Genomic DNA, 69,675 nt, shown 5'->3' with positions numbered 1-69,675 from the left:
CCTCTGATCCAGAACATTTATATATGAGAGTGAAGCCCATAGACACATTGCATTCTGTCTCTGATAACTCTGCTTTCGAGGTCTGTGACAAGACCAAGTGTAAGAGTCCTAGCTAGTGATATTCTCCCCAGGCTACCATACTTTCTGGAATTATTTCGTCTCTCAACTTGGCTTTTAGATGCTCACCCTATTGTTTTCTTTGTCCTGTGTGCAGTGCTGCCTCTCTCAGGGCATCAGCCTTTTTTTTTTTTTTTAAATTAACATATAATGTATTATTTTCTTCAGGGGTACAGGGCAGGAGAGGGAACCTGTTAGGGTCCTAGGAGCCTCCTGGCAGCTATGCAGGTCTGAACTGGACAAGCCTTCCCCACACAAGAGGGAACACTCAACAAGAGGACCCAAATGCACATCCAGGAACTTCTCCCTGAGAACTGTTGTGCCCGGAGAATCAGGCTTTTCCAAGCTGGCACATTTCTATCAGGCAGCCCTAAGAAGCTGGTAATTTTTATTTATTGTCTGCAGTTCATGGCAGCCAGTATTTTACCACCTGCACATCTAAAAAGGAAGGGGAAGAAAAGCACACCAATATTCTCAAAATGTTTATATTCAAGGAGTGTGTATTTCAGAGAGGGAGGTCGTGATGTGTGTATTTTTATTGTGTGTGAAAGAATCCTTGGTGGCGATGCAGCTGGAAAAATAATGCAAGCACAGGGTACTGTCTTTTGTGACAAAGTTTCCTCTGGTAAGTTACAATTATAACGTAGAAAATGATACCTTAGACAGCAACTAATTTGTGAATCCTGGGAAATGCTGTTCAGTGATTCCTCATCAGGACAGCAGAACCTGATCTGTAAAAATTTGGGCCTCAGCGGGAGGCTGTTTGCAAAGAGTGATTTGCATTTCAATTGTAAGTCCAGCACAACCTTTAAATCTTGGCTGCTGCACTATCACAATGGAAGTTTTCTTTTTTTTCTTTTTCCTTTTTTTTTTTTTTTTGTTTCTGACATAGAGTACTTAAAAAAGAAAAATGAATATTACCATTCATCAGTTCCACCACCATGGACGATAAAATATAGGTGATTATAAGGAAAAAAATATGGCAGTGTTGGTTAGATTTTCTCCCAATAGGCAATTATATCAAATGTTTGCAATGGGAGAGGAAACACCAGGGCCCCTGTAGGAGCTGTCCTCACCATCATTCCTCCTGCCCCAAAACGCCACATCCCTTTCCTCTTTTTTCCTACATAATCTCAAACAGTTAACTAATGTAGCTCCTCTAAAATTTTATTTCACTTGATGAAGAAAATAAGTCAAACATACAACCAAAAGCAACAAAAAGAAAAAACACCATTTACTAGAATTAATTTTCTCTAATTCCATTGCTGGACTACTGAGGGTCCTGCCCTCTACTCACTGCCTTTCAATTTTGTAGTCTCACTATCAGGTGTTTGAATATTTCCCTTTCTCGAAACTGATTAGCCTTTTTCTAAATAGTGAGCTGATTTAGCTCCTGGGTATATATGACTCACTGTAACAGGAAGGAAGGATCCCACCCTTGGTCCTGTATCCCACTATATCCAAGGATGTGACACACTCCTATCAGAGACAGGCCACCAGGCAAAGAGGGCCCCAGGCCTGGGAGGGACATGGAGGAAGTGATCCTTCTATGGCATATTTATGGTATTAGATGTTGGCTTTAACTTTCAACTTTGTACATTTCTCTGTCATTGTCAGGAATTTAAATCATCTATAAATCAATAAATGTATCTCCTAGCACTCCCCTCTAGGCTGCCCATGACCAGCAGATCGCCATGTCTAAACAGGGATTTTCAGAGCTCACCTAATTTACCCAGCCTTCAAGCAATTAACTCACTGATCACTCACGCTTTCTGGAGTTTTGTTTTTGTTTTTTGTTTTTTGTTTTTTGTTTTTCATTTTTAGAACTCTACTTTCTGTAGCTTTTCTTAGTCTCTTGAACTCCTTAGTCCTCTCTGTAGACCTCTCACTACGCTCATTTTGAAATGCTGGCATGTGTCCTGGAGCCAGTCTTCAGAGCTGTTGTCCCCTTATATCTATATACTGCCTGATACTTCTTAGTGAGTCCCCTAGATTCACCTACCATCTATACTCTGATGGATCCCGAGCATTGATCTTCAAGCCAACCCCTCCAAATTTCCAAAAGAATCCCCCTTACTTATATGTTGTTGTTCTTCTCATTTTCCCCATCACAGTTAATAGGGTCCAGCATATACTTAGTACCCCAGCATCAGACTGATGGGAAGTTTGGGGGGGTGGGTGTGGTCCTAAAATATCTCTTTGATTTCTTTTCTCTGTCATATCCCACCTTCAATTCAACAGTAGGTTCTGCTCTACTAGAATACTATCGATGTCTTCAGGCGTTTAACTTCTCTCCCTCTCTTATTCTGCTTCTAGCTATTCTTCAAATATACCAAATTTGGTGCTGCCTCAGGGCCTTTGCACTCACTTAGCACTATTCCTGGAATACTCTTCCTCTGAATGGCTATGTTATTTTCAGAGTTCTATCTAAATGTGACCTCCTAAGGGAGAATATCCAAGAAACACCATATCAAAAATCATAGCAATCCCTCCCCTTGATCATCCTCAGACTCCCTTACCCCGATTTATTCTTTGTTGCATGTATCATAACCAGAGGTGACATTTATAGATTGATACACTTGTTTATTCTCTGTTCACATGCTAAGTTATAATTCAGGCAAAAACTGGTTTTTATTTTTTTGTTTGTTTGTATTGTTTTTTGCTAATACCCTAGCACTTAGTAGAACTCCTGACACATAATAGTGTTCAATAAATACTTACTCAGTGTTAAATGAACTTTAACATGAGTTTAGTTTCTCCCTGATATATTTCTTTGAAATATCTGGAATTATTTTCCAACTTAACGTTAGCATTTTGTATTTCATCTTAAGAAGTTAGTTTGCTTATATTTGCCTTAGATCTTCTTAACAGTTAATAGTGGTTATTTAGACTTAAGTCCAAATACTTCCTGCTTTTATTCTACATCATGAACTCTCTATTCCTAAGTTCTTTATTCTAATTATTTTATTTGTTTTCTTTCAACTGGAGTAGTTGATTCAATATTTGTTTCTACAGAATGTCACAATTCTTTTTAAAAAACAAAATGTAATTATTTTTTTATGAGCAATGTATAATGCCTAACAGCTGAAACAAGTACAAGCCGAACCCTGGGTTATGACCCTGTACAAACACTGATGTGTTCAGGGTCCATTGAGCTGGGGGTTGCCTGTTCCGTGCCCTGTCATTCCATCCCACCCCAGTCCTGGCTACTTCTTTCAGCTTTTCCATTGCATCCCTGTTTTCTAGCTCTTTGCCTTCCCTCAGACTTCTCATCTGCTCTTGCTAAATTATCGATGCTGGGAAACTATAAAACCAAGTTTAATAAACTTGTGTCCAGAGTACAAGTTAATAATCCATGATTGAGGGCCTCTGCTCTGATTTAAATGAAGGAACTCTTGGTTGTCTTCTGAATCTCAGAACATGGTGCATATGCAGAGCATTTTTATTTTTAGATTTTTTTTTTAATTTATTTATTTGACAGAGAGAGATCACAAGTAGGCAGAGAGGAGGAAGCAGGCTCCCTGCCAGGCAGAGAGCCCAATGCAGGACTCGATGCCAGGACCCTGAGATCATGACCTGTGCCGAAGGCAGAAGCTTAACCCACTGAGCCACCCAGGCGCCCCTAAGCAGAACATTTTTTTTTTTTTTAAGATTTTATTTATTTATTTGACAGAGAGAAATTACAAGTACACTGAGAGGCAGGCAGAGAGAGAGAGAAGGAAGCAGGCTCCCTGCTGAGCAGAGAGCCCGATGCGGGACTCGATCCCAGGACCCTGAGATCATGACCTGAGCCGAAGGCAGCGGCTTAACCCACTGAGTCACCCAGGCGCCCTAAGCAGAACATTTTTGAGGCTATCTTTGCTCTACTCTATAATGAATACACTTAATCATTATGAGCCTAAACTTGTCTTGCTGGGACCCTGAGGAAAAGGCTGCCATTCTGCCCCTGCTCCCAGATTGAGGGTCTCCCTGGATCATGATTAAACTTGCCTCACCAGTGAAAAGACAGCAGTTTTCTTAGAGGAAAAGTGTTTGTTGTTGTTGTTGTTGTCGTCGTTGTTGTTATATGTAGTAATCTGGGGCACATAATGTGAGAAGAAGGCTCCAATGAACATCTTCTTTCTAAAAAATGGACACAGGAATTCCTTTCCTTCCCCCACAAAAGGAAAGGGCCACCCACAACAGAACCAAACATCTTTGACCACAGCCTGGGAAGGAGGCCCTCCTGCACCTATGTGATTGCAGTTCCCTGATTCTCCCGTGTCACCCAGTCTCCACCCGAGCCTCTACTTAGGAAGCCCTTGGGGCACCACTCTTGTCCCTCCTCGGATCAATTCTATGTGTTCTACTGTGCTGTGTATGTGCTCAGAGCTAGATAAATGAAGAGTAATAATAACTGTTATTTTTATACCAAGTGTTATCAAATCAGAAATCTGACACCTAGTAATTTAATATATGTGTTTTTCCACATACCTTTATTGCTGTCTGGCTAGATAGAAAATATGAGGAGATTGGAAACCAACTGTAACTATTTCTATAGCTTTAATGGAAAATGCTTTTTCTTTTCTCTCTTACCTTGCCCCACTTGCTTGATCCTCTGTTTTTCAGGGCTGTATTCCGTCTCATTCTCTCCTTTCAGTGATCCCTTGTTCAAGAAGCCTTTCCTGATGGGTGGCCCATTTCTGTCTGCTTTCATCTCTCCATGATCCCTCGGTGGTCACTCTGCTCTGCAGATTATTCACATAACCCCTAATATTACCTGCTGTTGAACCCAACTGACCCAGGTTTGGATCAGCCCTCAAAAAATCAGGTTGACTTTAGGCAAATTGCTTAACCTTTCTCAGCCTGGTTTCTCATGTGTAAAATAGAAATAATAGTACCCACTTCATTGTAAGCATACTGGGGAGAGTAAATTGTATTGTGAAGATATTTGGATTCTTCATTAAACATATTTCCCTTTCCTTTGCCTTTGCTTTTGTAATGGTAGTATATGTTTTTGGGGGGTGCAAATATTATTCTGTCCCAGTGGAGATGTGAATTGCCCAAGGGCTGGCTGACCATATCATAGTTTTCAAACTGCAAAACAAATGTATTGTAAGGATTTCCCAGTGTAATCAGGCTGATTGGTAGTGAGGAAGTGGAGACAGGAAATGAAAGGTGAGAGAAGAAGATAAAATACCCTCCAGGTACCCTCAAGGCTCCCCATGTACTTTGGGTAATGGTCAATGTAAAAAGTCAAGTGATAACATAAAAATTTAAATAATTACCAAAATAACAAGAGATGCAACATCCAGAAGAAAGAGTTGCTGCCTACTAAGTAACTCAGAAAGTATTGTCAGAAGACAGAAGACCCCCAGAATCCCTTGCACGGGAGTGGTCTGGGCAGGTTTTAGCATGTGGCAAGGTTACTGGTATGCCTGAGTCCATGAGCAGGTTTGATAGGTGGTAGGAGGAAGAAGCAGCCATTCATGTTGGGATGATTTATGTTGGGCTTTGCACAGAATCTGGAAATATTCCACAGTAACTAGAAGCAAATAGAAGTTGAAGCAAGAGCCCATGTAGTTTCAGGAACCGTTTCTGATGTTTGTTTGGGACTATGTCATACTTTCTCTTTAATCATTGCTTTTAAAATTCTCAGATCATGTACTCCAGCCTTTCTTTCCTTCACCTGTCACCAGATTCAAAGTGGTGGACTCACACAGAGAACTTTCAGTACACAGTAGCCAGTAAGTCCTGAACCTGCATTTGTCTGAATAACCAAATCAGATCAACTCTGCGGCAATCCCGTGGATTGTCGGCAGTTGATGGGACTGAATTAAAAACTGTCAGTTATTTCTTATATATGAATAGTCTTACAAAAATGCATGTGGTGCTTCACAAATATGTAGTTTCAGGCCTCAAATTCAGGAGTTACAAACAAAGGAGCCCATCACATTGTGGACTCTTCTTGCCAGTTCTTTGATCAAGGGTGAGTTTTTGATTCTAGCAGCCGTGCAAACTGCTTTGTAGCTATCTTTTTTTTTTGAAGACATGCAGTCAGGGACTGGTGCGTTGGCTAGTTGGGATAATAAATAAAATACACTGATAGATATGTTTATTTGGACATGTAATTTTGTTTCTCTATAACTGTATTTTTCTCTTAATGACACACACGCTGATTCCTAGTCATCAGCCCCAGGCACCAGTAAAATCAGATTAAAAGCATTAGTAATGTAGTTAATTCCATTTATAATATGCCTACACCAGAGATGAGAACATTAAAAGAAGGAAAATCTATAAACTGGAATTAAAGAATTTTTTTTGGAACTCCTTGTAAGGAACCTTTGAAAGAAAGGCATAAGGTTTTACACAAACACTCTCAAGGAGCCTTTTTAGTCATGTTTTGCAAGGTAATATTTGCAATCCCAATTAAAGTTTGCCTTGGTCACTTGAGTCTTCATATTTTACACTTCAGGTTGATTCAGATGGCTTCGTATTAAGGGATGAGTGTCCTTTAGCGACGCTCCACCAGTTGTAATATTGCCTTCTGTAACCTTGCCTAATAATCGCTATCAGCTAATCAATTTTTCCTTTTTATTCAAATTCTATTATCCACTCCCTTTTGACCTCTAGTTCTTGGGACAGCCCATGCATTATTATTTTTTTTCTGAAATCCTCAGCATATTACATGCAGCATAACAGGATAAAAGCCCTAGCATTAAACCCAATCAATAGCTCCCACAGGTAGACATCTATTTCATCCGCTTCTTTAATGTGCTGTCCATTGTACATGAAGATGTCACTATCGACCCACAGTCCATTTGGTATTTGGTGTGGGTTCGGGACTCTGTGCAGTATCAGTATGTGTATTTGGGTCAAGTCATTCTTATCCCTTCCCAAGGTCCTTCTTCAGATCCGCTACCCCATTTGACAGACAGGTAAGCTGTGGCCATAGAATGACATAAAACGACCCTGCTTGGAGTCAAAACTAATTGCCATTTCACTTTCCTTTTCATAGCCACAAAGCTATTAAGGCAAATTGTACATTTTGACTTTAACTTATTTTCTTGTCTTGTACTTCGAGGTAATTAGCTAATATCAACAATAAAAGCTCTTAAAAGAAGAAAATACTACTTCATTTATTTTTCATTAGTTTAATTTTTAAAATAAAATTAGAAAAGCAAACATGAATGCATAAAACATGTTTGTTATTAAAAAATTCCAAGTATATAGAAGTGTATAAAGTGAAATCTCCTGGCTGCTCCCTTCAGGCCAATTCTCTATGCCAGAGGTTTCCAAAAGCTTATACAGATACAGACAAATGTATGTAGGTGTATATATAAATTACATATTTCCAAATATGCTTTGTTATAAAAATTAATACAATGCATAATGTTTGATGATTTTATTATTTAATACTTCCTAAAGATTTTTTTTACTTAACATTACATAGAGCTACCTTGTTAATTTAATAGTTGCATAATGTTTCATAAATGGATTAATTACAGTTTATTCAACCATACCCTTATTGAAGGAAATTTAAATTGTTTCTGATTTTTTTTACTATTACACACAAAGCTACCATAAAATAGTGTGTAATAGTTATCTACTTCTGCAGAACAAATTACACTTAAACATAGAGACCTCAATCAATGACAAACCCTTATTACCTCATAGTTTCTTTTGGTCAGAAATCTAGGAGATTCTTCGCTGGTTGGTTCTGATTTGGGGTCCCTCACTCAAATGAAGTCAAGATATTGGCAGTCACCCGACGTCTGGGTGGGGCCTGGATGATTTAAGGTGGCTTAGTCACATGGTGGGCAGGTTGGTGCTGGTTGTTATTAGGAGACCACGGTTCTCTCCAACACGGGCTACTTGAGTGTCCTCTTGGCATGACAGCCAGTTGCCCCAACATGAGCAATCCAGTAGAGCAAAAGGTAACAGAAGTTACCCCTTCTGTCACCTAATCTGGGTAGCTACCTGTCATCACCACTTCCATATTGCTTATGGCTTTATACATGCTTTAATATATATAATTTGAGACTTTGGACATATGTTACTATCACCACAATCAAGTGTTCACTTTAGCACCACTTATCCCAACACCATAGTAAAGGTAATAAAAATATCCATCACCTCTATATGTTTCCTTGTGTCCCCTCCCCTTTTGTATGGTAAGAACACTTCCTTCACACGAAACCTCCCCTCTTAACAAAAATGTAAGTTCATGGTACTGTGTTATTTGCTATGGGCACTCTGTTGTGCAGGCAATCTTGAGAACTTACTTATCCTGCATAATTGAAACTTTACTTTTTATTTTTTCACTTAAATTCAATAGCCAACATATAGTACGTATTAGTTTTTGATGTAGTATTCAGTGGTTCATTCGTTATGTATAACTCCCAGTGCTCATCACATCATGTGTCTTCCTTAGTGCCCATCACCCAGTTACCCCATCCCTCCACCCACCTCCTTTTCCCCAATCCTCAGTTTGGTTCCCAGAGTCCAGAGTCTCTCATGGTTTGTCTCCATCTCTGATTTCTTCCCATTAAGGTTTCCCTCCTTTCCTCTATGATCCTCTGTGCTATTTCTTATATTCTGCATATGAGGGAAACTGTATGATAATTGTCTCTTGCTGAATGACTTATTTCACTTAGCCTAATACTCTCCAGTTCCATCCATGTTGATGTAAATGGTGGGTATTCATCCTTTCTGATGGCTGAGTAATATTCCATTGTCTTCTTTTTTCTTAAACAAAATTCTCTTGAAAATTTTATTAACATTTAATAACAATAAATCAGTCAGCATTTTCCAGTCTTCATGAAGTTTTTGTCTTAAAAAAATGAAATTTACTTCAAATGTCTTCATGTAAACCAATCTGACATGAATGAACTTTTTTAATGAACTTCTCAAACACATCTTTTTTATATATTCATCTTTTTTCTTGGGATAACAATGGCAATACTATGATAGTATTAATATTTCTTTTTAATTCAAATGAACTGTTCTCAAGGTTACTAGCAAATCTTCATTTTTGTTACTCTGCTAAGGCAAGATAGAAACATGATACTTTAAAATCATTTTCAATTTCCTGAGAACCTACTTTATAGTAAAAACTTATTTGGTACTAAGTGTTTTTTATGCTCAAATTCTAAAAGTAATCTTTAATTTCAACTGAACATGGTACCCCAAGATTTTAAAAAAATGTAATGATATTTACATGATAAATACAATTTTAATCACCCAGTTCTTCCTCATCACTGAAATACATGCTTTTCTTTATCTTTGGGCATCTTGAATCATCTGATGTTGAGGGACCCCCGAACTGGGTTTCCATTTTTTTTTGTTCTTCTTTAGTTTCGGCTTGCTGGAAAGGTATGGCCTGCCTAAGACTCTCAAGAGCAGGATCTTCCCCTTCATCTTTAATTTCTTCTACTTCTTCAATTTCTTCTTCTGGTGCAGGAATTTTCTTTCTTTCTTTCTTTCTTTCTTTCTTTTTTTTTTTTTTTCTTCTTCTCTTTCTTCTTTGGAGGTTCCCGTTTTCCAATATTTTTAGGGCAGGCAGAACTTAAGTGTCCACTTGCCCCACATTCATAACACTTAGATTTCTCAAAGTAGTTTTGTCTTCGAATGAACTCAGCTGTTCTTCCATTGTTGATAGCAATGCCTGCTTTTATCACTCTACCAAATAACTGTTTTTTATTGCTCTGGTACACTTTTGTGCAGAGTATCCAAAAATAAAATCAATGCAACCCCTTTACTCTTCCTGGTATCTTTATCTTCCATTATAGTACCCTTTACAATTTGCCATACTTGGAAAATATCTGGTATGAGTCATTGTTGGTCAGGGAAGAGGGCAAGTTGGATACATACACTGTGCTTTTACTTGGGGCCAATACACCACTCAATTTCTTTAGGTAGGGTGGACCTGGGAGACTAGAGTGTGAGCTCACAACTCAGCTGGGGCTCAACCTGGACTCTTCATCATCCCCCACTTGGGCCTTGGGTCCTGGGAGGGATCAGGCACCTGAGACTAGAAGGCAGTGACAGCTCAAACTTCTTTATCCATTCATCTGTTGAAGGACTATTTGGCTCCTTCTACAGTTTGGCTATTGTGGACATTGCTGCTGTGAACATTGGGGTATAGATGCCCCTTCTCTTTACTACATATGTATCTTTGAGGTAAATGCTAGTAGTGCAATTGCTGGATTGTGGGGTAGCTCTATTTTTAATTTGTTGAGGAAATTTCTTACTGTTTTTCAGAGTGGCTGTACCAGCTTGCATTCCCACCAATAGTGTAAGAAGTTCCCCTTTCTCTACATCCTTGCAAACATTGTTGTTTCCTGTCTTGTTAATTTTAACCATTCTAACTGGAGTAAGGTGGTATCTCATTGTGGTTTATACCCATTGAATACCTCCCCATTTTCTGTCCCTGGACCATGACAGCCATCATTCTGTTCTCTGCTTCCATGAATCTGAGTATTTTGGCTACATCATATAAGTGGAATCTTACAATATTTGTAAGTGTTTTTTTTTTCCACTTAGCATAATGTCTTCCAGGTTCATCCATTTGTTGGAAAGAGTAGGATTTTCTTCTTTTTAAAAGCTGAATAATATTCTATTGTAGGTTTATTCCAAGGTACCTTATAGTTTTGGTGCAATTATAAATGGGATCAATTCCTTGATTTCTCTGTCTGCTGCTTCATTATTGGAAGTATAGAAATGTGACAGACTTGTTCATTGATTTTGTATCCTGCAAGCTTACTGAATTCATGTATCAGTTCTGGCAATTTTTTTAAAGGTATTATTTATTTATTTCAGAGAGAGAGATGACAAGTAGGCAGAGAGGCAGGAAGAGAGAGAGGGGGAAGCAGGCTCCCTGCTGAGCAGAGAGCCCAATGCGGGGCTCTATCCCAGGACCCTGAGACCATGGCCTGAGCCGAAGGCAGAGGCTTAACCCACTGAGCCATCCAGGTGCCCCAGTTCTAGCAGTTTTTTTCTGGAGTCTTTCAGGTATTTTATATAGAATATCATCCCCCTGCACATAGTGGAAATTTGACTTCTTCCTCACCAATTTCATGCCTTTTATTTATTTTTTGTTATGTTTTCTGATTGCTGAGCCTAGGACTTCCAGTATTACATTAAATAACAGTGGTGAGAGTAGACATCCCCATCTTGTTCCTGAACATAGAGGAAGAACTCAGTTTTTCCCCATTGAGGAGGATGTTAGCTGTGGGTTTTAGTGATGGCCTTTATGATGAGGTATGTTCCCTCTATCTTTACTTTGTTAATGGTTTTAATCAAGAATGGATGCCATGCTTTGTCAAATGCTTTTTCTGCATCTACTGAGAAGATCATATAGTTCCTACCCTTTCTTTTATTAATGTAGTATATCATGTTGATTGATTTGCATCTATTGAACCATCTTTGCAACCCAGGAATAAACCCCACTTGATCATGGTGAATGATTCTTTTAATGTGCTATTGGATTCAATTTGCTAATATTATTGAGAATTTTTACATCCATATTCATCAGGAATATTGTCTTATAGTTCCCTTTTTTAGTGGGATCTTTGTCTGATTTTGGGGTCAGGATAATGCTGACCTCATAGAATGAGAATGAGTTGTCTTTCCATTCCTATTTCTCGGAATAGTTTGAGAAAAATAGATACTAATTCTTCTTTAAATGTTTTTTAGAATTCCCCTGTGAAGCCATTTTTGTTTATTGGGAGGTTTTTGATTATTGATTAAATTTCTTTTCTGTTTATCAGTCTGTTCAAGTTTTCTATTTTTTCCTGTTTCAGTTTTGGTAGTTTGTATGTTTCTAGGAATTTATCCATTTCTTCCAGAATGCCCTATTTGTTGGCATATAATTTTTTGTAGTAATCTGTTATAGTTGTTTGTTTATCTGTGGTGTTACTTGTGACTTCTCCTCTTCTCATTAGTGATTATATTTGGGTCCTTTCTTTTTTTGATAAGTCTATCTAGGGGGTTATCAATTTTATTATTTTTTTTTGAAGAAGCAGCTCCTGGTTTCATTAATACGTTGTTTTTCTTTCTTTTTTTTTTTAAAGGATTTTGTATATTTGAGAGAGAGAATACAAGGGGAGGGAGGAGAGGCAGAGGGAGCAGGATGCAGGACTTGATCCCAGGCCCTTGAGATCATGACCTGAGCCAAAGGCAGATTCTTAACCAACTGAGTCACCCAGGCACAGCCTCATTGATCCTGTTCTACTGGGGTTTTGTTTGTTTGTTTCTGTATCATTTATTTTTCCTCCAAGCTTTACTATTTCCCTTCTGCTGGATTTAGGCTTCATCTGTTCTTTTTCTAGCTCCTTTGGGTATAAGATTATGTTGTGTGTCTGAGATTTTTCTTGCTTCTTGAGGTAGAGCTATATTGCTATGTACTTCTCTCTTAACTGCTTTTCTGCATCCCAAAGGTTTTGGGCCATCTTGTTTTTTATTTGTTTCTGTGTATTTTAAAATTTCTTCTTTAGTTTTCTAGTTGATCCAATCATTCTATAGTAGGGTGTTCTTTAGCCTCCATGTATTTGTGGTCTTTCCAAATTTTTTCTTGTGATTGACTTTAGGTTTCATAGTGCTATGATTGGAAAATATGCATGACATGATCTCAATCCTTTTGTATCTGTTGAGATCTGATTTGTGATATGATAAATGATCTATTCTAGAAAATGTCCCATGTGCACTTGAATAAAATGTGTATTCTGCTACTTTAGAATGCAATGTTCTGCATATATCTGTTAAGTTCATCTTGTCCAGTGTGTCATTACAAAGAGGTAAAAATTCTATACTCAAAAAACTATAAAACTCTTGTGAAAGAATTGAAGATGACACAAAGAAATGGAAAAACATTCCTTGTTTGTAGATTGAAAGAACAAATATTAAAATGTCTGTACTACTGAAAGCAATCTACTCATCTAAAGCAAGCCCTATCAAAATACAGTACTAAAACAAACAATCCTAAAATTTGTATGGAACCACAGAACATCCCAAACAGCCAAAGCAATCTTGAAAAAGAAAACCAAAGCTGGAGGCATCACAAATCCAGACTTCAAGTTATATTGCAAAGCTGTAGAGATCAAGACAGTATGGTACTGGCACAAAAACAAACACATAGATCAATGGAATAGAATAGAAAACCCAGAAATGGACCCAAAACTACATGGTCAACTAATCTCCAACAAAGCAAGAAAGAATATTCAGTGGGATAAAAATAGTCTCTCCAACAAATAATGTTGAGAAAACTGGACAACTACATACAAAAGAATGAAACTGGTCCACTTTCTTACACCATAAACAAAAACAAATTCCAAATGGATGAAAGGCCTAAGTGTGAGACAGGAAGCTATCAAATTCCTAGAGGAAAACGCAGGCAGTAACCTCTTTGACATTGGCCATGGCAACTTCTTACTAGATACATCTTCAGGGTGAGGGAAACAAAAACAAAACGAACTACTGGGACTTCATCAGGATAAAAATCTTCTGCACAGAGAAAGAAACAATCAGCAAAACTAAAAGGCAACCTTCAGAATGAGAGAAGGTATTGGAAAGTGACATATCTGATAAAGGGTTGGTATCTAAAATATGTAAATAACTTATCAAACACCCAAACCAGTACACCCAAAAGCCAAATTACCCAGTTAAAGAATGGGTAGAAGACATGAAAAGAAATTTTTCCAAAGAAGACATACAGATGGCTAACAGACCTGAAAAGATGCTCAACGTCATTCATCATCAGGAAAATACAAATCAAAACTATAATGAGGTATCACCTCTCTCACCTGTCAGAATGGCTAATATTAACAATAAAGGAAATAGCAGTATTGGCAAGGATATGGAGAAAAGGGAACACTCTCACACTTACATTTATCACAGAATTATCAAGAATAGTCAAATTATGGAAAAAGCCCAAATGTCCATATACTGATAAATGGATAAAGAAAAGGAAGTATATATACATATACCTGTATATATAGGTATATGTATAGGTATTATATATATATGTATAGGTATATACCATATGTGTGTATATTATATGGGATATTATTATATGAGATATACATATATATGTAAATATTTATTATGGGATATTACTCAGGCATACAAAAGAATTAAATCTTGCCATTTGCAACTATGTGGATGGAGTTAGGGAGTATTCTGCTAAGCAAAATAAGTCAGAGAAAGAAAAATACCATACGATTTTTCTCATATGTGGAATTTAAGAAGCAAAACAGATGAACATAGAGGGAAAAAAAGAGAGGTAAACTATAAAACAGACTCTTAACTATTGGAAACAAGCTGAGGGTTGCTGGAAGGGATGGGGGCGTGTTAAATGGGTGATGGATATTAAGGAGAGTACTGGTTATGATGAGCACCGGGTGTTGTATGTAAAGTGATGAATCACTAAATTCTACTCCTGAAACTAATATTACACTGTACATTAGCTAACTGGAATTTAAATAAAAACTTTAAGCTAAAAAAGACTCTATTGTATGTATAGTCCACATTTTTTAAGTTCATTCACCTGTTGATAGCACTTGAGCAATTTTCATTCTTGGCTATTGCGAATAATGCTGCAACGAATGCAAATGAGAATGCAGATATCTCTGCAAGATCCCAATTTATATTCTTTTGAATATATACACAAAGGTAGAATTGCTGGATCATATGGTAGTTCTATCTGTAATTTTTTAAAGAACCTCCATACTGTTTTTCATGCCAGTTTCACCATTTTATATTTCCACCAAAAGTGTGCAAGGGTTCCCTTTCCTTTGCATCTTTATGAACACTTAGCTAACTTTCGGTTTTTTGATAATAGCCATCCTAGCAGGTGTGAGGTGATTATCTCATGTGGTTTTGATTTGCATTTCTCTGATGATTAGTGACGTTGAGCACCTTTTCATATATCTGTTGGCCATTTGTGTGTCTTCTATGGAAAAATTTTTATTCTAGTTCTTCATTCATTTTTAATTGGGTTATTTGTTTTTGTTTTTTTCTTTTTGCTATTGAGGTGTAGGACTTTCTTATATATTTTAGACATTAATTCCTTTTGAGGTATGTGGTTTGTAAATAAATACTGTTTCCCATTCTGTGGGTTGTCTTTTCATTCGTTTGATTGTTTGCTCTGCAGAAGCTTTTTAGTTTGATATAGTTCCACCTGTCTGTTTTAGCTTTTATTGCCGGTGCTTGGTTGTCATATCCAAGAAATCATTGCCAAGACCAACATCAGGGAACTTTTCTTTTGTGTTTACTTCTAGGAGTTTTATAAATTCAGATCTTATGTTTAAGTCTTTAATCTATTATGAATTGATTTTTTTTTTTTTGGTTTGGTGTAAAATAGGGGTACAGTGTCAATTTTTTTGTATATGGATATCAAGTTTTCCCAACACCATTTGTTGAAAAGACTGTTCTTCCCCATTGTGTGTGTGTGTGTTTTTTTTTTTTTTTTGTCCTATTGTGTATTTTTGGCATCCCTAGCATATAACTGTTGACCATATACTCATGGGTTTATTTCTGGCCTCTTTATTCCATTCCACTGGTCTTTATGCCAATGCCATATATACTTTTCTCAGTTATTGCAGATTTGTAGTATATTTTGAAATCAGAAAGTATGATGCCTCCAGCTTTGTTCTTACTCAAGGTCAGTTTGGCTACTCTGGACCTTGTGGTTCTATATGAACTATAGGATTGGTTGTTTTGTTTTTTTCTATGTTTATAAAAATATGGTTGGGATTTTGATGGGGATTGCATTGAATCTGTAGATTGCTTTGGGTTTTTTGAAAAATTTAACAATATTAAGTCTTCCAGTTTATGAATAGGAAATGTCTTTCCAGTGATTTGTGTCTTCTTTAATTTCTTTCATTGGTGTTTTTGTAGTTTTCAGTGTACAAGTTTTTCACCTCCTTGGTTAAGTTTATTTCTAAGCATTTTGCTTTTTGATGCTACTGAAAAAGAGATTGCTTTCTTACTTTCCTTTCTAGATAGTTTGTTGTCATGGTATAGAAATGCAATTGATTGTTTTAAGTTAACTTTATATCCTGCGACTTTACTGAATTCATGTACTAGATCTGTTTTTTAGTGGAGTCTCTATGTTTTTCTCTAATAAGATCATGTCATCTGCAAACAGAAATAATTTTACTTCTTCCTCTTTATTTTCTATTTATTTTTCTTGCCTAATCACCCTAGCTGACACTTTAGTACTATGTTGAATAAAAGTGGTGAGACTGGGCATCCTTGTCCCATTCTTGATCTTAAAGGAAAAGCTTTCAGCTTTCCACCATTGAGTATGAAGTTAACTGTGGGCTTATCATGGCTTAACGAAAGGGATGATGCTGGTAAAGAAAAAATGCTCCTGTTAACTATCTTAATGCAGCTGTTCTCAGTTTTGTGCTTTTCTGGGCTATTTCAACTTTCTAGCTAGATCTAGAAATCTCATGAAGGTATTGTGTCCATATATGGTTGGGGACAAGGGCTGAAAATCACTATTCTGCAATACTCCTGACATCACTCCTCCTACTACCACATATTTTTGGTTAGAAGCAAGTTACAAAGTCTGGCCAACATTCAAGGGAAGGAGAATTAGAGTTCACTTTTTAAAGGAAGAACTGTCAAAGAACTTGCAGATATGTTTTAAAACCACCACAAAAATAATGAACAAGTAAGGAAACAAATAAATAAATGAATGACACAGAGATGTATTTCAAGGATATATAACTAGAAGTGAATTGATGCATAAATGCATATGCATATTTCAAAAGTAAAAAAGATATTGCTCTTTTGTCCTCCAAAAGCACTGTTAGTACTCATGTAACCTCAAAGTCCTTAAATATTGGTTATTTTCCCCAAAGCTTAAGAACACTTGACACTAGAAAATCTGTTATATATATATATATATATATATATATATATATATATATATTCTATCCGATAGAGTAGAAACAATATATATTTTTAAAATTTTTATTTTACCTAGTTATTAGTGAGTTTAGTGTTTTGTGTTTATTGACCATATACATTCTGTGGTGAATTTCTTTTTAACATCTTTTGCTGTTTTAAATCTATTTACTTGCACTTGAATACATGTTTAAGAGGTCTTTATTTATGATGGATAGTAATCTGTTATTTATCACGAATGTTAAAATATTTCTTCTGGGTGAGTGTTTTTCCTTTAACTTCCCATTAAATTGTTATTTTGGAGTGCTTGGGTGTTGGTTAGATGTCCAACTCTTGACCTCACCTCAGGTCTTCATTTCAGGGTTATGAGTTCAAGGCCCATGCTGGGTTCCATGCTGGGCATGGAGCCTGCTTTTAAAAAAAGAAAAAAGTGTTGTTCTGTGCTATGTAGAAGTTTATTATATTTTAAATCTGCCAATGTTTTTCTTATATCGGCTTTATTTTAATAAGAAAAATATTTTTTAAATTGTCCAAAGATTTGGGACGCCTGGGTGGCTCAGTTGGTTAAGCAGCTGCCTTCGGCTCGGGTCATGATCCCAACGTCCTGGGATCGAGTCCCACATCGGGCTCCTTGCTCAGCAGGGAGCCTACTTCTCCCTCTGCCTCTGCCTGCCATTCTGTCTGCCTGTGCTTGCTCTCTCCCTCGCTCTCCCTCTGAAAACTAAATAAAATCTTTAAAAAAAAAAATTGTCCAAAGATTTCTTTTCTGTAGTTCTATATAGCATGGGTTATGTCAAATTTTTTGTGTGTATGGCATAAGAGGACACTTTAGTTTTGTTTCAGATTCCTTTTAATGGTAGTTTTAAGACGATTTAGAGCCATAGAACACTTTTTTGTTTGTTTATTATGTTCAATTAACCAATACTTTGTTTGGAAAAAAACAAGACATAAATGAAACTTTGCCCCTAGGAAAGCTACAGTGGTTTGGGTCAGAGCTCTCTCTCCCCATTTTCCTTATATCCCACCCTTGCTGGCTTCTAGGAGGAAGGGAGGAGGGTGAACAGGGAGTCATACTGAACACATTTGGAAGCAAATATAACTGGTTAAAGCAGTTGTTCATCCAGAGACTGGGAAACATTTAAAGTTGAATAAATACTATTTTGTTAGTTTATGCATTTACACCAATACATTAGTATGACTTTACATACATGAAGAGATTTATGCACATTCATGTTTTGATTTAACATTTACAAGTTTTAAATATGGCCAGTATAAAGCAACTACTTATATTTTGAAAATAAGGGAACCTAGTTTATGAATCAATGAAATTCAAATTTTTTTCTAATAATAAACCATATGGCTCCAGGAGCCAGGCAATGCATTCTATGTCTTAAGAGACAATTCTTACATTCTAGATATTCACCCACTCAGTGTATAAATGAGTCATGAGCTGAGACAACAAGCATGTAGTTTCAGATGCCATGGTACGAACACTGTGCATGTATCATTCATATCCCAAATATATACACTGCAGGCACATATGGACACACACTGAGTAAATCACAAAGCTTTCCATCCTGTAAGTCTTTCTCTTTAGCCTGTGATGGATCTCATTATTAATTAAAGAATCATTTAGCTTGCATAATTGTCTTCTGCCATACATAATTCCAACCTTTCAATGTCTTTTCAAGTTGGCTTTTTAGACTAAATGCACTCCTTTGTCTTGGTGACATCATCATCACAGTCTGTAGATGGACAGACTCAGCAGTGGGGTGAGTAATATGTAAAAAGGCCATCTCTTTGTTCCCAATCATGGAACTTAACAAGGAGGTAACTTCATTTGTAAATTTTTTTGACTTTTTAGAATTAAGGTGCACCTAAGTTCCTACACTTTGCAGTAGAGAAACCCGGGCTTTCGACTGAAAAGAATGAACCAATTTGATGTTAGGTGTCCATTGTAATATATGGGCATTTCTGGATTTTGGAGCAAATTGATAATAAGACTTCAGAATGTCCAAAGTAGGAGCATCTGGATTTTTACAGCCAAGTATGCTTTGCTCACATCAAGCTTTTATCTTTATTTTTAATAAACTTAAAAATAAAATCTGGGCTAGCAAATAGTGGTTCTCAACATACAGTAAGTCAGATATTAAAATTCATGGGGGCAGTCAAGGCATTATAATAAACATGTGGGAATATACACGTTTTTCTTCTGGAAAAGTAACAGGAGCATAATTTGAAATGGCCATTTTTGAGGGAGCATTGACACCATCTCTAAACTGGTTTGAGAGCATCAGGGGATGTCATGGTAGAACAGATCAGTGGGTCCGTCAAACTTGCTAGCTAAAGGGATGGTGATAGTTGAGAAGCATAATATTGGGAGTAAATTGTTTCCCTCTCTGTAATTAGCCTCAAATAAATGTTAGAAAGTACTCTCTCACACTTCCATATCTTTCTTTCACTGAAGCCATAATTTTACCTAATGTCTTCTCAATGAAGAATGTGCTTTATGACTCCTTGGCCTGTAGGAGTGTGCTACCTGCCGTGTAAAATTATACATCTCTCAAAATGCAAGGCAAGGTTTTTGTTTGTTTATTTGAATGTCTTGAGATTTGTGAATAAGTGTGTGCTAATGCACCAAATTCTCTTTAAGAACAGTATATGTTCCCTTTGGGTATTTTTTGAACATTGCTCAGTACTGAGTGGTCTCTGGCTGAAATGTTGGAATATTCCGGCAATTTGAATTGAAAACTTTTTCGGCATCATTTGTATAGTCATACTTTTTTTAAAAGATTTTATTTATTTATTTGACAGAAAGAGACCATAAGTAGGCACAGAGGCAGGCAGGGTTGGGAGGATGGGGAAGCCGGCTCCCAGTTGAGCAGAGAGCCTAACGCGAGGCTTGATCTCAGGACCCTAGGATCATGACTGATCTGAATGCAGAGGCTTTAACCCACTGGGCCATTCAGGAAGCCCTACTCATACCATTTGATAGGAAATATTTTAGAGTTCTATGATCAGTATCTCAGAGGAAACCTGGAAAGATGTTCTCCATTAAAATTAAGTTAATTAATAAGGCAATTTTATTAACTTTTATTAAGTTTTAAATATCTAAGACATATGCATTGTTCAAAAGTCACAAGATACAAAATAACACTGAGCTAATAGTTGTCATCTCTCTCTTTACTCCTTGGCCACCTATTACTCTATCTGGGCATGCATTTTGTCAGTTTCTTGACTATCATTCTGGATAGATCCCTACATAAATATTCTATACATTTCATGCATGTATTATATATTTTTTCACACAAATGTTTGCATGATATAAACACTTTTCTACAACTTACTTTTATCATGATGTATTCTGGAAGCTTTCCATATGTATGCATGTAGAAACATCTCCTTTTTTCTTCTTAACTTACTAAGAGTATTCTATTGCACATATATATTGTAAGCTATTTTCAAAAATTACATTATTAGATAACCCTTCCTTTAATGGAAAGCCTGGGGAATTAAAAAAAAAAAAGGATAAAATGAAACCTGCTTCTTGAAGACCAGATCATATCTATTCTTCAATGATAGTGACAGAATAATGATTTTATTCTATTTTGCTTTGTGAATAGAATTGTTATCTTTTTCACCTATCCAAATATTTTTCTGAATACATTCACATGGTTCAAATAAAAAAGTAAATAGAAAGAAAAGTTTATCTCTAGGACAAATGGATAGCTACATGCCAAAGAATAAATTTGGACTCCCTACATCATGCCATATAGAAAAATTAACTCATTATGGATCATAGACCTAATACAAGAGCTAAAACTATAAAACCCTTAGAAGAAAATATAGAAGTGACTTTTATGATGTTGGATTAAGCAATGATATGCTATTTTATTATTAGCTATGATACCTTACCTATGATACCAAATCCACAAATTATAAAAGAGAAGACTGACAAGTGGAACTTCCTCAGAATTAAAATTTTTTTGCTTCAGAGAACACCATCAAGAAAGTGAGAAGGTAACCTACATACTGCGAGAAAATAGTTGTAAATAATGTACCTGATAAGAGACTTGTATACAGAATATATAATTGATGCTTACAAGCCAATAATAGAAAGGCAACCCAATGATAAAATAGGCAAAGGATTTGAATAGTCATTTATCCAAAGAAAATATATGAATGGCCAATAAACACATGAAAATATGCTCAACATCATTAGTCATTAGGGAAATGGAAATCAAAACCACTACGAGATACTACTTCATATTCACCTGAATGGTTGTTAATAAAAATGACATACAGTAACAAGTATTGAGGATGGGGGGAATTTGGAACCCTCATATACTCCTGAATATACTGACTATGAAATGATGCAGCTGCTTTGGAGAACAGGAGTTCCTCAAAACATTAAACAGAGAGTTACAGTATAACCCAAGTAATTCATCTGATGTCTTCTTATATATCCTCAAAATATTTCTTTTTTTTTTTTTTAGATTTTATTTATTTATTTGACAGACAGAGATCACAAGTAGGCAGAGAGGCAGGCAGAGAGAGAGGGGGAAGTAGGCTCCCTGCTGAACAGAGAGCCTGATGCGGGGGCTGGATCCCAGGACCCTGAGATCATGACCAGAGCCAAAGGCAGAGGCTTAACCCACTGAGCCACCCAGGTGCTCCAAAATATTTCTTGTTATTAAATAGCTCGTAATTCTTTAGTCCTTCCCTAAGGAATCTCAAGTTCCAAAATTCCCATTAAATCTCCAAGCCCTAAAAATTCTCTATACACCTGCCTTGGCATATACCTAAGAAAAATGAAACTATGTCCACAACATATTTTATACAAATGTCTTTAGTAGCATTACTTGTAATGGTTCAAAAGTGGAAACAACTCAAATGTTCATCAACTGGTGAACATATAAATGAAATCTGGTACATCCAGTGGGATTCATTGGAGTACCAGATTTAAATTTGGCAATATAAAGAAATGAAGCACTAATATATACTACAACATGCATGAACTTCAAAAGCATCATATGCTGAAATGAATTATTCACAAAACACCATATATTGAAAAAAAAATTTTTAAATATTTTATTTATTTATTTGACAGACAGAGATCATAAGTAGGCAGAGAAGAAGGCAGAGAGAGAGTTCAGGCTCCCTGCTGAGCAGAGAGCCCAATGCAGGGCTTGATCCCAGGATTCTGGGATCATGACCTGAGCTGAAAGCAGAGGCTTTAACCCACTGAGCCACTCATGTGCCCTGAAAAAAGTCTTTTTAATGATGTCCAGAATTGGCAAATCTACAGAAACAAAAAGGAAACAACCTAAGTGTGCATCAGTGGATGTGTGAATAAAGAAAATGTAGCATATTTGCATAATGGCATACTATTCATCCATTAAAAAGAAGAAATGTGAAGTGTGTAAACCTGGTGATTCACAGACCTGTACCCCTGGGGATAAAAATATATGTTTATAAAAAATAAAAAATTAATTTAAAAATAAATAAATAAATAAAAATCTAAAAAAAAAGAATTTAAATGATTCCTGAAATATCAATGTTACACAGATTTTATATTGTGAATAAAAAATAAAAATAAAAAGCTACTTGTAAAAAAAAGAATTTAAATGATTCCTGAAATATCAATGTTACACAGATTTTATATTGTGAATAAAAAATAAAAATAAAAAGCTACTTGTAAAAAAAAAGAAGAAGAAATGTTAGTCTTTGTGACAACATGGCTGGACATTGAGGGCATTATGGTAAGTGAAATAAGTCACAGAGAAAGACATATACTGTATGATATCACCTACATATGGAATCTAAAACACCCAAACTCACAGAAAGAGAGTAGATTGGTTTTTGCCAGAGACAGGCATGGGGTGTGTTGGAGGAATGGGTGAGGGTGATCAAAGTTATAAGTAATAAGATGACTAAGGCCTGGAGATGTAACATTCAGCATAATGGCTGTAGTAAATTATACTCTACTGCATTTTTGAAAGTTGCTAACAGAGTCCATCTTAAAAATTCTCAACATAAAAACTGTAACTATGTAAGGTGATGGATGTGTTAAAAAACCTTATTGTGGCAATCATTTCACAATATATACATATATCAAATCATCACATTGTACACCTTAAACTTACACAACCTTATACATCAATTATATCTCAATAAAGCTAAGAAAAAAGAGAAGTAGTTGATTAACATGCAATTTTGGTTGGCAGTTGTTTTCTCTGAGCACGCTGAAGATGTTATCACACTGTGTTCTGGCTTTCCTTGTCACCGTTGAGAAGCTAGCTGTCAGTGCATCGGAAATTGAAGGTTCTAATGTTTTTTCTTGGTACTTTAGTACGTTTATGTGTTTCATGGTCTGCACTTTCATGTGTCTAGGTACTTATTTTTATGGTTAGGATTCATTTAGCTTCATGAATCTGAGAATTGGTATTTTTTAAAAAATAACTTCTGAAAAATTCTTAAGCACTATTCTTTTGAATATTACCTCAGTCCCCTTCTCTCTTCCTCCTTTTGGATACTTAATTAAACGTATATTAGAACTTTGTATTCCCCTATATTGATTCAACTTTTTAAATACTTTACATCTCTGCTTCTCTTCAGAGATATCTTCCAGCCCCCAAGTTTCTCTTTATATCTAATCAAATTTAAACCTACCTGTTGAGTTATATGTCTTTTTCTAGAAGTTGTTTGCTTCTTGTTCAAATACACTTTCACATTTTATAATCTTTACATTTTTAAAAATAATTTCAGTCTTTCTTTGCTTTCTTAGAATTTGATGACACATTTTTGTTTTATATTTGATTTCCAATTATTTACTGAATTCTTTATCTGATTATGTTGCCCACAATTTTAATGATTCTCACTCACAGTATCTTGTCTTGTGCATTTCGTACATATTTCTTGAAGCTTTATTTGTAGGGATTTATGAAGGCCTATATTAAATATGGGTTCCACTAGAAAAAAAAAAAAACTGTCCCATTTCTGCCACCAGCCTGGGATTTTTACCAAATTCTTCATGAACGTATGCATGAGTGCATGTGTGCATACATGTGTGTACATGTGTTTGACACCCCATGTAGTTTGAGTTTTTATTGACATAACCATGTCATAACTGGATCATGGTTATTAATTTTAAGAGAAGATACCCTCCAGCATCCCATGCAGAGTCTACAGATATGCAGTTTTATTTGTCTTCCTTTGGCAAGGATTGTGGGCTGGTGATGGCCTGGTCATTGGGATGTGTTTACTTGGGCTTTATATTACACTGGGTACGTATACTTTGGAGTTGTATGCAGAAGTGCCTTATATTATATTTCGCACTTATGGTGACCCCTGGGACTTTGTCTTCCCCATATCCTTAAACATCAAAAAAACCAACCGCCAGATATAGTCAGAACAGCACATGTTCTCAAGATAAAGACAGAATTGGGGCTACTTTCTTTGTTCCTCTTTTGTTCTGAGGATTACTAAGTTTTTACTAATGTTTTTACAAAATGAATGTAGACATCAATAATTTAGTTGTTTTAGCAAAAGTCACTCACAGTAACTGGTGCTCAAGAAATACTTATTGAAGAGATGAATGAATGATTTCTCAGGCCCTCCTATGTTAGATAGATGGTTCCTCCAAGCTGTCACAGGGAATGGTAGAGAACCAGATCCCTTTCCTAGAGAATATTTCTCTGTATCAATATCTTTTCTACAGGGCAGCACAGAACAAGAATTATGAAGGAAAAAGAAACCCTCTTTCCCATCTTGCCTTTGCTAAGAGAGAAACAAAGAAAGAAGGGACTAAGGAAGAGAAAAAGGAGGAGAGGAGGGAATGCATGGAATGCTTGGTGGTGGAACTGTGAATCGTAGGCTTCCCTAGTTAGGGTTTACTCATTCATGAGGATCTTTTACATTTCTCTTTCATATCTGGAACTATTGCCAATTCTTGTACAGATGTTCCTGCACATCTATGGCCATAAATGAATGTATTCTGACTCTCAAGGGTTTCCCAACCTCACGTTCTGATCTCATCCCGCATGCCAGTACTCCAATGGGCTGAAAGAGGAATCCAGAAGTTTACTGAAGAGAAGGTTAAACTGAAGATCGACCAGTAGAGGAAAATACTTCCTCTGAGTTCTCTAGAATCCATTTCATGGCCCTGCTACTTGTCTTTGAACTCTTTTTTCTCTAACTGCTCTTTTGCATTAGATCTTTCAAGAGAAATAGGTTTATCCCTTCACCCTCTGGCCTGGCTGGTCTGAATCAGTGAAATCATTCCATGTCTCAGAGCCACATTAATAGAAACATGGCTGTGGATAGTCTGGTTCTTCCATAAGTCACCATGCTTTTAGAAGCACTTAATTATCTCCCAAGATGAATTATGTGACATCCTGTAATGGGACCTAAATATCAGGACCTGTGACCTTTCTCAAGGTGAGCACCATCTCCTCACTCCTTCCCTCTCTTCAAGCCAGCATCTTAACCTCTCCTAAGGACTGTGGAGCACTAATGTACACACCACACACTCCCAAAGATCAGAGCTTGACTGGTTTTTCATCCATGCATGTTTCCTGCAATGAAGGAACGCCTTGCAAGAGCCCTCTTGGGCAGAAATGGCAAGATTTCTGGAGACACGAAAAGGCTCATTAATGGCTGCCATTAACAAGTAGAGCACAAGAGGTGAGTTGATGGAATATGGCCTCCTTGCTTAATGGAAGCTGGTGACTGACACTGTCCACAGGAGAAATGAGAGTGTTAAGTGGATGTCTAGAATATGGACCGCTCCACAAACTGAGTGGTACTAAAGGCCAGTTTGCTGCCATCGTGTTTGCAGGAAGACTTTCTTGTTTGTGCGTTCTCGTGTACATGGACTACAGCATGGACTTTGCTAGCAGATACTGCCCCATTTTGCAAAAAGGACTTTCCTTGGGCCATCGACGTGGGTGGGCCCTCTCCACAATGAATCACAGCACCGGACTTCCTCCTGACATCACACTTCAATCAAAAACTTTTTGCACAAAATGTCACTTTCAAAGTTGCGGTTTGGGGAGAAAAAAAAAGTGTCTTTATAAAAAATTCATGGCCACAATGATCTGATAATGCAGTGTTCTGATACCAGCAGATGTTTTGTCTAACATGTTCCCTGAAGCTGTACTCTGTGCCTTCATATCTTTCATTTCCAGTTGCTATCTGCTGACTGTGGGATGTCATGTACGTACCCTATAGCTATGCGCGGCAATTCGCATCTAACACCACCGCGCGTAATGAGCTTCACAAGATGCTTGTCGCAGTAACTCCGTACTTCCCTAACCATATGGAACACAACACTCTAAAGCCCATAGACACTTTTTTTTATTACAGTTCAGATCCTTAAAACATAATCTGTGTGATGTCTAGTGAATGTGCGTGAAGAGCGCTGAAAACAAAGTTAACACTTGTTCACATCATCTGTTACAAATGTCCAATTTGGGACAATAAATTTCCTCGGAACCTGTTCTTTTGCTGACTCGTTGCTTTATCTTTTTTCCTCTTTCTCTCACGTCGTTTTTTTTATGAACTATGCATATGTATTAAATGGGATTTGTTGTCCCTAGATACCAATTTGCATAAAGTACAAGCCATCATTGGTTGGAGAGAAGCAAATTACTTCTCCGGCAAGATCACACTTTTTTTTTTTTTTTAATTTTAACAAACCGCAGGCAGAGGCTGTTAACAGCACTTAGCCAGATATGCAAAGTATCACTTTTCTCAAAAGCAGCTTGATCAATGAGGGGGAAGAGAAAAAAAGTGAGAGGTGATATTATTCAATTAAGTCCCCTATGAAGCTGACCTGAAACAGAAATGCCATACCTGTTCGGCCACCTGTCCACCTGCCGGTAAGATGAGCCTCTGCGTTTCCCCTTCGGTTCAGATCAGGTATTCAAGTCTTGAGGGGGAAAAACATCAAGAGACTAAGTTAGCAAAGAAGTGAGACCAACTCAGCAGCTTTTAAAAATAAAACTAATCTCGCAGTTTTATTCTCTGCTTTTCAGAAAACTCACCGGTTTGGGTTTATTTTTTTTTCGAGTTACTCTTGCCATTCTTTCCTTTGTGGCTTGATAATCGAGCAACTCTCTGTCAACAGTTCTGCTTATAATTGCTGACTCAAAATGTCTTGTAAACTGCAAGTAGGACCCGCACCCCCCACCCAACCCCACCTCTGCCTGTCACTGAAGGCAGCTTTTCTCTAACACACGAGGGAAGAAGTGTGGAACGTTTTGGATGGGGCCCCAGCATCCAGGTCCACACCAGTCCGCGGCTCACTCTTCCCACTGCTCTTGTCGTGTACACCTGTGACAACTTGGCAATTGCCTGGGTGATATCTCAGAGACTTGCAAATTCCAGCTTGTCCCTCTGCTAAGTAGAGCTGTGCTAGTTTTTGCTAAATAAGGAAACAAACAGCTCTCTCAGCCAAGAATCTCAGACGACGTATGGGGGGTGGAAGTTGGGAACCTTAGAAACAGCTGGGAATAAATGACACTCTCCAACTTTTGACAAACTTGCCATAGAAAACTTCAGGAGACTGTGGTCTGACTTAGATGCACATTTCAGTTAAGTTTCAGTTCCAAGGGCTTTGATATATGTTATAGAATAACTGAATTTTTAAGATGAGTTTAAATCATTCCATCCAGCCTCCGTGTAAGTGTTTTACAGGTAACAAATATATGTTCTAGTCACTGTGATCCCTAAAAATAAACGAGGAATTTTTAGTAAAGTCTGCTTCCCCTTTTAGGAAGGGGTACTCCATTATTCATTGAAGAGAAACAAAGAGACTGAAATATGTTATTTACCCGCATTGTTTTGTCCGGAGGCCAAGCAAAGATAGAAACAATTGAGTGAGAAGCCAACTTAGTGATAAAAGGGTGTATGCTACTACCCATGATATCTCTGGTGAAGACAAAGAAATGACCAAAATTTACCATTCAGGAGTCAGAGACTTTGTGAGTGAGAGTGCATATGAGTGTGTATGTGTTTCCCCTCACCCCGGTGTTCCTAGTGCCTAGAAAACTGGTACTTACGAAGTGCTCAATACCTGTTTGTTAAATGAATTAATAAATGGCCGAGTTGTGAATTAATGGACACATAACGGAAGTAGGCTGTGCACAAGAAACTATTAATATCACTAGAGTAAAAGATCAATGAAAGTCCTGTCATATACGATACCCTACTCTGAATTCCATCTTAGAGACATTTTGGAGTGCCTGGATTGTTCTAGGAAATAAACAAGCATTGCTTACAGAGTCTGGGAGGTAATGGTTATGGAAATTGTATGATTTTGGAATAGAAACAAACAAAATGATTCCACTTACTAATGCAGTGAACTTCGGTAAGTTACTTAATCTCTTTGAGCTTTAGTTTCTTCTACTCTGAGATAGGAAAAAAAAAAACAAAACTGTGGCACAGGGATGTTTTGATGATTAAATGAGATTAATCAATATCAAATTCCTAATACATAGAAACACTCACCGACTGTTGGGTTCCTTTTTATTTCTCTGCCCCTAAGAACTTACAATCTAATTCTACTTTCTGAAATGAACACACTAAATATATCTCCTATAGAAGAAGATCTTGGAAGATTTGGAGAGGAACACAGAACTACTTCTGAGAAGAAAAATGCACAAAAGAAGGAGCTTTTTGTGCCCTGTCCTGTCTCTTGCCTGTGCACATGCTGTTCTACCTGCCTGCAACACCTTCCTTTCTTCTATTCACCTAACCAAATTGTATTCAATTATCCAATTTCTAAGCCCTCAGGGCTTAGGAAACAGGATTTCAGAGCTCATAGTGGGCTTACGCATTGTTTGTTAAACCTCAAAACATAAATATTTCTGTTTTACTGTGTTCTATTGGTTGTCTTTTGTTGTATAACAAATAACCTTAAAACATAGTATTTTGGAACAGCAGTTGTTTCTCATAGTCAGTGGGTTAGCTGGATGGTTTCCCCGCTGGGTTAGCCTAGATCCACTCACAAAATTGCATTTAGCTGGAGTGTTGGCTGGGTTGAAAACTCTAAGAACTTTGTCTGGAGCCTCTTGGTTCTTCTTCATGTGGTCTCTTCCCCTCCAGTAGGCAAGATGGATTTCCTTCTATGGCAGAAAGGTGACCATGGAAACAATATGGCCTTGTTAAGGACAAAGCTCCAGAACGTACACAAAGTCATGTCTGCCCCATTTTATTGGGCAAAATAGGCCACAAGGCCAGTTCATATTCAAAGAGGTCAAGAAGGAGATTCTGCCACTGGGTGGGAGATTTGTCAATGCTACACCACAAAAAGTTGTACATACTGAAATTGGAGGTATTTGTGGCCATTAAATAATCAACCTCAGGTACTCCTTGCTTTGATATTGAGGATTTGCATCAAAAATTCTTTTTATCTCTGACCCCCATTTTGAAGGCCTATCCTGATAAACTGTCTAGCTTCAAAAGACCTTTTGGGCACCAAGTCCCTATTTCTAGGTTTTGCATATTTAAAGCCATTAATTGCACTCTTCTAAACAAAGGATTGTCAAATCGTGTTTCATACTTTCCTTCTTACTACAAGGGGAAGGAACAATAGATTATGTTCATGCTGTGTCATATTTTGATATGCTACCTTTCAATAAAGCCTGCCTTAAAAGGAAGAAAGATCTCAACCTAACTTAATACCTCAGGAACTAGAAAAAGAACAACAAACTAAACCCAAAGTCAACTGAAGGAAGGAGACAATAAGTATCAGAGATAAAATAAAGCAGAGAATGAAAACACAATAGAAAAAAACAAACCAACAAAACCTTTTTTTTAAAATAAAATCAGCAAACTTTTAGTTAGACTAAGAAAAAAGAGAGAAGATTCTGATAAATTATATCAGAAATGAAAAAGGAGACATTACAACGGATGTCTCAGAAACAAAAAGGATTACAAAGGACTATTAGAGTAATGATTTGCAAACAAATTGGATAACCTAGAAGAAATGGACAAATTTCTAGAAGCACACAAGTAACCAACACTGAATCTAGAAGAACCAGAAAACCCCAAATACACTCATAAATAAGATTGAAGTAATAAAAATCTCCACAAAAAAGAAAAGCTCAGAACCAGATGGCTTCACGGATGAATTCTACCAAACATTCAAAGAAAAATTGATCTAATCCTCTCAAATGCTTCCAGAGAATGGAAGTAGAGGGAATACTCTTAAACTAATTTTATGAAGCTAGCATCACCCTGATACCTAAACCAAACAAAGACACCACCGAAAAGAAAACTACAGGCCAACATCTCTGATGAACAAAGATACAAAAATACTTAATAAAATGCTAGCAAACTGATATGCAGAGTCAATACAATCCCTGTTAAAATTCTGATGGCATTTTTGAAGAAGTGGAAAAAGCAATTTTGAAATTATTATGGAACCACAAAAGACCCCAAATAGCCAAACCAACCTTAAGAAAGAATAGAGGTGGAAGTATCACATTTCCTCAATTCAAATTATATTATAAAGTATAGTAATCAAACAGTATGGTACTGGCATAGACACATAGACCAATAGGACGACAAAATAGAGAGCCCCAAAATAAACCAAAGCATATACAATCAACTAATTTTCAATATGGGCACTAAGAATACACAATGGGCCAATGATAATCTTTTCAGTAAATGGAATTGGGAAAACTGGACATCCATATACAGAAGAATGAAATTGGATCCATACCTTAAACCAAGTACACTAATCAACTCAAAATGGGTTAAAGACAAATATAACACCTGAAACTGTAAAACTCCTAGAAGAAAACATATGAAGAAAGCTCCTTGATACCGGTCTCCCAGTGATTTCTTAGATATCTTAGAGATACCAGAAGCTCAGGCAACAAAAAACAAGAAGCAAAAATAAAGTAGGACTACATTAAACTAAAAAGTTTCTGTACAGAAAAAGAAATGATCAACAAAATAAAAAAAGGCAATCTATGAATTGAGAGAAAATATTTGCAAACTATATACCTAATAATTAATGTCCAAAATATATAAGGAACTCATACAAGTCAATTGGGGGAAAAAACAAACCAAACAAACAACCTGATTTAAAAAAATTGGTGAAAGGATCTGAATAGACATTTTTCCAAAGTAGACATGCATATGACCAAGAGTTATAAAGCATTCCTGGGACACTTGGGTGGCTCAGTTGGTTACGCATCCTGCTCTTGGTTTTGGTTCAGGTCATGATCTCATGGGTTATGAGATGGAGCTCCTTGTGGAGCCCGGTGTCAGGCTCTCCTCACTCAGTGAGAGGTCTGCTTGAAGATTTTCTCCCTCTGACCATCCTCCCAAATGCATGTGCCCTCTCTCAAATAAATAAATACATATTTAAGGAAAAAAAAAAGCTTGCAGGGTGCCTGGATGGCTCAGTCGGTGTTAATTGGGTGCCTTCAGCTCAGGTCATGGTCCCAGGGTCCTGGGATTGAGCCCCACTTTGGGTCCTTGCTCAGCAGGGAGCCCGCTTCTCAACCCTGCGTGCTGCTCCCCCTGCTTGCTTGCTCTCTCCCCCACCCCTCTGTGTCAAATAAATAAGATCTTTAAAAAAAAAAAAAAAAAAAAAAGCTTGGTTTCCATCACTGATCATAAGAGAAATGTAAATCAGAGCCATAAGTTATCACTTTATACCTGTTAGGATGTCTATTATTTGAAAGATAGCAGGTGTTAGGAAGTGGAGAAAGGATAACTCTTGGACACTATGAGTGGGCATATAAATTGGTATGGCCACTATAGAAAACAGCATGGAAATTCCTCAAAAAACTAAAAATATAACTACAATATGATTCAGCAATTCCACTTTTAGGTATATATCCAAAAGAATTGAAATCAAGATCTCAAAGATATATCTGCACTCCTATGTTCATCAAGCATTATTCACTATAGCCAAGATAAGGAAATTACTTCTGTTGCTGACAAATAAAGAAAATATGGGATGGATATATATGTATATACACAACAGATTATTATTCATTTGCAACAACATGGATGAACCTGGAATGTGTTATGCCAGACACAGTGAAATAAGCCAGACACAGAAAGAAAGAAAGAAAACAAAACAAAACACTACATGATCTCACTTATATGTGGAATCTAAAAATTGGATGTCCATATGCAAAAAAGTTGAATTCATGAATTTCCTAAATTCATGCAAATAAATCTAGAAACAGACCTTACACTTTTATAAAAATTAACTCAAAATGGGTCATAGGACTAAATATAAAACACAATACTGTACAATTCCTAGGGAAAAAAATTAGAGACAATTTATGTGTGATCAGGTTTTAGATATGCCACTAAAAGCATAAATTTTACCTTGTTAGAATTAAAATTGTCTGCTCCGCCAAAGACCACATCAAAAGGATGCAATGACAAGTATCATAGACCAGGAGAAAATATTTGCAAAACGCATATCTGATAAAGGAATTGTATCCAAATTATACAAAGAACGCTTACAACTTAATAATAAGAAAATGACCCAGTTAAAAGATCTGAACACTCAGCTCACCAAAGAAATTATACAGATTGCAAATAAACATACGAAATGATCCTCAATATCATTGTCATCAGGAAATTGGATTCTGAATTTTGTTTTTCTTAATTGATTGAAATAATCATATTTTCTTTTTTAGTTCATTGTTGTGAATCACATGGATTGACTTTTGAATGTTGAACAAGCCTTGCACTCATGAACTAAACCTCACAAGGTCATGATGTATTATTATTCTTTTATGGATTGCTGAAATTTTCTTTCTTTTTTTTTTTTTGCTAATATTTTGTTGAATACTTCTGTGTAATACATTGGTTGACAGTTTTTTTATTTCTTGTATTATTTTTGTCTAGCTTTTTATATGGGGGTACTGCCTCATAAAATGAGTTGGAAAATGTTCCCTTCTCATGCATTTTTTGTGAAATTGTGGAAGACTCTACAAAATTTGTATTATTTTTTTCTGAAATATTTGGTATGCTTTATCAGTAGAGCCATTTGGTACCAGACTTCTCTTTTCTGGAAAGTTCTTAATGAAGAATTTTCGTTAATTGACACAGGGATATTCTAGCTATATAGTTTCTTCTTGAGTGAGTTTTTGTATTCATTTTTCAAGTAATTGGCCCATTTTATCTAAATGGTCAAATGTTTAGACATAGAATTTTTTTAGCATTTTCTCATTATTTTAGAATCCATTCTTTCCTTATCATCTGATGGTCTGTAAGTGATATTTCTTTTTTATTCGTGATATTGAAAATCAGTATCTTCTCTTTTGTTGCTGATATTGAAAATTGGTATCTTACCTTTTCTGTCTGACTTAGATTTGTCATTTCTGTTTCTTTTCAGCAAACCAGCTTTTGGTATTATTGACTTGTTTGTCTCTATTGTTTTTCTCTGTTTTCAGTTTTGTTGATTTCTGTCCTTATGTTTATAATTTTCTATCTTTTGCTTGCTCTGTAATTTGTTCTTTTGTTTCTGGCTTCCTAAGGTGAAGCTTAGATGGTTTATTTGAGGCCTTTCTTCATACTCACATAAGCATTTAATGCTATAAATTATGCTCTAGGCACTGTTTTAGCTTCATCCTAAAAAAAAATTAGCTTCATCCCCACATTCACATTCAGTTCAAAATATTTTATATTTCCACACTTTTCAGAATTTTTTGGTTTTTTATTTCCTTATGATCAAAGAATATATTTTGTACAGTTTTTCTTTCTTTTAAATTTGTTATGGTTTTTTATATGGTCCACAATACAGTTGGCCTAGCTGTCTTTTTTTTTTTTTTTAATGTGCATTTAACAAGAATGTGTGTATTCAGCTGTTTTTAGGTGTAATGTTAATAAATTAGCAACTGTATCAAATCAGTTAATATTATTGTTCGGGTCTTCTGTATCTCTGCTAATTTTCTGTCTATTTGTTCTATTGATTGGAAGTGGAGTATGGAGTCTCCAACTATAATTGTGGACTTGACTGTTGCTCCTTCTTTTACTTCTATTTCTTCTATCTCTCTGTGAATTCATCATATTTTTCTGGTTCTTGTTTTTCCAGTAATTTTGGGGATTTTGCATTCTGAGACTCCAGGTGTCATTAAAATTAGTGGTGAATGTTGACTCTTTTTTTAAATTTTAGTAGGTTCAGATGATAAAGCCTTTCTTGCCTTCTGTGGGTGATGGTTCCAACATGAGTAAGATGTCACAGCTTTTGCTATGTTGCTTTAGATATGTTCTATGCGTGCAGCAGTTAGTCTGGGACTTGGTGTTTATTTATATTACAGTTCAATTCTCAAGACCTTTGCTGAGCTGGTTTGTGTCTACTACGCACATGCACAGCTTATGGAGGTAAGCCCATGACTTGTGTCAGTTCCTATACGGAGGAAGGATTTATCTTTTCCAGCTCTGTCTTTAAGATTTTTCCTACACATATTAGTGTTTAGGGAGGATTTTCCCTTCAAAGGTTTCACTATCTCAAGTTTAGGTCAAAGTTGGGAAAAAGTTTAGAAAATCACCCTGGTTATGGTCATTCTTCAAGCTTTGTTCCCTCTCCAATTTGTCTGCTATTGCAAACTTTTCAGAGTCCTCAACTACTTGCTTTTTAAAAATGATGTCTAGGGACACCTGGGTGGGTCAGTTGGTTAAACGGCTGCCTTTGGCTCAGGTCATGATTCCAGCGTCCTGGGATTGAGTCCCACACCTTGCTCAGCGGGGAGCCCACTTCTCCCTCTCCCTCTGCCTTCCACTCTGTCTGCCTGTGCTCACTCTCTCTGACAAATAAATAAATAAAATCTTTCAAAAAGATAAAAATAAAAATAAAAATGATGTCTAGAATATTGAGTTGTAATCAGTTGGAGTGATAAGTATCATAGGCTTACTCCATTTTGGGCAGCACTAGAAGTGCCAACCTGGTTTTAATAAATTATAATAATACATGGGTACTCATTGAGGAATTCTTAACAGTCTGAGGATTATGTTTTGGTAAAATGCTTTGTTTGAAAATACGTATGTAATAAGTATCAAGAAATACAGTTTCCAACATGGCACCTGAAATTCAATAACTGTCTTAGGAAAAGGCTTTAGAGGTAACTGCCATCTAGCAGGGGTTCAGTGAATGTATTTTTTATTACAAATAAATACTGATAATTAAAAGACACAATTTATAATATATTAATAAAAATGTTTACATAACAGAAACATCCCATTGAAGGGTTCCTTTAAGCAATAAATTAATCAAAAAACTTAAAAAATAGACTTTGATCTTCCCAGACACATATATGTTATGCAAAATCCATTTTACTTGAATTAAAGGAAATTTCACTTCAGTCATCAATCATGTCCCGGCAAATCTGCCCAATTATTGATCTTAGTTGTGAAAATCTTGAGACGATAATGCTTAATTGTTTGCTTTGCTTTGTAAATTGGCATCATCAGGTTCTTCTTACGGTGAAGAACTGTGAAGTCATCACACTTCTAAAATCCGATGTTCAGCCTTTCTGGTTTTATATCATCATACTTCAATAATGGGTCCTTCTCTCAGGGCAGAGTTGCATTTTCTCAGCTCACAGAATCTGATGAAGAAACCAGAATTACCAGTTTTCAGTGAGAACTATAGTTGTGTCTCTCTCTCTCTCAAACACACACACACACACACACACACAGTCTATTTCCACTGGCTTGAATGATCCATCCTGTTCTTATAAGCAGATCTATAAAGGAACCACCATAATCAGAAGGCATGCTGTTGAACAGGATATCAGAACTAGGAGAGTATATCGATATAACTATTTAATAGCAGTATAGTCCTATATACTCAGGCAAATTCTCATTCCACTACCTAATAACTGAGAGCTGGGCACATCATTTTAACATGTTGAGAGGGTAGGTTCTTGTTTTGAGTCAGCGGGAGATCAAATAAGTGAGGCATCAAGTATCTCATACTCCTAATCAAACAGTACAAATCCTACCAGGGCTACAATCAATTACCAGTATGCCCCTATATGAACCATCAGCTATCAGCCATTTCCCTCCAAACAGATAACAAATATGGTGGAGAATTTTTTTTTTTAATTCTTCTTTATTTTGTCCAACCCTGGATGAGACAGAACTTAGAAAGAAATATGGGAGACATAAAAAGGAGCAACCCACCCCACCCACACATACATACACCCATACGTATAAACCATCATTAAAAATTTTGGCTTAGGGGCGCCTGGGTGGCTCAATGGGTTAAGCCGCTGCCTTCGGCCCAGGTCATGATCCCAGGGTCCTGGGATCGAGCCCCGCATCGGGCTCTCTGCTCAGCTGGGAGTCTGCTTCCTTCTCTCTCTCTCTGCCTGCCTCTCTGCCTGCTTGTGATCTCTCTCTGTCAAACAAATAAAATCTTTAAAAAAAAAATTTTTTTTGGCTTATAGGGGCACCTGGGTGGCTCAGGTGGGTTAAAGCCTCTGCCTTCGGCTCAGGTCATGATCCCAGGGTCCTGGGATCGAGCCCTGCATCAGGCTCTCTGCTCAGCAGGGAGCCTGCTTCCTCCTCTCTCTGCCTCCCTCTCTGCTACTTGTGATCTCTGTCTGACAAATAAATAAATAAAAATATTTTTTAAAAAATTTTGGCTTATAGTAGAGGGAAGGAGAGACGGGTATAGATCCTATGAAGACATAGGAAAAGAAGCAAGATCATGCAGAATTGTTGAAGACGAGATAAAAAGAAAACTTCAAGAGGAAGAGAGTAATCAACAGGGCATGTAATCAATCCACTACTCATGGTAAAGATTGCAGAGGGTATTGGCCATAAAAAGGCCTCTTGAACTTGAAGTCAGGTTTGAGAAAGCTCTTTGAGTAGAGTGCAATGGATAAAACATAGCTTTAGATGGTGAGAATAGGGAGGCTGGTCAAAGGCAAACTACTTATTTGGGGTGTCTGGTAGGAACAATGGAAAAAGGAGGACTTAGAACATGAACTTTGAGAGGAAATTCTTACTTTTGTGGCACAAATTCCAAAGCTTATCATTAGGAGGAAGGGGGGTCTACAGATGTAAAGAAGTAGTGGTGCGATATAACAACTATTTATCAAGCACCTACTATGCGTCTGACATTGTTTTCAGTGCCAGAGATACAGCAGTGAAAGAAAGAGGCAAAGATCTCTGCTTCTTGTGATTTACATTCTAGTGAAAATATCCAGGAAATAAAAAAGTGGAATATGTAATTTTTTAGATGCTGATGTGTGCTGCAGAGGAGAAATATTCCCAAGTGATGCTCAACCTTTTGAGGAGGAAAAATGCCTCTCCCTCCAAGAAAAAAAAAGAAAATAAGTAAAAATGTCAGATGAACCTAGAGGGACACTCCTAAAAAGAAGTGGTTGAGGACAGTTGAGTCATTTTGCATAGGAAAGTGGCCTTTTATCTCTGCTTTTGCTTCATACTTCTCTTTGCATATATTTGTCAAGACTTTGTGGGGCTCCTACTTCACTACTAGACGTATGCAGGAATTAACACATGTTGGAGGACTAACTATTGGCCCCTTTATTATGAATGGTGATCTAATTCACAGTAACCAAAGTAGTGCCTTTTCCAAATACACATTCATTAGCTGTCATACGTCACCTGCACCTACCTATCAACTAGCACATTTTACTTCATTATGTCATTTTTTAGTGACAATCAGTGTAGCCTTAATTGTCACAAAAAGCCCTAATTTCAAGGAGGAAACCATGTTTCCATTGTGTTCGAGAACAAGTTTATGTATGTAATATGGTTTCTGTGAGTATAATTAAGTGTATTAGGGGTTAATTTCATGTCCACACCCCCCCTTTCCATATTTGTAGATGGTAAATTCCTTTCAACCATTGCTTGCAGAGTAATACCCAGGTTTTCACCATGGGTAGGGAACTCCGCATTTGTGGCCTCAAACATAATGGCACCTAGAATTTGAATAGCTCACCCGAAGCCACCCAACATATCGACGTCTTACTCATGGTCTTCGTAGGTTCGTTTTTTAGAGTAGTTGGCAATTTCAGAAACAATAAGGCAGCCCTGAAAAGGGTCTATGAAGGGTCCCTAAAAGGGGGGAGATTTTTAGAAACAAACAAACAAACAAACAAAACAGATTCATTCTGCCTAAACTACTTTCTGTCTCAGGAGCCAAATTCTACCATTCTTCTTTGGAGCTCCGTTTGTCTAAGATTGTAGTGTCATTTTCCAGCTTTCATCAGTGACAGGCAAATACTCACCAATGCCTTAATCCAATATTTACCTGATTCCCCATTTAATTCCATGAATTGCAATAGAGAGATGATGCAAACTATCTCTGCATTTGAATTCCTGCATGTAATGTGTGAACGAAGTCCCAAATTCACTACCACTCCCTAATTCTGCCCTCTGTTGTGGTTGCCTGAGACCCAGGAGCCCCACCGCACCAATGACTTGAGACCTGGCCAAAGTTGCACTCTCAGTTACAGAATGTGGTTTTCCACCCCACTACGGGCAACCTCCAGCTTTAGTCCCCTTTGCTTCCAGCTCTTCCTTAGCACAGGACCCTGGCTGAACCTTCCTCTAACTGCCTGGTGCCTTCTTAAAACAATCTTTCCCAACTCCTCCTTGGCCTGAAATATTCCAAAACATCACTTCTGGGAATCCCAATCTGAGATTCTTCCTCACTTTTTCTAGAACCGTGAAGCTACCAGTACAATTCAGACAGCGCCAATTTTATCGACTTTCATTCCTTTAGATTTTTCTAGTTGGACTCATTTCATCCCCTCCTCCACACCAAGCTCCCTTCCCAAATCCATATTCACAGTCTCCTCAGTGGGAGGTAAAGGGCATTAAATCCTAAAGGTTTCTTCTAAATTTCTCCATTCCTCTTTGCCAACAGGAGGAAGCTATGTTTCTTCTGGGTTTGCTAGTAATGGGATTTTTTTTTCCCCTTTTCCTTAACACAGTTCTATAATTAATGCATGTTTCTTTGATTCTACATTTATATTTAACACATTTTAAAAGGTACAAAATGCGTTTTAAAGATGCTTCTTGTTCCCTTGTGATTATTCGAGTACAGAGGAGCCATGTAAGGATTATGAGAGGAACTCACAGCAAGGAGGAGTAAGCTATTGACAGAGACTCCCCAGAGTAGAAGCCATGTGAAAGGGAAGTTCATGAACTTGGAAACTCTTGCACCACCTGCTGGTAATTTAGGAAAGCAATTAAATGCCAGACGTGGACTGACACGGTGGCATTTGGGAACAACCACACTCCTTGGGTATCATATTATCATCAGAGTCTGAAGGGCTGACAGAAGCAGTGCCTGTGCTTAAACTTACGAAAAACTTAGTTTTGGCATCTCGTGCCCCTGGAAAACTGGCTCATTTTGAAAAGAACCCTTTCTCCTCTTTCCCTCAAGCCACTCCAGCCATACCTCAGCCTTGGGAAAGCTTCGGTTCTCTGGACGCCTCTCTTTTCACTCTACTCCAACATCACCTCTTTGGCAGGTCCCTAAGTGGGCTCTTTCTCTCCAGCTCTTGGAGCTCATTCCCAAAGAATAATGTCTACTTTGTTGCTGGTTGAAAGTTCCCTCAGACATTCACTATATGCAAAGAGACAGAGGCCAGGGTGACTTCTATGGCTTACAGATCATGGAATGGGAAGGCCTGAGGAGAGAAATGAAGAGAGCTAACTAGAGCAAGGGCTTTCCCCTTGCACCTAGGATGCCCTGAACTGCCTCCTTCAGCTGTCTCAATGAATACCCAGCAGTCACTACACTGATAAGGAAGCTACTCAAAGCTACTTGGCATGTGACATTTAATCATTGACCATGACTGACTGTTACTCGGTAACTCTGAGATTTAAAGAATCCAGGTGATTTCTACAGTCATGGTTTTCAGTCCTTACACTACATAAAAAAACATTTCCGGAGTTTGTTACATTCGTAGATTTCTGGGCCCTGTCCCGGAGATCCAGATTGAATAGGTCCAAGGAGGGCTCTAGAATCTGCATCTAACAAGGCCTCCTGGTGGCTCTGAGACTCAGACCACACTTCCAGAAACACTAAGAACAGTCAGGAGAGTAAAAGATCTCTCATTGTTTCCATTCCCAAAAATTGTTTCTCCAATTACATCCTCTGTCCTTTTATCCCATCCTCTTTATTGTAGCTGTTATACAAGAAAAGCAGGATTATTGTTAGAAAATTAGAAAACTAAAATTAAAATTGAATAACATAATCGAAACTCATACCCAGACAAATAACCTGTGTTAACCTGCTTACATTTTGTTGTGTATTCTTCCACAATTTTTGTACACACACACGCACACACTTTATAGGTTTATAGGTTATTGTATTCATTTATGAATATATCAGGAATGTCCTTGCATGTTGACAAACCCATAATACCTTCAACGTCATTTTAATGGCTATTCCATTAAACAGATGTATGGTTGTTTAGTCAGTGCCCTAGTGTTGAATATTTAGATTTTCCCCAATAGTTCTATCCTCATAAGCAAACCTGTGATCAACATTTCTATGCATATGCCTGCTTGTCCAGTTGTTTCCTTAGCACAGATTTCTTGTGGCAGAATTGTCAAGTCAAAGGTAATACATTTTAAGGCTTCTGATAAATTTACTATATGCAAAGTATTGCAGATATTGCTAAATGTCCCCTAAGAAATGTTTCCTGATTTACCCTCCCAGCAGCAGTTTATAAAAGGGAAGAAACACACCCTGGATATTATAATATTGAAAAAAAAAACCTATTACCCATATGCTCTGATAAAAAAAAATTATTTTCATTGTTTTAATGTGCAATTATTTGACTCAAAGAATGAATTTTTTAAACTATATATTTGCCAGTTCGCTTTATGAGCTGTTTATTCACATTCTTTGCCTACTATATTCTTGCAACACTTGTCTTTTTCTTACTAACCAGGAAGAACTGTTCATATATTTAAGTATATTAAATTTGTTGGCTACCCATTTGCAAATATATTCTCATATATTTCTCAAAACTTCATATTCATATTTTTAACTCCTTAGCTTTTTTGTTACACAGATACTATTGATATTTATGAGGTTAAATGTATGAATTTTTTTAGAAATTTGTAGAATTTCTGTCTTTAATTTCATGTAGAAAGACCTCTCCTTCAAAATTATATAAATATTCACTTATATGCTCTTTCAGTATTTTTATGGTTTATTTTTACATTTAGAGCTTTGATCCATCTGAAAATTTTGATATGGAAGATTAACTTTATTTTCTGTATTGTCAGTCTTTTGTTCTAGTAGCTATCAGTCCTCCTATTTTTTTGTGAGAGAAACATTCTGAGCAGCTCTTTGGGTTATATTCACATGAATGGTCTGAGAGAAACAAATCCTGTCTTTGGGGGGGTCCCTCCCTGTCCTGGCTCCACGGTAGGGCTTCCTCTGAAGTTGATTTTGAGACTTGCTAAGTGCTGTGTCTTCCACACTTGATCTTAGCCAAAAGGCCGAGAAGCGACAGTGCTGTGCCTTCCAGAGGAAGCCACCGACCTTCCCTTCCCATTCCTTCCCATCATCTGCAGGTATGAGGTTTCCATAGGCTGGCATATCTCCAGTAAACCTACCCGTAAAGGAGAAAATAATGTAAGCAACTCAGGATGGTTTGATTTCACTCCTGGTCTCCAGTTCCCTTCCCCTTGCTCCCAGCTTTTCCACACTCGCCGTTGCAACATGAGAGAGTGAAAGGAGCGCAATGTGAGAGCAGAATTTTATTTTGACCCTGGCTTTGCCACGCATCTCTCTGAGTCGTCTGTAAAATGGGTAGTCATGTGTATGAGTCTGCTTGGGCTGCTGAAACAAAACAGCACAGACTGGACGCCTTAACAGAGATTTATCTTCTCATAGTTCGGGAGGCAGGAAGTCCATCAGAGTTGGCTTCAGAGGAGGCCTGTCTTTCTGGCTGGCAGACAGTCACCTTCTTGCTGTGTCATCACGTTATCTCCTTTGTGCACGTGTGTGGAGGGAAATCACTGGTGTCTCTTCCTCTTCTTATGAGGACACCAGTCCTATTGGGTTGGAGCCTTAACCTTACGACCTCATTTACCCCCTTAAAGCACCTATCTCCAAATACAGTCACATTAGGTTAAGGCTTCTGCTTATGAATTTTAGGGGGGCAAAAATTCAGTCCATAATATTATGGATTTCTAGAGCTCATGCAGATGTAAACATTTTGAAAATAGTTTCAGGGGCGCCTGGGTGGCTCAGTGGTTAAGCCGCTGCCTTCGGCTCAGGTCATGATCTCGGGGTCCTGGGATCGAGTCCCGCGTCGGGCTCTCTGCTCAGCAGGGAGCCTGCTTCCTCCTCTCTCTCTCTCTCTGCCTGCCTCTCTGCCTACTTGTGATTTCTCTCTGTCAAATAAATGAATAAAAAAATCTTTAAAAAAAAAAAAAAAAAAAAAGAAAATAGTTTCAAATAAGTGTCAGAAGCTTCAGGAGATGGAGCCTAAGAATGCAAACTGCATTGCTACTGAAGTCAGCCAGTCTGTTGTTAGCATGTCAAATATGTCCAGGGCTGTGCTGGACGTCTCTGGGTGTTCAAAAGAATCATGCAGCACAGTCCCTAGCCTTCAATGGCATTGTCTCTCCAAATGTGTCTCTCCATTTGCAATAATGCGAGAATAACACAAAACCCAGTATGGTGAAGGGCAAGGTGGGGCTTCAAATCATACACTTACACACTAGGCAATCAGGTAAGCGATGCATCTTAGGAGTTCAAATACTGAAGGTATGCTGAGCCCTTGGCTTGGCCCCTGGGACTTCCCCTATTCAGTGGCAGAGCAGAAAGTTGCATCACATTTCCCCTGAGAAAACTCTCTTGTTTGAGTGTTGGTCTGTTCTCAATGGAGGCAGGTATTCCTGGGTCTGAGCTGGTGAATCAAACCTTGGGTGATGTCCCCCAGGATAGGTTAGACACATTACCTTCTGGGAGGCCCCCTAGGCAGACTACAGGAGTGGCTGGAATTTTGGTCCAGAGGAAGGGAGAAAGCAGCATCAGCATTTTCTTTTTTGAAGTTGTGGCTATTTTAGAAAACGGAGGCCCCCGGGGGCTGAGAGGACAGGTTCTGGCTGTCTGAACCACTGATTCTCACCAGGGCTCTCCCTTGTGCAGAGAAGGAAGAAGGTGGGTATTTATGGAGACCAGTGTCAGCCTCTTCAAAGACTGGAAGTAGTGTCAGTGTTCCAAAACCAGATAATCCCAAACACCAGACTGGTGAGATGCCAGGCAGCTCCAGCAGGAACGGGGGAGGAGGGCGGGGCCACGAGGTCTGCTGAGGCCACGCCCACCGTGGCTCTGGCCCTTTCCCTCCATGACAGTCCTGCCTTTTCTTGCCCCCCCACCCTCGGCCCCTTGCTTTGGAAAGGAGGTTGCTAGATACCCCGTCCTAAGCCCCACACGTGGAGCTACCTGAAGTGGTTTAACCCACTGCAAGCGTGGTACCAATCATTCAACAATTCCCACGGCTGCTTTTGTGAGAAGCCTCTCTCTTAAGCCTCTGGTTTAAGAATTTAGAGTAATCATGTAAAAATGATACCCCTGTGCTCCATGATCCGCTGAATCTCGCTAATGCCGGATCCCAGAAGAGGGCTTATTAATGGTGAGACGCAGTGCCTCTCTCTCGGCTCATGTTTCACACGGAGCTCTCTTATGGATTCAGCTGTAAACCTCACTGCCGATAAAGGGAGGATAATGAACCTCCCTGCTCCATGAGAATGAAATCGAGGGCTGATGGACTTCTTACCTGCTGTACCTCTTGGCCCTGGGGCCAGCGTCAGAGGTCTGCTTCCTGGCTTTGGGAAATAAAAGGGGCAAGGCCATTTCTTCACACCCCTCAGGCTTTTCTCTGCTGTGGTGAAAGGGGCTGCATTAAAAGATCCATATTTGGAACCTGAGAGATGTTATCATTTTTCAAGTGTTTCCATCTAATTGTTGCGTCAGTCTCTGGTGCCAACAGGGTGAAGGGCTCCTCGTTTTTTGTGCAATTTCCATGAAAATAAATAGGGTTTTGGAATTTCTGGATCCCATGAACCAGATCATTCTGCAGTATATTGGGGCTCAGGACTTTTCCTGTTTTGTTCTCATGGTGACCACAAAGCCAATGCTTTCTCTAGTAGCAATCTGTGAGGGGCCTTGAGGGTACCAGGACTGTGTGTCTAGCTGCACACCCCCCCCTTCACAGCCCTTCCTACCCGATGTCAGCAAGGGAGAAGACAGCCCCTGTCTTAGATGAGAAACCCTTTCTAGAACCCAGCGCAAAGACGGGCTGGCATGCATTACCACGAAGCCCATTTTTGGAGTGTAAAATTTCACACTTAAAAAGCCCGACTCTGTATCAAGCTTTATCCTTTTCTAAGCACTCACACCCAATATCTCATTTGCCGCATAACCAGTCAGGCAAGAGGCTAAGAGAATCTCGTTCTAGAGATGACAAAACGGAGGCCCGCAGATGTTAGGCAGAACACAGAACTTCAGTTGTGGAACTCCGATAAGAATACAGGATCACCAGGCCACTTTCAAAGTAGCCAAGGCTACTTTCCAAACCTGCTGTTTCCCTTCAGCTGAGGGTTACCTTATATCACATGATGCATTGAGCACTGAAAACAACAACAACAATCCCTGACTTTCTGAAGAGATTAATGATTTGAACAGAGAGTTCCGAAGCAAGACATTTTTCTCTGATTTTCCAAATAGGACAGGGTGACCGGTGGGATGGAAGAGGTTAGGCCCCGGTGCCCATGCAGACCCATCCTGCTGAAGCGTCTTTCACGCCTCACAGGACGCATGTGGCTCAGGCCTCGGTGACTCTGGTGTGCAGTTAGGGGATTTCCTTCTGCAGATGCCACCCTCCTCCCCCGTGTAATCGGCCATCATGGAAGAATGTTCTGATGCCAATCCAAGCTTGTTCCAATCACTGGTGTGTGCAAGATCCTTAAAAGAGGTGCCCATTAGCGTGGAGGGAAGAAGATCTGGAGAACCGAACTCTCAGTTCTGAAGGAATAGCCGGGACCCCTGCTTTTCCAGCCAGTCCCCCGCCAGCGCGATTTCTCTGGAAGGACACACAGACACAGATCTATAAATACCCGCAGATAGCATTAATTGGTACTTTGTCATAAAAACCGCACTGTCAGCGGGACCCGTCACATCACTACTCGCCTCCTCTGAACTGATACTGCCGTTTCAAATTTACTTTTCACTTACTTAACCTCACACAAAAAAGCACCTCGTTTTACTCACTGCTTATTGAATAAAGGATTAGTATTATTTTCCTTCCTCCAGTGAACTTTCTTGCACTTCGTCCTCAGTAGACTGTATGTCTTTATGTTTCTCTGCCAAGATGTCACTGTCGAGCAAATCGCAGGTCCTGATGCCGCCCAGTTCATGCAGAGATAACTTTTTATTCGGAATTGCTTAAGGTCATCGCAATGGGAGGAATGGGTAGGAATGAGAATTTACCCCCAACTCGAATTAAAATAGCTTCCAAGCACCTCCTAGAGCAGGGACAAAGATGAAAGGGCCCCCAAATTATGGGCGTATTGGAAATAATAAGGCAAGGGTGTCCTTTGAAATATACTCAGCCACATTTGTTCGCCTTGAAGTCAGATCACCTTAACCAAGGACGTTGGGTGGCAGGAACAAATGGTTAATGATTGTGGAAGGAACCTGGCCAATTGGCTTTTCTTCCTTTCTCTTTCTTTTACTTATCTTTTTATATTATTATTATTTTTTTTAACTTTGGCTAGAATGCCCAGTAGGAGTGCAGACTGGAAGATCGGCTGTCTTTTGAACCTGAGACATCACAGGAAACTGGGGAGGCTCCAAATTGCTAACCTGAGGCCGGAGCAAAAACTTTTTCTCGTCGAAGGGACTGCTTTTTTTTTTTTCCTCTCCTTCATCGAATGGCATCCCAAGTCCTGCCGGATTGCAACTGTCTTTGTTCCCGCAGCCAAGCCTTATAGCTGGCTCACACTCTGCCACGCTTGTAACCTCACACTAGAAAGGAGATTACAAAGCGGGGCAAACACCCTAGAGGGCTCCCCTTTATCAGAACCTTCCCTGTCAGTTGGGCTCCTCATTTCCCGAGCCCTCGTCTGATTATTAGTGTACTGACGGAATAAAAATAACCTCATATTCCTACATGAATCATAAATAAAACCCTTTTATTTCATCAAAGAGGTTGGCAGGTTTATAGTCCTTTGCAATGCAGGCACGATGTGAATGACATACCTTTAATTTTGCTGACAAGCTCATCGGGGTTCGAATGAAAAGAGTGGAAAATGGGTGACTCGGAAGATGGTTGTGCAGGAGATTTTTGGTGAGGATAAATATTTCACCTTGCCACTGCAATCAGGGAACCAACTGATCTTGGTAATGAACTCTTCAATTACAGCCCACTCTGACTCTTCAAAACTGCCTTAGCAACAATACCAGAGTGATTATTGCTGACATTACAGATGGAAGCAACCTGCAAAGACAGAGAGAAGCAGGGGGCAGGGAGAGGTTTTGAAAAGGAGGAAGCGGCGTGGTGGGAAAAGAAAGCCATTGGAAGTTAGCAGTGGGTCATCCACTAAGGAAATGATGAGGAGCAGGGCAACGGAAAAAGCATATTTCTCCCGCCCTCACTCTTGACTACTCCCCTCCCTATCTAAACCGTCTTGATGATTCCATGAATCTGGGCACGAGCTCTCCCAAGTCAGAGAACCCAGCAGCAGAAGACTCTGTAGTCTGTATCCCCGGTTCCTTTGCCTTTGGTTTCTGTTGTGTCTGACCTATGCTATCGGGAAGTCCTTTCTTTTCAAGGACAAGAAGCAGGGCCAGTGACATTCTGGGTGCTGACCTTTCCTACAGGTGAGTTTCCTGCTTCCTGTTTACAGTAGGGAAGAATCAAAGTAGAGAAAGAATGACAAGATGCTGGGTTCCTAAATGACTGACCTTCATTTTTCCAGAGCCTCAACTAAGCTTTGAAGATCAGGGTTTTAATAAGGAAAATGGAAGAGGAAAAAAAAAAAAAAAAAACAACCTGGAAGATATTGAAGAGTTGATTGCTGGAAACGGGAAGTTGCCTCACTCTATGACAGGACTCTTCTGGTGAGTCAGTCCAAAAGACAGGCTGAGAACTTTCAGCCCTTAAGGCTGAGATTTTACACAGGCTGGCTTGGGAGCTCGCAGCTTAGCTCATGCTTTGTTTTCACCACCAAATGTAGATTTTCCTCCACTCTTTGAGAAAATGTATCAAGAGGAATAGTTACTACCAGTGATCTGCAGGCTTCTTCATGTAAAAATAAGTAAATAAATAAGCCAAACTTGATAAGACATGAGACTTACCCTAAGGCAGCTGAGTAAGATAGAAGAGGTAAAGTGAACTGTGAAACAGAGAATACTTTCCTCTCCTTAACTGACCAGCAACCTTCTTTTTTTTTCTTCTTCAAAATTGTTTTTGTTTTTTTTTAATTAATTATTCTTATTAACTTGTATTATTTTCCCCAGCCAGCTACGTTCTTGAGGACAAGAACTATGTTTTATTCTAATTGCATATTTTCCACAGAGCCTAAAGTGTACAAGTCTCTAGTTTTCAGTACAAGAGGCAAGATGAGTATTATTCAAGGAGCCACAGGAAACCAAGGAGCTCTGGCTCTTCCACACAGTTCTGACTCCACCTCATGTTGCATCCATGTATCAATCTCATGGAATGTATCCAGTCAGGCCATTAGTCTTCAGGTCATCTGAGTGAGGTGGGATTTGCTTTTGTTTTTGTTTTTGTTTTACTTCATGGAACCCTCCATTTTTTGGAGCTTTTCCCAAAATTTTTTACTATGGTGACACAAAATTTGCCATCTTAACAATTACTTCTGGGGGTATTGAATATATTCCTAATGTTGTGCATCTGTAACCACCATCCATCTTCCTAATATTTTTCATCTTGTAAAACTGAAACCCTCTATCCATTAAGCAATCATTCCCCATTTCCCCCTCCTCCCAGGACCTGGCAACCATCATTATATTTTCTGTCTCTATGATTTTGACTACTTTAGGTGTCTCATTTGAGAGTGGAAATATATAGATTTGTCTTTTTGTGACCAGTTTATTTCACTTAGCATGTCTTCAGGGTATTAGCATATATCAGAATGGCCTCATGTTGGGTTGCTTCCACATAATAGCAATTACAAATAATGCTGTTATAAAGATAGGTGTACAAATACGTCTTCAAGACCCTGCTTTCAATTCTGGAGGCAAATTACTGGATCATGTGGTAATTCTACTTTTAATTGTGTGAGGATCTGCCATACTTTTCCCCACAGCATCTGTATCATTTTACATTCCCACCTCTGGTGCAGAAGGGCTCTGGTCTCTCCGCGTCCTTGCCAACCCTTGTCATTTTCTATAATTCTAATAGTAGCTTTCCTCATGTGAGTAAAGTAGTATTTCACTGTGGTTTTGATTTGCATTGCCCTAATGATTAGTGATATTGAGCAACTTTTCATGTGCCTGATGGCCATTTGTGTATCTTCTTTGGAGAAACGTCTGTCTGAGTCCTTTGCTCATTTTTGAATTGGGTTGTTTAATCTTCTTCTTGAGTTTTAGGGATTCCCTATGTATTCTGGATACTAGTCTTCATCAGCTATAGCATTTGCAAGTATTTTCTCACATTCTTTTGGGTTTCCTTTTCACTTTGTTGGCAGTATGTTTTGATGCAAAAGTGTTTACATTTTTATGCAGTCTATTTTGTTGTTGTTGTTTTTGCTTGTGTCTTTGGCGTCATATCCAGGAAATCATTATCAAATCCAATATTGTGAAGGTTTTGTCCTTTATTTTCTTCCAGAAGTTTTATAGTCTTTGGTCTTACATTTTGGTCTTTGATCCATTTTGAGTTCATTTTCGTATATGGTATTAGGTAAGAGTCCAACTTCATTCTTTTGCATACAAATATCTAGTTCTCCCAGCACCATTTGTTGAAAAGACTATTCTTTCCTTGCATTGGATGGCATTGGCATCTTTGGGTACTTTGATTTCAAGAAACACATATATTTGTGATTCTAAAAGTGATCTTATTAAGAAGGTCCAAACTTACAGATGAGCACGGTTTGACTCAAGGAGGTCAAACATCCTGCCAAAGATGGTACAGAAGGATCTCTCTTAATCAGCACCCCAGTTCTCAAGGAAAGAGTATTTATACTGAGGAAAAAAGGTGGTTGGGAGTCCTATTCAACACATCTGAGTTTTAGCAATGAAATGGGCAGTAAAGATACTAATTATACTTCTAGGCAAAGGGTTATGTGGGATCTCATAGGAGGACAGGACACCTGTAAGTAATGATGACAGTACACTGCTCTTATTTCTCTAGGTGAACACACAGATGCTTAGACTGTGCTCAGAGAAACTTGGCCTGTGATAGATTTCCAGGATCTGTCACAGCTGCCATGGGCTCATGCTCAGGACCCTCAGGCTATGTGAGAAAGCATCAGATGGGCTCAGGGAGGGTATGCCCAGGCCCGGACCACCTGGGAAACAGGGTAATCTCACAAACTACCATTAGAGTAGAGAAAGAAGTAAATTTCAAGGCTTATCTTTCTGGCAACAAGCATTTAATCAGGGTCTGCTATTCCTAGCACACTTAGGGCCATGAAAGGAATAAAACATTAATTTTAAAATATTATCTAACCTCGCATGCAAAGGCATGTCCACGCTGTTACCAAACAAATGCCATGCAGAGTGAGTGCACAATGAAGAACAACCAGAGATGGAGCCTGAAATAGTACCCAAGGAACCAACATAAAGCACATTTCATTTTGATAACCATATCTATTTGGCAAATACCTGAGCACTTAAGTATTCACCAGGCACTGTACCTACCAGATACTTTGTGTCTGTGATTACCACTAGTCCTTATAAGAACACTGTGGAAAAGGTGCCTTGGTCAGAACCCAAGCAGGAAAAAAACCAAAAAACAAAACAAAAAAACTGTCTATATATTCATAACAGAGAGGATTTGAGATGGACACTTGGTAACACAGAGAATACAAGATAGTAAATTGGGATAATATGAGAGCTGACATGAAGGAGGTGACGAGACCCCTTCCTATTGATGGGAAAAGGAAGAAGTTAGAATTCCCAGAGCTCCGAGCTCAGAACTCCAAGAACTACAGAAGAGACACAGCTACTTTGAGAATGCCAACCACAGCAGGCCTGTGGGAAAAAATACCCTGCTATCTCTCTTTCTCCTACCCTCTTTTCTCCCACTGGTGCCCCCATTGGCGAGGAAACGGAAGAAAGCAGTCGCAGGGTCAGTCTCTTGCCATGTAGAGTGAAGTCAGAAAATGGATCTGAGGGCGCCTGGGTGGCTCAGTGGTTAAGCCGCTGCCTTCGGCTCAGGTCATGATCTCAGGGTCCTGGGATCGAGTCCCGCATCGGGCTCTCTGCTTAGCAGGGAGCCTGCTTCCCTCTCTCTCTCTCTGCCTGCCTCTCAGTCTACTTGTGGTCTCTCTCTGTCAAATAAATAAAAATAAAATCTTTAAAAAAAAAAAAAAAAAAAAAAAAAAAAGAAAATGGATCTGAGAACAAAGAGACCAAAACCAGACCAGAAGCTGTTATGATGCCCATTTTATAAATGTAGATATTGAAGTTCAGTGGAGATGTGGTTTACCCAACTAGTAACTGCAGGATTAACTTTAGTAGTCAGTCTAGACTTCAGTGTTCATCAGGCACTGTAGTAGATGCTTCCTGTCTAGTCGTCATTGATTACAACACCACTGTGAGAAGTCCCAGCAGTCCACACATTTCCATAATACTGTTTCTTCCCTATACTGTTCCCCTATACTGGGGAACAAGAAGAAAGGTCCTCAGTGACCTGGGATGCTCCTGGTTTATAGAAGCAGACTGTACCCCTGGCTTGTTCGAACCTGCCCAGAAATAAGACATTGATCCTCTGAAATCAGCAGACCGTGTTATAGGGTAGCAACCTAAGGGTGTTTTCTTGGGATTAAGAAATCCCAAGCAATTTTCTTGGTGTTTTTCTTTTTGGGATTAAGACTTCCACAACCCACTTTTCTTTCTTGAGTGTTTCTCATGCACTCTCCGCTTTGACTTGAGAGTCTGGCTCGATCCTCTGGGCCTGGCCTGTCCTATATTTATACTCTGGAGCCTGCAGAGCACAGAGTATGGCACCTACTAGATTTAATAAATTAATGAATGCTGATTCTAATTGATTAACTCCATTGTCCCCTGACATTGATCTTAACTGTCCTCTGTGGATTACATCAATCTCATCTTGTGCCCTGCCTCTCCCCCCTCCCCCATGTTAACGATGTCAGTGTCCACACTCAATGCCTGGCTCTTGATAGGAGAAATATCAAGTTTCCAGACCATGACAGATACGTCTGCCAGATGAGATCCCTGAAGCTTGTCTAAAATCAGCCACTTCTCCTCTCCATAGGGTCTTAAACCGCACCTTGATTGAAGTTTGCACCGGGTAGTAACTGCTTGTTGACGGGTTGCTTATGACTGTGTCTCCTCATTGTCCAATGCAGGAGTCTCTTCCTTAAAAGCTTACATGCACTCCCTGAAAATATTGCTTTTATGCATATAATGAATTTACTAAGAAATGTCTCTCTATTTGAGAGAGACAGAAAGAAAAAGAAATGGAAGGGAAGAGAAAAAAAGCTGATGAAACCATAGAGAAAGACAAAATCAACTCTATTGAAATCTAGATTGCCATCTTGTCAGGATTTTTGCAAGATTCTTCTGCCACTCTTTTAATTTTCATTACTTTCTCTTTTCCTTGAATAAGCTTAGAAACAGGTTCTAATTTTACTAGAGGCTTTTCATCAAATCAGACTTTTTATTCTCCCTAGGTTATCCTAGTCACAAAACATCTCTCTTTTCAAAGCTTGCATAATATTAGCTAACTCTAGTGGAATGCAGTTCTTGAACCCACACAGTGAAGACGCAAACATTATTCTTTAACCTGATGTCAGTTATTTTTCATCACAGAGACTGATATTATTAGTCACCAGAATCTTCACAGAACCTCTTGAGTTTTACGAAAAATTTCCTTAATCACTAGTTCTGCAGACATGAACTTTTTGAATCTAAAGCAAGTCATCTCTCTCTTTCAGTGTTTTGAGAAACCTTACATGCTTGACACTCCTGTTTCTAATGTGGTGTAATGAAGACTTTTCTACATCCAAAGGAGGCTCATCTCAAGTAGGATTTGCCAGGCCTTCTGCCCAGGACAAAGACTAAGTTAACAGGTCACCACTTCTCACTGAGGCCACTAGGGTAATCTAACTTTATTGGAGCAAAATAGGGGTAGGTTTTTGTGGAGGACAAACTCCCAAAGAGCTGTTCACTATAAATTCAGTCTTGGCATCACCATTCTTATATCAAAACATAAAGAGGAAGCCATGGGCCAGCACCTTAACCCCAATCATACGGTGAGGAGGAAGGCGTCAGCAGACACAATTTGAGGCCTCTCCTTTCTTGCTGATGGAAGGGGTTCCTAAGATCTTGTTCTCCCACCTGGGACAAATCTGCTTTCTTCCACTTCTCTTAGGAAGGAAAACGGGTGTGCATTTCTGAAATGAAAACAGGTGTGTACTTTCTGCAGACTCTACAGGTAGTGGGACATTCAGAGTCCGTCGTTGGCTTGAACCCTTTTGCTGTTGTCTCTTGTAAAACTGAGGTTACAGAACACCCTTAGAATGAAAAATTTAATTAGTACATTACCATCAAGGATGTGTACCATGTTAACTGCTGGTGGGTTCTAAAGAGGTCCTGTGCATAATCCTTTCTATCAAAGGGTTTATATTGTAATATCACAGTGGAAACTGCATGGGGCTGCCGTCTGAGAGACCGGAACTCTAGTCCAGCTCAGATGCCATCTCGCCGTGTGGCTCTAGGTCCTTCAGGGATTTCTCTTCTCTGGACCTCAGTTTTCTCATGTGAAATGGGACACTGACTTGTGGGATTTTTGCAAGATTTTACTAGGAAAGTAAAAGTAAGGCATTTCTCACAATGACTGGCATGTATCAAGTCCTCTATAAATATTTGGGAAGATGTGACATGTCGGTAAAAAGAGTATTTCCTGACCAGGTCTGCTAAGGTGAGGACCATATTAGGGGTACCGCTGACAAAGCCTTTGAGGGTTCTGAGTGGAAGGAAGAGCAATCAAGAAAGGTTTCAAGAGGCTGAGGTGGAGCCTTGTCAGAAGGAGGGATCTGGAAGAGTTGATGTTAAAGCAGGCCAGCGACATGGTCAAAACTAGAAATGAGAGGACAGCAGACGAATATGGGCAAGAGTGAGGAAATGACCCGAGTGGGTCAGAAGCATGAAGAGCATCAGTGAACATGACTCTGGAAAGCTGGTAGGGGTCAGGCTAAGATTTTTTTCTTTCAGATAGAAGACAAACTTTAAGGTTTTGGCCCAAGGGGGACAATTAATTGATGACAGGAAAAATGTAGAAAGACAATCAGGCAGTGTAAATCAGGAGAGCTTAGAGATGAACAGGGAGTGGGATACCACTGGACGGGACAGGGCATGGTATTATATACCTGGTCGGGCAGGAGACACAAAAGAAGACAAGTGTGTTTTGGGCATGTGACTCTCAGAAAGAATGTGTGAACTGTAGGCCATGAACAGATAGGAGTGGGAGGGGACAAGAAAGGCCTGGCAGTCGAGTCTGACCCTTTGCTTTTGCATAACAGGGAAATGGTAGTCACTTCACCACAAATTGGGAAGTCAAGAGGAGGAGCTGACTTTGGAAAGGGAAGGCTAAACAGAAAAACAGATGGTTCATTGCCCACAATTCACTTCCAGGTGTCCCTTAAGGGTCTAGAATGAAGTGAGAACATAGTTTCAGTGAATTCCAACTGGGTTATATAACATATTTTGAATATGAAACAAAATGTAGCATCTTTTCTACTCATGGCAAGGAGGGCTTTTTGCCAAGCAGTGCTGGAACAGCACATCTATTTTATTGGGCTGAGTCACTGTGCCTTCAGAAACGGTTCTAATCTCAGCTCTGTATGATGGCTGTGGGAAAGTTTACTTCCAGTTTTTTCTAAGTCTCAGGGTTGGGTTTTTTTTTTTTTTTTTCCCCTCTCTCTCTCTAAAAAGAATATAATGACATCAACTTGTCCTCCACTGCCACCGTAACACATTTTGAGAGAAGTTCGCATATTTGCTGAGAACGTGTTCAGGGATCCTCTTCCGGTTGCCCCTGCCTGATTGTCCCCAGAGCGCCCTGCTCATGGCCCCCTGGCAGGAAGTGTCACCAGGCAGGGCAGATGTGTTGACGTGTCTGTCTCTCTGAAGAGATGATGAACCCTTGCAGGCTGAAACCATGCTTCTTCATCTCAATAATCCTCATGTTTAGCACATAGAAAGTGAAAGAATGAATTAATCAGTGACAGGTGCATTTCATTTGTTTGTAGGATGGGGACCCCTTCTGTTACAAAGCTGGCTTCTCTGATGGGCCCAGCGCCTTTCTGAGACAACTGGAAGTGGTTGCCTCCTCTTCCTACTTTCCGGTTTCTTACTTATAATTATGGTAGCTTCTCAGGGAACGAAAGGATGTAACACTTATGATTTTCAGTTGTATTCTCACTAAAGGACAGGTTAAGAAATTGGGCTTGCACTAGAGGAGTCCCCAGTTAAGCGATGATGCCATCAAAAGCACAAGTCAACATGCTTAGAACGTCCTGGCATTTAATGCATTACATATCTTCTCCCAGTAACATTTGCATCTGCATGACATGGACAGATGGGCATTTGGGGAAAAACCAAATATATCTTTGCCAAGTGGCTGTTTAAGTTTGTTGGAATATAATGACATGTGCACTTGTGCAGAGTGGGAATGAGTGGGAAGAAGAGGAATGGACGAGTTGAAAAAAACATTTCTTGGTCATACATTTTGAAAACCACTTCTAAGACTGACGAGTGGCATTTTCATATACCACGACGTTTCTCGTTTTTGTTCTAGACTGGAACTCGTTCTTCAGCAGTGAATTGGTGTACTGTTTGCTCTTAGCGTTCTCAACTTTCATTACTTTATTTTCCTATTTCTAAAGCAAGTACTTAGGATGGTCTGGGAATTTTGTATATAGGGTAAAGGAAATTAATAATAACAAACATATTTTGCTGCTTTCTTTGCTAATTGATAATGATTGAGAGCAAGACAATTTGGAAATGAGTTTAAAAAAAGATAAACTAAATATTTGAGACTTGAAGCCTGAAGAGGGTAAAAACCGCATCATAAACTAAGTAAAACATATCAAAATTCCCAAGACTTGTGGGTAGAAGCATGTATAAAACTCAAGATTATGATCTCTTATTAGTTCTGGTTTATGTTTTAGCTACAAATACAAAAGTATTAATTACAGAAATTAGGATGACACTTGCAGAAATAGCCAGCAATGATAAAATCCTTTGGCATCATTTTATGACTTCATTACATTGGAGCTATTTTCAAAATTCAAACTGGTCCTTGTATACCTATTCCATATCACCATAAAGAATTCTCCTCAAGCAAACTTGTATATGAAATCCCATTCTCCAGTAGCTGGGCTGGTCATTGGGAAGGGGTTTGCAAGATCAATGAAGCCTACTCGCATCTTGATAATAAGGTATGCTAATAAGGAACACATTGGCAAGTTGGAGATGGTATAATGTGTTGGGAGAAGAACAAAAGAGAAACATTTTAGGTAGTGTTGCATGAGATCTTATACTGAGAACTCAATGCAGTCATGTAATCCTTTATTATGGATATCCTACTCTGTACTTGGCCCTGTGTCATATGTTCTAGTGTACTGATGGACTAAGAGCGTAAAAGGTAAGAAAACACCTGTAGCTCATGTATAATTAACTGTGGCACACAATGGTGTGGTATCATTGCCTTACAACTGTGGGTCCAAATTGCTATTGTTGTTTGTATCCATATTTATATTAGTAAAGTTTCAGCAGGGGAAACAGAAAATCCACAGAATATGTTAAGTGGAAAGAATTTAATACAGGAAATTTGGTGCCTAAAAATATGGCGGCACAATCACAGCTCAGGGTCTAGACTGAGCATTCCAGAAGCTCTCCCCCAACCCCGAGCGATCTGGGTCCTCCAGAGGGAAGGTTCAGCCTCTCAGGCTGCCACTGAACTGGAAACCAGACTGGGATTAAGGAGCTCCTGTTGCCACTGTCACCACCCCATGCGCCTGTCAATATCCAGGAAACTGGAAAATTGACAAACTGTGCACCCACAGATGAGCCTTGTGTTTTCAGGGCATTATGTCCCTGTAAACATAGCCTCAAGGGCTGGAAGGTGGCCTCCACCTCATTCCGTCTTTCCGAGGTTTACAGGTATAAATATGGCTCAACTTAATACACAGTAAACTGTTATAGTCGCAGGGGAAGTTGAGAACATTGTTTCTTCATGTAGAAGAAAGGAGAAATAAAGTTTGAATGGGCCAATCCCGCGTATTCAGAGAATTGGCAACTAGCAACTATGTGTGTCTTCCATGCTCAGAGAAGTCGCAGGAACTTTAACTGGAACCCATTAAGGAACTTCATAATGAGAGGAGCAGTAGGTGGCATTTGAATTAGGCCTAGAAGGGTGGGTGGAGGATTAATGGATGAAGATGTTCTGGGGTAGAATAGGGTGGCTAAACTGAGAGGCAGCATGATGGCCCTGAGCACGGGGTGTGAAAGAAAAGGACACATTAGGGACTAGGCTGGTCTCTTCTGGTGCCAGGACCAGGCCTAAGAAGGGGAAGGGAAGGCATTAGAGGTGATAGCGGTCAGAGGTTCAGGGCCTCCCTCACAAATGTCACATCCACCAAGAAGGTTAGACGGACAAAGAATAGAATGGCCAACTCTCTACTACTGTGGTCAATCTCTTCTCCTATGAACTCCAGCTCAAGGCTTTTTTTTTTTTTTTTTTTTTTTAAAGATTTTTCTTATTTATTTGACAGAAATCACAAGTAGGCAGAGAGGCAGGAGGAGAAAGAGGGGAAGCAGGTTCCCCACAGAGCAGAGAGCCTGATGTGGGGCTCGATCCCAGGACCCTGAGATCATGACCTAAGCCCTAGGCAGAGGTTTAATCTTAACACTGAGCCACCCAGGCACCCCCTCAAGGTTTTTTTCTTTCTTTCTTTCTTTATTTTTAAAGATGTTATTTATTTATTTGACAGACAAAGATCACAAGTGGGCAGAGAGAGAGGAAGGGAAGCAGGCTCCCTCCTGAGCAGAGAGCCCCATGCAGGACTCAATCCCAGGACCCTGGGATCATGACCTGAGCCAAAGGCAGAGGTTTAACCTACTGAGTCACCCAGGTGCAGCCCCCTCAAGTCTTTTAATAAAAAATTCACCAATGTCTCCTGCCCAGTTGGTCTTCTCTGGCCTTCAGAATCATAGTACTGACTGTTCCCGCCACAAGCTCAGTACTTAAATTTACCTTCCTCGTTTTGCTCAGCGGTCGGTGGTTTGTAGTAGACAGATGCTGCTTGCAATGTTGAGTGTTCCTCACTTCCCCTAAAGGGAGGGCAACCTTCTTTTGTCTCCCTCACCTCCACCCCCTTCTAGGGACGTGAGCTTCCTCAGCAAAAGGGGTTTCCAACACAATCGTCATGCCTGGGCATTAAAAATGGAATTTCTTATTCTTCTAGTCTCTCCTCTTTTTCCCTTCCCCCCAGTGTCTGCCTGTCTTTGTTTATGACTTCTCAGGATGCACCAGTCTCTCTGGACCCCTCTCCAAGCGCCCTTTGTTCTTATTGCTCTCTCGCTTTCTAGCTATTCTTTGTGTCCATCTTTAGGTTAAGCCCCTGCTCCCGGCTCTCCGTAATTCCCTTCTCCATCCAAATTCACAGTCTCTTCCTTTGGCTCAGTTCCCACTTCTATATTTTTATCCTTTATCCCATTTGTCTCCTTAATTGGGGTCCCTAGTTTTGTTTGTTTGTTTCTGCCTCTGCATCTGGCACCTTCTGTGCTTGCCGTTGTTTATTTCACTCTATAAATGTAGACTGGCTCCATTTTACTTTTTTCCTCTCTGCACTTCACTTCCTGTTCCCTGTTATGTACTGCTCCCTTCATTCATCCCTGATAGTATTACCTTTCTGCTGATACAGCCATGTCCAGAAAAGCCTCAAGGGACCGCAACGGGAGACTTCACTCTTTACCCACTTGTCTCTATCCGAGGCTCAGGACCTTATGTCAGCTGCGAAATTCCCAACATCTGCCTCCTCTACATCCAGGTCTGCTTTACCACTGCCCTTTTCTAGGAAAATAATTCAGCGTAAGAACAATCTGTTTTGAATTTTAACCCAAGAGAGTTTAACAAAAGGACCTTCATATGGAACTGTCCTGTGATAGTGTTCTAGGGTTTGCCAGCTGCTTCTGGAGAGGTCTTCAAAGGAGAAGTTCTTTCCTTTAGTCCCATGTCTGTGTCAGGAATATATGAACAGACACACACACAGAATGAGACTTCACTCTCCACCTACCTGTGTGTGAACGCATGTATACACACAAATACACACACGTATATAAATAAATAAATATAAATACTATATATAAATATATAGTTTAGATACTTGTTTATTATATATGTAATATACATATAGGCACTGTATATTCATAATGCATATATGTTTTATACACGTAATGCATATATGCAATGTACATATGCATTATAGACACAATGCTTATATATATATATTTCTTGTAGTTGAAATGATGCAAACTAAATTAATCATTTAGTGAGGACTTTAAAATGAGGAAAAGCAATAGTATCTATCAAATTCAGGATTTGCTATTTAGAGCATTAAAAACTAAAAATGTTCCAAAATTTTATCACACTTTAAAAAAGATATTTAAGAAGAGATTTCACATTAAATTACTTTCTTTCTACCAACCGACTGTTTTATTGTTGCTTTATTTCTTTATATATTTTCTTTAATCTCATAAAATATTTCTATGAAGTGAGACAAGTATTAGAAGGGCAGAGTGGAGGCAGGTTGTATTATCTAAGTTTCAAAGTGGAGAAACTAGGGCAGGACTTGGTGAAATGCCTTCCTGAACCTGCTCTGTCAGGTAGCTGGGAGCTGACACCTGACCACTGCCCTCCCCCACTGCCTCTCATGTCACTTCTCATACCTATGTCTTGCTCCAGTTTAGAAAACCTCAACATTGTGCCTCCCAGTATCTACTTTAGTCATTAATGGGATCAATCTGGAATCACAGGCCTTTATCCTCCATTGTTAGCTCCACAAAAATCTGATTTCTGAAGCCAACGTTATAAAAATGAATGCATTAGGTGTAGAGGATTGAATTGTCTTTTAAATGGATGCACATGTTTAGACAGTCAGCAAAATAGGACTCAAGACAAAAGGCATTTGTTGAACCCCAAGTATTTTCAATACCACGGACATTATATGCAGAAGGGATTTAAGAGGATTTTTAAAAAATTACATGTTAAATATATTTTCTATACAAATTAACATTAAATATAATTGTAAACTAATTTAACACCAAAAAAACCCCAAAAAATCCAAAACTCTGAATTTTAGAATTTGAGTATCACACTTTGCTTCCCCAGATATATAAATGTGAATTATTTATGCCCATATTAGGAAGTATCAATGTTAAAAGAGTTATTGCGGCTTGAGAGTTATTTGGAAAACGTGAGAAAAATAGAAGAAATACAAATTATATTTACAAACCCTACCAAAACACAAGTCGCACCAAAAGCTCCCCTTCCTGCTCCCGTCAACTGTAGCAGAATACCTACCTCTGGTAGAAGGTAAAAGGTGATTGAAGAGTAACCCTTGAGGAAAATTCCCTACAAAAGAAAGGTTAGAGCAGAATTTCCACATTGATATAGGAAGTGTCAAAGGCTCAACCAGTTTAAGATATTGAGGGGATTCTTGCTTTGAAGATACCTTTTTTTTTTTTTTTTGGCTTGTAGAGGAAGCATACCTGGCCAGGGGTAGACAGCTGTCCCAGCCAGGCCTTCACTCCTGTCCCTGTCCCTTGCAGGTCTTCTCTTAGGAATTCTGCTGTAACCACATCAGAGACTGGAAGGCATCCCAACACCAGTCAGCCCTGCTTTTTCTCAGCGAAGTTGATCCAGACCTTCCTCGTACATTTTAACCCTGTAAGTTACCATAGTCAAGAAAAACAGTGATCTCTGTCCAGCTACATTAAAAGTGCTGGTACCCAACATTCTCCAATGGTATACATTTAGCCCTCAGGTGGAGAATTATTTTGCTCCAGATTGAAAAGAAGCAGCTCTGGCCTTGGTTATTTTGGCATGCGAGTCTCCAATATGACTCTGTTTTCTAAGCAGACATTAATGATTCTAAAACTAATATTCATTGTTTGAAGAGGCACAGCGGCCTTGGCATTTACTTAACCTTTTGTCTATGTATGAGACTGAGTCAGCCTAAATCCTTTTCTTAATTAATATCTTTTCTTTTTATGGTCAGCATTATTTATTGAACAATTTGCATGTAACAATTAGAGCCATGAGAGCTTAAGAAAACTCAGCTCAGGAAGTCCACCTTTTCTGATCTTAACTTATTTTTTTTTTTAAGTTGTTTTGATTATACGGATCCAGGGACAGCTTAGCTGAGGTAGTAGGGAAACAAGGCACCATAGGTACATCTTATGTAAGTGATCCCACTGCTGGAGCTCCAAGGGAAAGAAGGAAAAGATTCCTTCTTTTTAAAGGAAGTTGTGATTTATGTGAGAACACCATAACCTCTGTGCAAAGAGTGTGGATTCATTATTCTAAATATCTTCATAAAACTCACATGTATGTTGGCCATTGTGTGTAGAGAGGAGGCACAGCTCTAAATAAATCAATATACTCAAGGGATAGGGCATTGTATCTACCTTTTTTTTTTCTTAATAATAGGAAAAAAAGTAAAAGTAATGAAACATTTTCAAAAACAAAAATTTCTTTCATAACCCCAAAACGCCCACAAAATGCATGACTATTTGCCATCTTCTCTCAAATTCCTGCTCACACTAACTCATAAACTTGGCATAATTACAATCATAGAAGAGACACAGAATTTTTATATATATCATGCTGTCCATTTTTGTTGATATAGTGTTTTTAATTTAGCATATTAAGTGACTGAATAATGTTCAAGTAATTAGTTGTGCTCAGTAATCTAGTCAATCACATTTTGGGGTATTACTGTCTTCCCAATGTTTTGTTACATAACATAACATTGCAGTAAACATCTTCAAAGAATAGAGCTGGTTTCCCTTTTGCCACAGAATTCATTATTGTGTGAAAAAACATGTGTACTGTCCCCCTCTTGACAAAAGTATTCCACAGTAGGTATTTTGGTTCTCGCAATATATAGTAGATTGGTTTGACAACCTGCCTTTGATGCATACTATCTAAATTTTTTGATGTACTGAATGTGTATGTGTAAAACACTAATTTTCTTGGTAACTTAGAGCTGAAACCCCCAAATCCAGTCTTGATTGTTTCAAATCACGTTTTTCAAAAGTTTTATTCTTCTTCTTATTAGATAACACATTGAGCAAAACCAATATTTTTAATCAGTTGAGGTTCTTTCATACTTACTATTACTGAATACCAGTAATTCTCTAAGACTCCAGATGGAAATGCAAGATGTATAGGAAATATTTCTGAAGGTATATTGATTTTTTTTTACTAGTACCTAATATGAAGTTACAGTGTGATTATTTCCCCCTTTTTTGAGAGGAAAACAGAGGGTATAAACTCCTTATTTGAGGGCTCCAGTGAATCTAGGTTTTTCTCTAAAAAATGTAATTCTTTCCTTTCCCAACTGGCATTTCAGAGACGTTTCAAGTATTCATATTACAAGATATTAAGCACTTCAGCAAGAAATTATCTAAATTTCCCAATTTGCTCCTTAAAGAGTTCTCGCATCCTCTTTTCAAATTTGCCTGTAGAGTGCAGATCATCTCATATACAACACTGATTTTACTCAGGTAGTAGAAACATCTCTTTTGATTCCAGTGCTCCTGATACGTGATAGATAAGAATGCCAGTTTATCACAGAATCATGGTAGATTTTCTGGAGAAAATAACTTCTAGAAAAAAAAAGAAAGGAAATGGGTCTAATTAGAGATTAGAAATTATTTACATAAATGTTAATTAGGAGTAAAAAGCAGGTGAATGCTTGTGCATGTTAATAATGCAGTGAATACCCTTGAACTTATCTTCTTAGAGTTTGAAAACGTTTCTCTAAAGTAGATACCAAGAAGTCACATTGCTGGGTAGTAGGAAGGGGGCATCATCAGTGTTTTTCATTATTGCCAAATTTCTCTCTAAAGTGGATATAACCATTTTCTTACATTGTCAAGATCCTTAGTATTATCAGTCTTCAATTTTTATTTCTCTATGAGTTATAAAATAGTATGTGATATTGTTTTGATTTGCCAATCACCAATGGAATGGAACATTTCCCCCCATATGTTTGTTAGCCAGTAGGGCTTCCCTTTTCATTCCTATCCTTATAACTGTTAGAGAAGTGACGTTCCCTTGCCTCTATCCTTCATGGCCCTCTTCAAATATCCTAGAAGCACTGAGTTCTACCTTCTCAGAATGTGGTCCCCAAAGGCATCATCACTTCTCTGGAGTTGCAAGCCAAGCAAGTTAGAGTCAACTGTCAGAGTCATTGCTCGACAAACCAAGTCCACCAACCTGTCATTTCACCAATATAGCCCTGAGGTTTTAGATGACATTTCTAAGTTTAAGCAGTGATGACAGCCCTGTGATATTATATAATTACCTATTACCGTGTAATGTCCTAATTATCATTTAGGGGTTTGTCGAAGCTCAGATAGGATTATGACCAGGATGGAGTGGGACGTTACCTAGAAAAAAGTGAAAGCCATCAATAACTAGATGGTGAGAGCCTTAGGACAGGAATTGTGTCTCACAATAACATTAATAAATAGTTATTTGTGTAACACCAACACTATATTAGGGATTATGCTAAATGCTTTTATGTGTGATATTTCATTTACTTTCATGAAAATACAGTGAGTTAGTTACCTCCACTTAAAGTTTAAATTCTCAGAACAAATCCATGAGAAGAAGATAAAACCCAATTTTTAAAAATTGACAGATTTGAACACTTTACCAAAGAAATGTGGGTGGTAAATAAGCACATGCAAAGATAATCAACAGCGGGGCGCCTGGGTGGCTCAGTGGGTTAAGGCCTATGCCTTTGGCTCGGGTCATGATCCTAGGGTCCTGGGATGGAGTCCCGCATTGGGCTCTCTGCTCTGCGGGGGAGCCAGCTTCCTCCTCCTCTCTCTCTGCCTGCCTCTCTGCCTGCTTGTGATCTCTGTCTGTCAAATAAATAGATACAATCTTAAAAAAAAAGACAATCAACATTGTTAATCATGAGTGAAATGCCAAGTATATATAATATATATAATAATGAAATACACATATCTATCAGTATGACTTAAAATGACCAATGATACCCAGTGCTGAAGAGAATGTGGGTCATCTAAAAATCTCATACGTTGTGGAGAGAACACAAAATGGCATAATCCTTTTGAAAACTCTTCAAATTGTTCTTTTGCAGTTTAACATACACTTACCATATGACCCAGCAGTCCTGCTCCTGAGTATTTACCCAAGAAAAATGAAAACATAGACCCACATGACGGATTGGACCTATACACAGAGATCTGTAGTAGCTTTATCCATCATCACCAAAACCAGAAATAATTTGAAAGCCCATCAGCTGGTTAATGTAGCAAATGGAATACTACTCAACAATAAACAGGTGTGAACTACTGATGCATGAAAAAGAGGTGAATCTGAAAAGCATTATGCTAAGTCAAAGAAGCTAAACACAAAGGTCCAGGATTTGTATGATTCCATTTATATGGCATTTGGAAAATCAAAACTAGAGGGAGAAATTTGATTAGTGGTGGCCAGGGACTGGGGATCAGAGGAGGATATTAACTACAGAAAATCAACTAGAAACTTTCTGTATATTCTGGAAATGATCTGTATATTAATTGTGGTGGTGGTTATATGCCTTCACATTTGCCAAAACTTATCAAACTGTATCTCTAAAAATGACAAAATTTACTGTACATACATCCTATTTTAATGAAGCTGACTTTAAAAAAAAAAAAACCTACTTCCTGTGCGATAATGTTGTGAATTTTTTATCTGGGTATTCCCAGCATATGAGAATAGGGCCTGACACATAGTAGGCATTCAGTAAATTAGTGCTGAGTTAATTAAGAAGAAAGATGATGCCTTGCCCATGACAATAACATGTTGCTTATTTCCTAGTTTTCTTTAGAATAGTCCAGCCACAATCATTCATGGCAGGCACCATTTCTGTAAGCTCACGCTTTATGCAAGTGATATTTCTGTGAAGCCGACCCATGAGTAATTTCTGAGTAGGTATTAAAACACCCTCACGTCTACAAGTCTAATATATTAATAAATGTGCTGTTTTCAATAAGACATCTAAATTTGCATGCACCATCCTACTTGTTATGTTCAGTACTCAATTTTTTAATGTTTCTTGGACACTAGCCAGTAAGTCTGAGTCCCTAGTTAGTTCATCTATTACTTTCTCGCCACAATAGATTTGGGTCTCCGCCAAGAAATGGACTAATATTGCATACAAAAACCCTATAATGCATTTCCTGATCTTCTGATATTTCCTTTCCAAGAGAGAGGGGGGAACACACACACACACACACACTCTCTTTCTCTCTCTCTCTCTCACACACACACACACAAATCCTATCTCTACACATAATCTACTCAAGTTAGGTAAACATTTTTTTATTGCTGTTATTAATATCGGATGCCTTCTATAATCCAAGTGTTTGCCTGTCCATTTACATGATCCTCTCACCCTGAGGACTGGAAGGGAACAATGAGTTGTAAAATCTGATAATGATCAAAGATGATGCCTCTATGTGAAAAAAAAGTCAGGATTATAGGAGCCCTCATTTCCACAGGAAAAGCACATTTTCTGCATTTGATTTGGCACATCTCAGTGTCTTAATTTCAGAGATTCCGAAATGAGATGCTCTTGAAGAAGAGAAAGGTTCTGGGTTGGAGAGGGGGCACTTTCCTCCCCTGCCTTCATTTCCCTTAAAACGTAAGCACAGAACTAATGAACGCTATTAAAGATACTTGTAAAAATGATTCTGATTTGTATCTGATGACTAACTAACCTATTATTGCACTTCTTGGGCAGAGATTAATGGGAAATTCTTAAAGTATAAAGACTCTAACAAGCCTTAGAAATATGTGTGGGCCCAGACTGTAGCATGTGACCTCAGAAAGCCGAACCCTGGCTGTTAATATCCTTGACTAATGAACCAAGGCTACAGTCCGTGCTAGCAAAGTGTCAAGAAATAAGTAACCAGAGAGGTGACCTTTTAACATGCTTCTAAATGTAATTTTTAACAGAACAGTGTCAATAAGTTCAAAATCCCATATGCTTTTGATCTGATATGGAAGTACGACGCATCAATATCAGACAGCAAAAGGGAAGGAAAGAAGAAAGCCAGAGAAAAAGGATAAAAAAGGATCTAAAAGAATAATCTGCAACTAAGACACTCAATATCTTTCCTTCACATGGATAAGAATGTAAAAAATCCTGATTTACTATTTCAACATTATCATCATCATGAAAAAATAATTAATGATAATAATAATAATAGTTGCAGGCTATTACTACTAATCCCCTTAATAACTGTTGTCCTTGCCTAGGTTTGAGATATATTGGATGACCTAGCAACTATCCCCCTCCTGCTTCCAGCTTCTGAATTTTTCATTATTAGATTTAATCTTAGAACATAGACTCTGGTGTCCAATAGATTCTGGGGTCAATTCCCAGCTCTGGCACTAACTGTGTGACTAGGTATATTTCTTAACTTCTATCGAATCTCAGCCTCCATAAAATGGGGCCATTAATAAGATCTTTATTGGATCCCTATGAAAATGAAATGGAAAAATGTGTATAAAACTTTTTGCACAATGTCTGGTAAATCTGAAGAGTTTTAAACTGTTACCTATTATTACAGTGACTGTTCATATTAGTGTTGTTGTTGGTATGATTACATGAATTTCTCTATTTCAGTATCCATTATTTCTACCTTCGCAATTAGAAAGCCAACTGTTTAAATAGTCTCTACCCTGTTTATCTCCTTCACAGTGCGCCGCACAGCGCCTCCTACTGGGTGTCTGAGAAGGTGAAAAATGAGCGAACATGGTGCATTTCATCCTTAGGCGCTGGGGACTGTTTCTTCTGAAGATCAAGTATGTACCTAATTGGGTTAAAGACATACAAAAAGAAAAATAAGAGTAAAGATGTGTGAGAGAAATTTACTCTTTTTTTTTTTCACTTAATCTCTTTACTCAGTGATAATGCCATTATTTAGGTGTACCCAAGTTTCAACAAACTTGTGTTTAGTATGATAAACATGATTAAAAATGTGACTATGATGTCTGTTTTCTTTCTTTCTTTCTTTCTTTTAAGATTTTATTTATTTGAGGGAGAGTGAGTGAGAGGGAGAGAGGGAGGGAGAAAGAATCTGATGCCGACGGTGCGCTGAGCACGGAACCTGACATGGAGCTGGATCCCACAGCCACAAAATCATGGGCAGAACTGAAACCAAGATACGGACTCTTACCCTACTGAGCCACCCAGCCACCCATATCATGTCCATTTAAAAAATGGTCAGACCACCAAAGAAAGACCATTCTTTTAGTATTGGAAAAACTTTGCCTTTCCAAATGGCTAATCCTAATTTGTGTAGTATTTTGGATTCCGTAGTCTTTAATGTCCATCCTAAAAATAATTAACAGCTCTTTTCTCTTTCAGTTCTACTTGGACCAGCAAATGTTGATGAATATCCACTGGATGGACCTGTCCCTGAGCTAGATCCCGTCTCTCACGAGGATTACAGCCTACAAGTGGAGGGGCTTTATAATACGATAGAGTAAGTATGAAGCTACAGCAGCTAATTTTTCCCAAGAAGAAAAAGGGTAGTGAATAGTGCTTTAAAGCTTTAGAATTGGAGCTGAGTCTGAAGGCATCCATCCATTCATTTATTCAGCATTTTTAGAAAGTCATTTTTGTTGATTTGTTCCAATTTTAATATTTGCCTAGAAATTTAATTGCTTTTTTTTTTCAAATACGTACCTTCTCTCTTATACACATGAAGCAAATCCACATTCCAAATACATGTAAATTCTTTCTTATTCAGTTGCATCATTAATGAACTACATAAGAAGGAAAACTCCATCTATGTGTACAACTGGGAAGATAGTGTTTTTAAAAATAGGAAAAGAATATAATGTATATATGATTAAGCATTATGTCAAGATTCAGAGGCCGAATCAAAAAATAGGAAGTCATCAGCTGAAGAAGAAGGAGAAGGAAGAGAAGGAAAAGAAAGAACCAAACCATTTTAATTTTCTTTCTAAATTTTTTCTTTCCTCACACTATCTGGTTCTTCGGCCTATTTTAAAAGTTTTAGAGTTGAAAGGTTCCTTCCTGATTCTCAGATTTTACTTAGCAAAGTTCTTCACCAAATTCCTAGGCTTCCAGGACTTCTCCAATGAAGGCAAGATAACATGTTTTCGGGAGAGGTATGAAAAAGGTTTATATTTGGAATTTTTTTTAATGGAAAAATTGTTAGGCCATGAGGAAAGGGAGAATAGGCGACAAGGAGGAAGACAAACGTATGAGGAGACAACTCTCAGGGTCCCCTGTAGGAGGCCAAGAGGTTTCTCCATCTTTGCTGAATCCCCCCTTGGCAGAGCTTGCCACCTGGAGCTTAACTTGAGAGCGTGGGCTAGGTGGTCTTGTCTAGCCTGAGGCAGAAGCCTGTCCTGCTGGGCCTACTGAAACGAATTCTTAAAATCATAAGGGAAAAATTGGATTTGAGAGTCTGTTTGACAAGAACGGGAGTCCTGTAAATGAATTTTCTTAGATCTATAGGCAGAGGAAGGTGGGAGGAGGAGATAGTATTTTCTCTCTGACCTTACCAAACCAGTAAGTACACAGTTACAGAAAAGGCTCAAATATTTCTCACCCATCTCTTTTAAAGTGTTAGCTGATAACAGCTAATAAAATTAAGAACCACCAACCTTCAGGGCTACTTTTTGAATCGAATGAAGAAATTCTCAGTGACCAAAGGTCCTTAGGAGCCCCCAAAGAATTTCCCTTTAAGAATAAAGCTTCAAGGTTCTGGAGCTGTTTTCAGCCAAAATATTTTTCTTTGGACTATCAAACAAAACCACCCAAACAGGCTAACCAGCAGACATCATTATTCTTAACCTCTGCCATCATCATCATGCTCAAAAGTCATTGAGCTGTATGATTTTGAAGCTCTCTTGCATGCTTTCCATGAATTACCTCACTGTTACACCCATATTGCTGATGAAGAAACTGAGGTTCACAGTTTTAAAGTTGGCCCAAATCTTGTGGTAGGAAACCAACACTTACTGAGAGGTGACTGTCAAGCCCCCGGGAGGGACTGGACCCTGAGCTCAAATCTCTCCAGACTGATTTTTTCTCCCCATTTTACACAGGAGGAAACTGATGCTCTAAGGAGTTTAGGAACTTGCCCAAGGTAATCCTGTTTGTAATGTAAATATTTGAATTGTCCTCAATTTTAAACCAAATACAGTCTCTCCCAAGGTATTTGGAGTGTAGAAGACCCTGTTCCCTTCCCAATAGGTATTTGTTGCTTTTCTTTCCCACGAGTTCAAATACGGGTGAAAACCCCTAGATAGGTTTCCTACCTATCCTCTTGATCAAAATTGGTAATTGAAATCTCATTACTTCAGCCAGCAAATGGTCTAAAGATGGGCATATGTCTAACTCGCTTCTGGCCTGCAAGATATAACTAGAAACCTGCCAACGAGGACAGTACTCCTGGAATAAAAATACAAAGCTTCAGAAGGATAAGACCTTTGCCATTCTTGCGTCTGGAAAGCAGAAGTAAAGCCTGGAGCTGTAGCAGCCATCTTATAATCATAAGGCAAGAGCCATAGGACATAAGTCCAAAGCCAGTACACAGATGATGGAGCACAAAGAGAGAAAATGCTGTTCATAAGGACAATTTTGAGCTGTGGCACTGAACTTAGATTACCTAAATCTGCTACTAGGTTTTGTTTGCTTGTGTATTGATTTGCCGCTGAAGACATTCTTAACTTGAGACACTGAGTGCACAGTCTTGCCTATAGCTGTGGGACAGAGCAATGGTGGTGTCCGCCAAAGGCAGTTCCTCTCCTAGGATTTACATGTAGCTATCGATATTTTTCAGCTTTTCCTTTAGAGTACTTCTTTATTTAGAGTCACAGCTGAAAAGCAATGGTGAAACATTGTACCACTGATAATGCCTAACTGCCAGCGAAGTCTAAGGCCAAACAAAAACAAAAGTGAACAGCAACCAGGAGCTCTTGGTCAAACACTATATGTGCAACATGATGACAAAAAGAATTAATTACATGCATTACCTTTAGTTCAGCACTTATTTTACCCCACGCCATGCTTAACATTTTATTATTTTTTAAAAAATTTCTTTTCAGTGTTCCAGAATTCATTGTTTATGCACCACACCCAGTGCTCCATGCAATACGTGCC

General features: G+C 38.6%; 1 protein-coding gene across 1 annotated transcript; it reads right to left on the bottom strand.

Annotated features, from left to right (window-relative positions):
* Positions 1-9,331: 9,331 nt before the first annotated feature.
* Positions 9,332-43,861, bottom strand: LOC101684283 (zinc finger CCHC-type and RNA-binding motif-containing protein 1-like). The gene is given in 9 exon segments (XM_045077933.1): positions 9,332-9,569; positions 9,601-9,822; positions 9,824-9,899; positions 9,902-10,032; positions 25,808-25,999; positions 26,235-26,321; positions 37,997-38,082; positions 41,537-41,606; positions 43,785-43,861. Coding segments are annotated over 9 exon segments (1,179 nt in total).
* Positions 43,862-69,675: the final 25,814 nt, after the last annotated feature.

This window comes from Mustela putorius, unplaced genomic scaffold (genome assembly GCF_011764305.1).
Source record: "Mustela putorius furo isolate JIRA1106 unplaced genomic scaffold, ASM1176430v1.1 tig00000224_pilon_pilon_pilon, whole genome shotgun sequence".
Lineage (NCBI taxonomy): Eukaryota > Metazoa > Chordata > Mammalia > Carnivora > Mustelidae > Mustela > Mustela putorius.
The sequence above is the reverse complement of the archived record's forward strand: the minus strand, read 5'-3'. Positions and strand labels throughout refer to the sequence as shown.